Source organism: Primulina eburnea, chromosome 1, assembly GCF_022965805.1.
Source record: "Primulina eburnea isolate SZY01 chromosome 1, ASM2296580v1, whole genome shotgun sequence".
NCBI lineage: Eukaryota > Viridiplantae > Streptophyta > Magnoliopsida > Lamiales > Gesneriaceae > Primulina > Primulina eburnea.
Genome location: NC_133101.1, coordinates 551,110 through 619,100, shown reverse-complemented (window position 1 = coordinate 619,100; position 67,991 = coordinate 551,110). Strand labels below are relative to the sequence as shown.

Genomic DNA, 67,991 nt, shown 5'->3' with positions numbered 1-67,991 from the left:
ATGACAGCCGCATTCTCTCCCTAGCCACCCATCAAGGAAGATATGAAAATAATATAAGCAGATTCAGATAAACATGATAAACGTTCAACCATAAACATATTATAAAGAATGCAAGTTTCCTTGCTCCACCTAAGGGCATAAAAATATCTGCTTTCACACAATCCAGCGTAAAAGGCCATCTGTCTCCAGGATTAAGACAACTTAGAAAGAACGTAGGATATATTTACACATTTCTTTCAAAACACAAACACATATAGAACAAATATAAACAAATGTCGAACCATTTCCCTCATGAACAACTAATTTTTGCATGAAAAGCCGAAAATCACATAATTAAGGTGCAATGAGTTAATATCATAATCTCCAGCCTTACAATCTAAAAACCAGTTTTTATAAGCATACATATATAATGATCAAAAGAACATGCCCTAGCCCAACATTACCAGAAGGGCATGCCTTAGATCTCACTTATCTGATGCATACCCAACGAAAAGGAGAAGAGCTCACGGACGGGTGGGTACTCCACCAACGAAATATCCATCCCGTACCCACTAACTGGCAGTTTTAGCTCCCGTAAAACTGTAAACGCCTCAGCAGCACGCGTCTTTGGCACTTCTTCAGCCACCGAGCAGTAAGGAATCCATGTATCCGGACGGTACTCCACCGCAATTTCAATGCCTTCTTTTTTCAGGGCATCACACAGCTGCGAATGAAATTGAAGAAGAGATAAAGTAGGAGTTGGTCCAAGAAACAGGACATTGTTTTCGATTGGGAGGCTTCCAACTGAAGAGAAGGACAGAGAGACAGGTTCTTGCTTCAGACAAAAATTTCTGAGCACATTCTCAAGTTTAGCAATGTCAACAAAAGGGCTCGAAAACAAGGTAATGCGAGGCCTTGATTCAATCTCGATCAGATGAGTGCTGATTTGACGTCGAGCCAACACATTCCACGCCTTCAATACCTGATTCTCGAGTGCAGGATCAAAGTATAGCTCAATTGAGTAGCCTTGTGACATTGTCTCTATTTTAGGAATTAAACAGAACCAAGTAAAGAATCAAGAAAATAATGAATCCGAAATCACAAAATCAAGAAACAAATAAGAACGTAGTAAACAAAGAATACTGCGAATCCAACCAAATAAAAACAAATGCTGAACTAAAACGGTGAGAAAAAAGCATAACAGCAAGAACTGAGATCTAACGATCTAAAGTTCGCAAAACAAAATCCAAAGCAATCCCACAAACCTTCAACCGTTGAACAATACCAAGACAAACCCAGTACTGAAATTCGAACCAAAACCCCAAAGAAACGAGCTTTCAATCAAAGTAGCTAAATAGCCATACCCAGCTCAAATTGGAGACAAGTGACGAAGGATAGCCGAAGAAGGAACCAATTCGGCCAATTCAGAAGCTTCGGGTTGCCAAAAGCAGAATACTAACAAAAACAGACTGGAAACTGTAAGGATATGGAAGAGAAGAGGGCACGTGAAAAAACTCTGGTTAGACGTTAAAGTTTCAATTCCGAAAGGGACGCAAGGAATAAAGAGTTGAAGAAAAAGGTCTTCACAAGGAAAGTGATTTCTTTATTGAATTTCACCAGAAGAAATTCAAGGGTACATCCAATAAGAAATTTTTACAGGCCAATGTCTGAGATTATTAGGTTAAAAAAATTTCTTGAAACTGGGGCGCCGAAGACTTTGCAGTTGGAGATGAACAACCAGCGACCCATAAATAACCCATTAATCGCTTCGAATGAATATAATATTATATATTTATGTTTTAAAATTTTCTAGTCAAAATTTAGGCTTCCCATTTGAATATGAAAGATAATTTAATATCAGAATACCTAAAAATAATTATTTATTTATCTTTGAATCAAGAAAATAAATCTATATACTATATTAAAAGGGAGGAGTAGACCGATCAAATTGGTCGAATGGTATGACCTGTGTATTTTTTTTTCATTTTACTATTTGTTTTTTATGATCAATTTCAAAAATTTCCAAAATAAACTCGATCTATTTTTATAATTTATACTAAAATAAACTTTTTAAAAATCAAATCAAATAAAGTAAAAGCATGCAACGAATGCTTCAGGACACTGGTAAATATAATTGATGAACTATTACGAGAGAGGTAATTGAATACTTTTTAAATTAAAAATAGAGAAAGATAATTTTTTATAATGTCCAAGAGTAGTGTAAAGAAATTTAACTTGATAATTTTTGAAATTTTTGGAAGTTGGGGTAACTATTTTAATTGAAATTGACTAAGATTGAAGTTAGCTAGTTTGGATGTTGAGTGCAACGACGATGGTCGTGCTCACTTTAGCCTATGTCCATGAGTCCATCCTTGGTTAAACATGGGGCGTTGGATATGCACTGTAAGGGCCGAATTAATACTGATGCAGCATCTGATCCGATGGTGAAAGATAACGTGTGAATTTCCCTGCTCGGGAGCATCTCTAACATGTATACAAAACTGGAGGGGGTCAATTTCAGGTTCCTGTGTTGAATTTGTCTCACTCGCATGTTTTCATTCTTGGCAGGTGTTTTTTATTCTGCATACATGCATCCCTATACATCTCCAGTAATGGGGCAGAAACAAGAAAGGGTGTCACTTTCAGATTTCAGTTGAGAATTGAAGAATTCTTTGGGTTAAATTTATTATAGTAAATTGAATCCAGGGGCCGGCAGGCACACGGATGGTTGATCCTAAATAAATCTAAGTGGCTCACTACTGGACTTTGTCAATGTTTCCACAAGGATATCTCCGTCGGTAGGCGTTATAAAAAGGGTGGTGAATGTTTCAACTTTGGAGTTTTCTCCGTGTGCAAGAACACTTTCATTTTGTGTTTTTTTAATGTTCGAGATCCGATTCTATATTTGCAACATTTAGTATGAAGCAATTAATCTTGATCTGGGCTTGCGTTATTTCACTGTTTCTCTCGAAATCAGTGAAATCCGATGATCGTGAGCAGGCTAATCAGCAAATATCTGATTCAGGTGGTGTTTCTACTAATCAGGTTCTCATGTTCGCAGGCTATTTTCTCATAGGTCTAGCCGTCTTGTTCATCGTGCTTCTTTGGATATACAAAAGATTCAAGACAAAAGGAGAGAAAATCGACGCAGATAACAAGGTTGTAGCCATTGATGAAAGCGTCATCAAGCCCAGTTTCTCCACTGTAGAGTTGAAGGCAGGAGGGGTCAGCAAAACTGATCTCTCCCACGCTTCGACCGAAACTGCCATGGTTTCTCCATCCTTGATAGTTCTCACGAACCCGGAGGTTAACATGCCGAAATTGGAAGACCTACTCAAGGCCCCAGCTGAGCTGCTCGGGAGAGGTAGCCACGGTAGTGTCTACAAGGTCGCGTGTGGGCCACAGGGGAAGAGCCTAGCTGTGAAGAGGATCAAGGATTGGGCCATATCTGGCATTGAGTTCAAGCAGAGAATGAGCAGGCTGAATCAAGTGAAACATCCTCATGTTTTGCCTGCCATTGCATTCTACAGCTCCAGACAGGAGAAGCTTCTGGTTTACGAGTATCAACAGAATGGGAGCCTTTTCAGGCTAATCCATGACGATGGCAATTATTTCTGCTAAAATTTCAAAGTACTAAACATGAATCAGACAAATCTTCCCCCCTTAGACAAATTTTCTGTCTCCGTCCCTGATGTGAACAATCAATTTTTTTTTTTCCTTTTCTTTGATTTGAACAGGAAATCACAGAAGGCAACAATTTGATTGGAGCAGCAGGCTCACCGCCGCTGCTGCGATAGCTGATGCATTAGCCTTCATGCATGAAGAACTGAAGAATGAGAAAATCCCACATGGGAATTTGAAAACATCAAACATTTTGCTGACCAACAACATGGAGCCATGCATCAGCGAGTATGGCCTAACGCTTGTAAACCAGGAGGCCAGTGATACCCTTCAAGGCCACGAAGAAGGCGGCTCCATGATCTTCAAGGCAGACACATATGCTTTCGGGGTGATTCTTCTGGAATTGCTAACAGGACGACAGGTTCTGAACAATGGAATGGACCTCGCGAGTTGGGTTCTTGCAGTCGTCAGGGAGGAATGGACAGTGGAGGTGTTCGACAAGAACTTGATACGCGAGGGGGCTAGTGAGGAAAGGATGGTTAACATGCTGCAGGTAGCGATTAAATGTGTTAACAAGTCCGCGGAGGCGAGGGCTAGCATGAACCAAGCGGCGCTAATGATTAGTATGATTAGGGAGGACGAGGATAAATCGATGGACGTTTCTGAGTTATCCATTACAAGGTCGTTCATTGATGATTACAACTTCTCAGAACAAAGTGAAAATATAATGAAATTTAAGAGTCATATTTATGAACTGTAAATTTTATATCTAAAGTATCTACTTTTTCAATGCAACGACCGCATTTACTATAGTTCTTTTTCAAGATTTGATACTATGTTATTACATTTGGAATATAGGTCTTCGTGATTTTTACTTTCTGAGATTTGTCTGCTCTCTTTGGTGTATCTTAATTTTAGGGAATGAAAATACCCTTATAGCTAATATTATATCAAGATTCGTTTAAAATGCTACATACTTCTTAATTCTCATCTCTTGCGCTTATGTTTAATATCATTTATATTTGCTGCAATTAAAGTTAGTATTTATTTTGTTTAAGTACTAACAATATGGATCAGATGAATGTTTGACCATTACTCAGAAATTTGATTCCTCTTGCAAACATTTTTTGCGAGTTTCATCGTCATAAAAAAATTTAGCTGAATTTTTATTGGCTTATAACGATTTTAATAACAATTTAGATAACGAGATTAAAGTATATAATAATAACAATTATTATAACCCTAGCTAGTTGGTACAGAAAAAAATATACAACTAGTAACCGATCCCATAAATCTGTCGAATTGTTTAACTGATCGAGAAAATTAATTTAGAAGCATATTACTTCATGGGACCAATTAAGGATGTTATTATCGGATATTAATTTATGAAAAACTATACGTTATAGGTTACAAATTTATAGCGTATTAATTTATGAAAATTATTTTATAAGAAAGTTGTAATTTGTTGTAACATTACAATAAATTAATTTATTTATAAGAAAATAGAATAGTTGCAATTTGTTGTGAGAGTAGCATAAATTATTGAGCACTAAGCTACGATTGTATAATATTTAAATAGTAAGTTTGTGAGACGATTTATAACAATGGGTAGAGTTAGCTCGATTCATAAATTCCACGAACAGTGATACTTTAGTCATAAAAAGTAATATTTTTCACAAGTTAAAATCGAATCAAAAATTCATTTCACAAAATTGACATGTGAGACTCTACGACGGTCTCGCATGAATTTCTATGTAAAGTAAAAACATACCGGCCTAAGTCCAGTCCCCATTTACTTTACAATATTCATTTACAAGAACCTTTTTTCTTCTTCAAAACTAAACAAGGTAAATCATGCCCACCTCCAAAGTTGATGCACGAGGCAAATTCAGTGCATATGTTGGTGATGTACAGTTCCTTCTCAAGAAATCATACCCCAGATTAATCACCACCCTCTTCATCAGACTCGAACCGGACTTCGCCTTCACGTAACAATGGCCTAATATAAACGCCATCCCCGCCTCTCTCGCTTCCATCAGTTCTCGTAGCTCTGCTCGGGCGTCTGAATCGATTTGTGGGCTTTCAGGTACGAGGAATCTTACCCTTTTCCTTGGAATATCGGGTGAATGAATTTCCCCTAGCTCCATAACGCTGGCTATATCAGATAATTTTTCATCATTTTCCAACATTTTGATGCCGCTAGTATGTGCTGATGTAGTCCCAATGACAGTCATCTTCTCTTCATTTTCAAGATTTTGGTACAACGGATTATCACACTCTTCCCCCTCGGAACGGATAAATTCTGCTATGCTACAAACAAGATCCCTTTCAAACTCCACATCATCCGTGACCGAATCACGGTATCCATAACGGACTATGCATCGATAAACTCTGTACCCTTTGGGCCCGATTCTTCCAACAAGAAATCTCTCCTCGGGTCTCACATGAGGAACTGGGACATATTTTACACAGAATAAGACTAGAACCTGGTGAAAAGCCGGGAGATTAGTCACGAAATGGGAGAAGATAGCTGGAATTCCAGAAACAAGTTCTGTATGTACAAGGCCAATGCCTCGGACCCGTACAATACCAAGATCAGGACTCAAACCGAGGAGCCAGTCGATGGAAACTTTGTTGTGAAGGTCAAACTCATACTTTTTAAATGTCCCGTAATGCCAAATGTACATTATTGCTAGAAAGATAAAGGAGAGTGCAACCGGGACCCAAGCTCCGTCAAGAAACTTGATTAGAGAAGCAGAGAAGTAGAGGGCTTCGATGGAACCAAAGAAGAATATGAAACAAATGGCAAAAACAACACTTCTATTCCAGCACAAGACGATGACAAGAGACATAAGACATGTGGTCACCAACATAACAGTTATAACAGCCAAACCTGGTGAAACCAACAGGGAACAGTAAGAAATTTATTCTTGATTAAGTACGGTAAAATTATGAGCAAAGATGTCATTTCAGTGCAGATATTACCAGATGCGTTGCTGATGCGTTTTGTGTCTCTGAAGCCAATGGTGACGGCCAATCCGAGAAGCATTAAAGTCCAGTTGATAGCAGGAATATAAATCTGCCCACATATTTTAGACGACGTGTGTATTATTCGGACCCTTGGAAAGCAACCCAAAGCAGAGCATTGCTTAATGATGGAAAACGTCCCAGTGATGATGGCTTGGCTTCCCACGACAGCAGCAAGTATCGCAATTGCGAGGACAGGCCATCGAATTTTTTCTGCATGACGAGAGGGGGATTTGGTTTATTTGCAAAACTCAAAAAAAATTTACTTATCTTGGATGCTACTTACGAAGATTAAATGACAGAGAAACTTTACATACCAGGTACAGATTCATAGAATCCAATTCGGTAGTAACTCTCGATGACATGATGTTTGGATAAATATGCCGCTTGTCCCATGTAAGCAAGGATTAAGGATGGATAAACCACACAGCTAAAAGCTATCTGTAATAAGGCAGCTGTTTAGTCAAAGTTAAACCAGTAAAGATTTTGCATCAATCGTGTCGAACTTATCATACTCAATGATATACTACATGAAGGGGTCGTATCTCTTCTATGGTCTATAATCTGATAGAGAATTGGAAACTCAAATAATAAAAAGGAAAGTAAACAAATTCATTCACCTTGATGGACAACTGCGAAAAATGTCCAAGATCAGCAAACATGGCCTCTGAACCTGAAAACATACATTACATCTAAATGAAACTTAAATGAGAAGGAAGAAACTATTAGATACTTTTAAGCAGAAATAAATAGCATTTTATGCTCTAATAACCTGTTATGCACAACAATATCCCACCCAAGGACATCCAGCCTCCTTTTCGAGTCTTCTTCAAGAATTTATACATGTAGTAAGGAGAGAGTGCCTGGTAAACATTCGGATTCCACTGGAATATATTATACACTCCGATGGCACTGATGCAGAATAGCCAAGTTATCACGACTGGGGCAAACAGAAATCCTATTCGGTGGGTTCCGTAGTGTTGCAGATAAAATAAGAAAACCAGTATTATACAAGCAACAGGGACTTCGATATCTGTGAAACATGAAAAATTTAAGGGAAAAAAATCATTAGCTGTTTCTTAAGACTTTACTTCAGACGGAAAAATCAGGACATGCATAGAGAGCATGGCCCATAGCTAAATTACCGACTACTAATAATATCCGAGGAACCTCATAATGGTTCTTCAAAAAATGGTAAATCTAAATGCCACCTTTTTAGTACTGTGCTCAACTGACAATAAAACAATAATAGAATGCTCCAAGTTCAGATTTTTTTCCTCACAAGAAAAACAAATAGTTAAAACTTCAATTTTCATTCCCTTCCTTTAAGAAGCAGCAGTATTACATTTCAAGTTGGTGTTAAAATCTACAAAGCATTAAGCCGGGACAAATCCAAATTGAGTAGAGGTGTAATTCAGCCTGAGTAGATAAACTTTGGTAGCAGGTCATATATGCAACTATAGATAAGCCCAAGTCCAGCGCGAATATCATCGGTCATTGCTGATGGAGATGTCGAGAGAACAGAAGATCATATAACCACAAAAATATTGCTTCTTAACATATCACACATAAATTTTCACCTAAATTTCTAAAATTTCAACCTCTGTATGTTCTCTTCTCCCTATAACATCACATTTTCATCAGAAAATCATTGAACTCTAATGTCTTTTATTTTATTTTTTTTTGATAAAAAACTATTATATTAGAATAATATGACTGAGTTACAATAACATGAGGATAAGAAATCCTCAATGAGCATACTGCTCTACAGACTTAACTCTAATGTCTTTTATTGTTCAAAAATGATTACTTTACCCTAAGTACAACTTATTTTAGTTTAAGTTGCATCTCCTCGTCAGAATACAGCAATGTGGTCATCCACAATCAAGAAGATGGTGGCCTAACTTTACTTTTATGTAAATCGTATCAACCTTTACTTTGATTAAAGCGAAAAGTTTGTCCTGTGGAAAGGCCCCACAATAATGACTTTTCAGCACAATTTGGTGGAATCTCTGTCCACAAAATACACAACGCTGTAAGAACAAATTTTTTTAAAGACTAAATTGGAGGTTGGAACATCTTGAGCCTTCAAACATCGATGTCTTTGAGACCTAGAATTTATATCCGATCAATGTTTCAACGCCAATCATATTTTTCCCTTGGTTTAAAAGTTTCTACTTTGCCAATCTCAATCATCGCACAACGACACAGAAATCCAAACAAAAATCAAATTAAAGAGATAAAGACAAGCCACTTCGACAAATTCAAGATTGGCGTTGAAATGAGTTTTCATAAGTTTAATGAATCGATCATTACCAAAAATGATGAAACACCAGATTAGGTAGAGATAAGAATACCCCATGTTCTTCCAAACCAAGCAAACAAATTCTAACACTTAGAAATGAAACATCAAACATTCATAGAAGACTTACATTGGTGATGATGCTTTGACACAACAAGTTCTAATCCGGACACAGCAGAAAATACTGAGCATTAACAACAGAACATGAATTAATTCTGAGTTCCAACATTTCAATTTCTCCAAATTAACAGTGAACACAACTTAAAAGAAGCCATTTCATACCCGAAATTGCTGGTGTAAGAACTCCATCCCCAATCACCATACAAGTCCCAATCAAAGCCAAAGCGAGCAATATCTTCTGCAGCAATTTATGCTTTTCCAAAATTGATTTCAAGCTTAAGCCAAGACCTTTATTACCTGATGCACTTCCATCTTTTCTGTACTCATATAATTCCTCATCAGCAAGCTGCCCATTTGGCAAAGTACTCACCCGGGCATGGCGGCACAGCAATGAATACAAAGCAAAAGTCCCACCTTCACCATTATCATCAGCTCTGAGTACTATGAACACATATTTAAGAAGAGGAATCAGAGTCAATGTCCAGAACACGAAAGACAAAACCCCATATATTTCCTCATTAGATTCTGAATGTTTGATGTCCTCCGCAAAAGTACTTTTGTATACATACAAAGGTGAAGTGCTTAAATCCCCATAAACAACACCCAAACTCTGATAAGCTAATGTTAGCACAGCCCTCCAAGATTCTTTCTGTAACAAAAATAAAAAGTAGAAAACAAATCACCAACTATCAAACACTAGTAAAAAAATTGATATTTCTCTGGCACAAAACTCTCACCTTTTTAGCATTGTTAGGGTTCCAGCCTTGTATATCCATCACAGGCCGTCTAAGAATCATGGGAAATCATTTTTGGCTGGTGTCTTAAAGCAAGTATAGGTTACCCATTTGAGCAAGCACTATAAGCCAGCCTTTTTACCATGAATGCTCCATTAAAAAAGTGAAGGACCCTTTCTTATCATGGGGACAAAAACGAAAATCTACAAGATAACACCGAATTAAAGACTGATAGGAACTTGTGATCAACATTAGTGCCTAATACGACGTCTTTTGTTAAAACACAAATAAGAAAGAAAGAAACTAATTAGTGACATGTGTCGTTTGAATTGCCACTCCCTAGTCCCTGTAAATTTTAACCAAAAAAATCTGATGTTGCCTCACAGTATCACATATATCGGCCAACACATAAAAAATATCATTTACCCAGAGCAAGAAACTCAGCTCCGTTGGATTAGATCAATTAAACAAATGTACAGAATTTTTATTTTTTGTTAAAAAAAAGTGCATTTTAAAAAAAGCGCCAGGTTGTTTTCTTGAATGACACCCGTTATTAACAAAAATACTGAGCTGCTGATGAACTCACAGTGTTAAAGAGTGTTCGTGCTTTATCGCCAGGTCCTTATCAGTCGGCAAATTACGTGTTTTCTTCCAAGATTAGATACTCACCACTCGCAGCCGGCTCAAATCTCACTCTCGGAATGCAAAGTATTTATGGAAGATTAAGATTAATATTGGTGACACCAAAACGAAAATAAAAAAGATGAACCATCCAATATCATTCCCCTGCACCGACCCATTTAAAAATAATAAAAATCTAACCAAGTGTGGCCACGTATTATCTGTAGATATTTTTTTGTTATAATCACTTAAATATTATAATTAATATGAGGCAGAGCTGACACATACTCCTGTATATCATATATTTCAATTATCTATCACTCAATAATTAACATAGCACAGTTGGTACAAAACTCTCCGGCTATATTAATATTTAATCAATTTTATAGGTATTTTATCATCCACTCTTATAATTTTTAATTTGTTAGACAGGTCAATTCGATCTATATCTATAATTTAAAAATGATATTTTTTACATAAAATGTAATATTTTTAAATTTGTTGAATTTTGTTTGAAATTCGTATCACAAAATTGAATCATTAAAGTTTGTGTGCTTGTATATTATATAGGTATGTGTACAAGATATATTTATTCTTAGATGAGATCCATACAAAAATCATAAATTGGAGTAATTCATTCTATGTTATAATATTGAGATAAAGGCATAAATAATTTTAAATCCTTGAAATTTGCAGGCGTATATGAAAATGAATCTCCAGCAGATTGCACGGATCTCCAAAGAATCCGGTTTACACTATTTTTCCACTGCTTATGCAAACAATCGATCTTTAAAATTTTAAATTAATTTATTAATTAAGCTTATTTAATTATATAATTTAATAAAGGAAATCAATCTTGACTTTGGGGTGAGACGATTGATGTATCTTAACACTAATTTCTGAAATAAGATATTACATCTTATATGCTTTCGAAAGACTTTTATAAAACAAAAGAGCTTACATCAATCATTGGATATGTATCATTTCGTCTTTCGAGTAACTTTTATCTAATAACTGTAAAGTGATCATAACCATATCTTGTATTACATGAAGAAGAATCTGACTTCTCTTCTAGCCATAATTTAATAAAGATCAAATAAATGTTAAGACATTATTCATGTGCTAGGATCAAACTCAACATTTTATCAAAACAGTACAAATATAGTTCTCGGGTTTTCGGGCGTGGGGAGCTTGTTATGGATCCCCACGAGATTGCCATGAAGTATCTTAAATCTGATGATTTCATAATTGATCTGACTGCCACGCTGCCGTTGCCTCAGCCCTCAGGTATAGTAGACTTACTTGTAAAGCTAATTAAGCAAAATGTTATATATTTTCAGTGACATGAACTTAAAAGACAATTGGTTGTTGCAGATTGTGATCTGGTATGTGATTCCAGCTACAAAGCCCAACGGAACCGGTCATGCTGACGACCGTACTCTTGCTCTTATTGTCCTAATCCAATATGTTCCACGGCTGTTTGTCATTTTCCCCCTGAATCGGAGGATAACTAAAAAAACACGGATTTTATCGCCAAGACTGCTTGGGCTGGAGCTGCATATAATTTGCTTCTATACATTCTAGCCAGCCATGTGAGTGAGTTTGTGTGCATGGTTCGTCAGAACGGCTGCATAACGGGCGGAACGGAATGGGAACGGTGGCCACCGTTCCAAAGTTCCAGGCCAAATCGTTTATTGTATTGTAGCTGCGTTATGTGGCGTTTTATCGGCCGCATAACGGGAAAGCGGAACGGAACGGGCGGAACGGAACGCAAGTTGCGACGGATTTGTTTTGAACCGTCGCTACTAGCGACGGTTTTACCAAATCGGCGACGGTTTTGGTAAAACCGTCGCTAAAATCCGTGGGAAGTCGCGCGCTTGCGCCCCTCAATCTCGCGCCTTTGCACGTGTTGAGCAGAAAGATGCGCCCGGAAAGTCGCGCATATGCGCCCCCCAATCTGTAAAAAAAAAAAAAAAAAGAAACGTGTTTGTAGGCACTAAAAGAATTATAATTCCACACACGATTCTTTTGATAGATCATTTGATTTTTCAACATCTGGTACACATGGAATTAGACATCGTGGATTTGATTATGGGTCGTCTCAGTATATTGGTGATAGATACAATGAATCTTCATCATCTATATGGCGTGGTGTTGGACGTCATGGTCCCGAGTATAGATCTTCAAATACAGCTGATAGTTCTACTGTGTATCCTGGATTCGGATACTATAATCGTCGTGACGAAACACTATTACAAAATCAATCATCCCATTCTAATGATATTTCGTCATCTCAATCTAATCAATATCCCTATGGACAATCACATCAATATCCAAATGTTCGAAATCAATTTAATCTACGAGATAGTGATGAAGAATATAACAATGATCTCGCTCCTCCGCGTCACTCTTCATGGTATTAGCTTTGGTATGTTATAATTTTTAGTGTGTATTTTCTTATTGTGCTATTATTGTAAAATAATTTTGTATTGATCTATTAATTTGTAATAACTTTATATATTTTATTTTTTAGTATGATGTAATTTATATTTACATTTTTTTACCAATTTTTTGAATTTATTAATTTTTTTATACAACCGTTCCGCAACCGTTCCGCAATATAGCATTGGAACTGGAACGGTCGTTGTCGTTCCAAGCACCGCAACCGTTCCGGCGAACCATGTGTGTGTGTGTCTGTGTCCATGCATTGCCTTCCACTTGATCAAGTGATCCTCGGTAATTGTTATTGGTTCCAGGTATTAGGATCTTCATGGTATCTTGCATCGATAGGGCGGCAACATTCTTGCTGGGATCATTGAATTCACCAGTGTTCCACCGTGTAATCTGAAATTCCTTGATTGTGAAAGTCATGAAATATATAGGTAGTATCGAGCTGCAGTACTATAGGCTCAATTCGACGACTAGTGTGCTTTCACGTTGTGACGCAAGCAATGATGAATTGATTTCATGTTTGGGATGTTTGCTGATGCTTTTAAAAGCGAAGTTGCTTCCTCAATTTTCATTGAGAAATACATTCATTGCCCTAAATCCTTAAAAACTCCAAAGTCAAGTATGATTGACTTAGGGAAATTTTGAGATGGATGACCCCTAGAAGCTTCTTCGTATGGTGCGTGTGACTGGGGACATAAACAGGTTGGAAAGACTCGATCGTCTCGTTACAGTGAAGATAGCCGTCGAATTTGAGGCGTTACAATCATGGACTTTGATTCTTAACTGATGCGCAGGACAAAGCTAGCTAGCTAGCTAGCTCAGATGCCATGTCAAAAGCTTCCAATATTTCACATTCTCATCCATTAAGGTTAGCTGAACAGCCGCGGATCAGCCAGAACGGCCTTCACTACGTCAAAGTTCCAGGCTTTACATGCCGATTTCTTTGGGTCGTGCATGGAACGGATTGGTTATCCAGAAACGTTTTTCGTTTCTTTATTTCATGTCATGTGTAACTGTTGTCGAGTCGATATCATCACCCTACTTCCATAAAAATCATGCTTGTTTTACATTAACTTGGGCCGTATATAACTTCCTAAAAATATATATAAAACCAATGAATTAATATCAATTGTTATCATCGGTTATAATTATTTAGTTGGATATTATTTTATAGATTCGTGAATTTATTGAATTAGATCATACACATAATGTGTATATATAAAAGATATTCTTAAGAGAAGTATTGTTACAAATACAAGCTGTTAAATGTTTCATTTTCAATACACTTTTTACAAAGCTAGACTTAATTAGATAACATAAATTATGTACGTAAAATTTCTCGCTCGATGGAGAGTGAGAAATATGTAAAGTTTGAAAATCATTAAAATTATCTTGAAATTTATTTTATGTGAATTGAAAAACAATTAATGTTCGAAAAATGAACCGTTAAGGTATTTTGTCATGAATATTATTTTTAACAACCGACGTATAATTGTTGCTTGGACATGCAATTCATGTATTAATGGCCACTACTTCTAGTGGTTTAGTAATATAAATATATCTCAATAACTAATAAAGAGAGATGAGTTTGATCAATTCACATCCGCCAATGGAATAAAAAAATCATGCATGAATTAATTAAAGAACATTAAATTTATTATTTAAATTTGTGTGTGCAGTATGCTTGCAACATATTCTATTTTCTACAAATTTAATCAATATATATTTTTTCTAACTATATATACATTTAGGACAACAATTACCGTACATGCATTTTGCTGTAATTTCCGGAAACTAAGTCATTTCTTGCAACGGGATGGAAAATTTTAAGAACATACTTCCATATTCTAAATATGGATGCCAATCAATCTCACTTTCCTAACATATTTTCCTCAAAAAAATAAGTCGTCTAAATGCACGATTTGAGTCAATTTACCAAATGCTATCAGCTCGCTTCGAATTTCAAATTTACTTCCAAACTAATCAATCCAAATGTTAATTAGCCGTTGTCAAATTCCTTCCTCTCCATATATTAAATATTGCAAAATCCCCTTAGATTCTATAAAACATTAGATTTTTCAAAAGATTTTTATATCTAGGAGGATTCGATGAACTCTACTCGTTGTGCTGCATGCCGATATCTGAGAAGAAGATGCCCTTCCGACTGTATATTCGCTCCTTATTTTCCTCCCGATGATCCAAAAAGATTTATTTGCGTCCACAAAATCTATGGAGCTAGCAATGTTGGAAAGATGCTTCAGGTTACTTGTATATTGTATCTGGATGTAGTATCGCGATATCTAATAAATGGGACTCTTTTTTTTTTTTTTCAAAGTATTTCAAAAAAGTGATCCATTTTTTCAATAATTTTTTTATACTTCTTCAAAGTAGATCAGGAAAATAAAATATGGATCAGATTAATGATAATGCGCGTATAAAATAGAAAAATGGCAACAGCAAGCTCCGTCACCTTTTCTTGGTCCAAGTGTCTTTGTGACCCTATACTATATATACAGCAAGTTTTGCTTCTGAAAAATTTTCTCGGCTTTTGATTTCTTACGACCAGGAACTTCCGGTGAATCGAAGAACGGAAGCAGCAGACTCCTTGTTCTTTGAAGCTCAATGTAGACTTCAAGATCCGGTATATGGTTGTGTGGGAACTGTCACAATTTTGCATCAACAGATACACGATGCGCAATGCCAACTAGCTAGGATTCAAGCACAAATTGCCGCACTCAGTGCTCAGTCCGCCCAACAAAATCAGTTTCATCATCATCATCATCAAGTTGAAGTTACGCCAACTTTCAATCCCATTTCCTCGCCGGCGCAGTATGATGTTGCGAACACAAATAATTGGTTCAACTTTAACTTACTGTAGATTTGTTGGGGTATTTGTTTCAAAGAAAAAAAATTATTTCCTTCATTTTTTTTATTATTTTGCTGGCAGCTGATTTAAAGAGACGGGTTCAATTTTTCAGATACAAGTTGGATTATATTTATTTATTTGCCAAGTTTCTTTAAAATGACATGAATTAAAAAAACTAATGTTTAAATATATACAAGTTATTGAATCAATACCATCACTTTTAGTAAATCGGAGGGTGATATTTTAAACAAATAGACAAAATATCAACTAAATAAACACTATCCTCAGCAGCACACTCCGCCTCGTCAGCCACATCCACCTGTGTCTCGACCTCAGCCACATGAACGATGCCCTTTTCAATGCGTCGCTTCGCATAATCGAAATAATCAAAAATTAAAAGATAGTATATCAAAACTAAATCTTGAAAATTATGTGAATCTAAACCCAAAATTGAACATGTTAATGTAAAAAAAAAAACTATTTTCTCAAATATTTGTTATGTTTTCAATGTGGTATCTTATAAATTTCTTGGTTATTTCAAAGTTTTTCACCAAAACATTATCACAGTATTCTAATTTCTAGGTTGTGTTGATAAAATACATTAACTTTTTAAAGATGTTTCCTCTTCATTTCATTTGTTCCCTGATTTTGTTTGAGAAAATATAGATACAAAAAATATATAATGATGAGATTTGGAAATGATTATTTAATTAGAATTATATGAATGCATGGATTTGAAATTCAAAATGTTACATTTTGAAGATCTACTTAAAATTTTGGAAAAAAAAAATTTCAAACTCCTCTCTTCCTTCTAAACTACATATAATAATATTTTTACGATTATGGATGACAATAGGTAGGGTTTGAGTATGATTTTATGTCTCCATTACATCCTCATTTATTGTATCCACCACTGGCGGAGTCAGCATAAGCCCAGTGTGGGCACCAGCCCACTGGAAAAAAATATTTATATGTTTATATATATATATATATTTATATATATATATATATATATTATGTCAAAAAAATTTAATTTTTGTATGATATTATTATATATTTAGCTATCTATACTGAGCAAAAAAATAAATTGTTTTTTTCTTATAATAATTTGTAGACCCAAATTTTAGGTTCAATTTTTTACATGTTATCAGTATCCAAATATACACTCTATAACCTTTTGTATGTGTTTTCTTTTCACGAGCCACGAACATCATACACTTTGATTAACAATCATTCAAATTCATTGTAATTACTGCTACATATTTCATAATCTCTAAAAAATCCAAAATATCACCAAATTTTATGTACGTTTTTTTGTTCAATGTTTGTTGATCATTCAATTGTTTTATAAGTTTATGCTTTTTCCAATCGATAATGAATTCATGCTTATTTTTTGAACGTATATTTTATATTTTATATCATATTTTGTTTTGCTTTCGGATTTTGTACACGCTGTTATTCGTTATTTTTTCTGACGGTTTCTCATCAATTATCAATGCTATTGGATGTGCGTAATTTGTGTTCAAACTTTATGACACATTATTTCTAGCTGTCGATTAATCTGTGCTCCTTTTTTTTTTGCTTTATTAATTATAATATATCGTTGCCTATACTGAACCAAGAACCTGGCTCCGTCCCTGGACTATCCACCCCATACCTGATACCCATGTCCATCTCCGTCGGTTATTCAACTTTCATACTCATTCTCATATCGATCAAAAGACTGAATATACATACCCGACCCAAATATCATATTACCATCTATAATTATACTTTTTAAAATTTGAATTATTTCGATAAAACTATGCTTGTGTACCAAATTCTAAAGAGAACAATAAGAAAAATATTAAATATAAAAAAATAGCAAACTAAACATATATAAGAAATAACAAAATATTATAGATAATTTATTCCAACAATATTATCATACAAAAATAACATTAGCTTTAAATATATATATATTATATATATATATATATATGTATATATGTATATATAATCGAATATTCTGGTCGGGTATGAGTAGGATGCTACTACATTCGCCTCCATCTCTATACCCGATTATCAATTTATTTAATCGGGTAAAAAAAACATATCCATATCCTCCTCCATTTAGGTCGCGTATCGGGTTCTTCGTCTGAATCGGAAAAAATTGCCATCTTTATTTAGGATTAAAGACACACTATATATATCTTTAAAGTACGACATGCTGGTGATGTCAAATTTTTCAGAAACCCGCATTTTGCTAGTATAACAGATTGCAATTATATTGATGAAGAGGTAGTAAAATATTAGTTAATTAAAGGAAGACTATATATGTATTAATGCAATTAAAAAAAACTATAATATATTATGAACTTATACACCCATGCAACTTTTTTTCTCTAATAATTTGACTCACAACTCATGAGATATTTTAATAAAAAATATTTTCACTTATTATTTTTCATCCGTGAGACCAGAATGATATTATTTAGATTAGATTTGAAAATTATTTTTTCGAAAATTAATTGTTTTTCAATTTTTAAAATTAAATTGATTTTCAAACTTTATATATTTCTCGCTCTCTCTCCATCGAGGGAGAAATTTTACATGCATCATTTCTGTTATCTAGTTAAGTCTAACTTTTGTCAAGAGTGAATTGAAAATTAAACAAACACTTCTCTTATTTTCCACATTTCTAAATTCAATGTGTTTTTGTCTCATTTACTTTATCTACCTCAAAGATAACATCTCTATGATGACAAGCTTGTAGACAATATGATCTCATAAGCGAAACTTTTTTACTCCATCAACATAATCCAAGAAGATACACTTTCTGGATTTGGAATCCAACTTAGATCTTTCTTGATCATTGTACAGAATGTACACACGACATCCAAATGTATACAAATGATAATAATCAGTCGGCTGCCCAACACACATCTTTATCGGAGTTTTCAGATCAATCACCACTGAAGAAGAATGATTGATAATATAGCAAGCGGTTTTGACTGCTTCCATCCAAAATGATTTGTCTAAACATGCAGTTCTCAACAAAGTTCTGCAAATAAAATTAGATTTAAATTGAACAAAAAAAAAGACACAAAAGAGAATGATGAAACATGACTTTAAACCGTAAAAATCACAAATTCTAAACTCAAGATATTATTTTGTAACCTAAAGTTGTACCAAGTTATCCAAGATTTTTTCTTATTATTTTATTTAAGATTATCTAAAGTTGTGTATCATAATTAAATCGTGTGTACAATATCTATGAAGCTCGAAATTTAAGATTATATTGTACATATATATTTGATTTTGGGATAAATAAATACTCCAAGATCCAAGAAATTAAATAAGGAGATATTGGATATAAACTGGTGAATTTCGAAAATTTGTGAGACATAACTTTGAAATTTTAGGGAAAAAACAAGATAAAGATATAAGATTTGAAGTAAGGTAGATATACACATGGATCAAGATAAATGAGAGATCAAACAAGAGGATAATGCAATCTAAGATTTCAAAATTTTCATGTATATATATATATGATTTTCGAAACTGGAATAGATAGAGGAAATTTTGAGCGATGGAAATGCATGCATGAGAAATTCAAAAGTTTGCCTACCAAGATTCCAAGAAAATCAGAAGTCCTAGTTTTATGATAAATTATCAACAAATTCGAAAATAAATAGGGGAAAATTTTGAAATTTAAGGGCAAAAGTTAAATTGTACTGTAAAATAAAAGATCTACTAGATGTTGGAAATTAAACTTGGAATTCGAAATTCCAGGAGTAGCAAAGGATTATTTTCGAAATTTATCTAGGAAGATAGATAAAGAAGGATAAATTATCCTAATTTCAAAGTTTGGTTCAAAATTTTAAACGTGAAGATAATACACGATTAAAATAGTAGTCAGCCCCTATAAATAAGAGGAGACTCCCATTTGAAAATTACACCTGAATATTATACCAAATTTTCGAAAGGTTATCCCTAGTGCTCTCAAGAAATTTCGAGATTTTGCTCTCCCAATTCTATCGAGCGTCAAAGCTCTGATGCAATCCTTATCTAGGAAGGATTCGAAATCTTAAAAAACAAAACCCCCTTCATGTTTTTAGTATCCAGATCTAAGGTAAGTGAGTTTGCTTTAAAAATATAATTTCAATTAAGCATTTCGTTTTTTTCGAAAATTACGATCGAATACGATTCTTCATCTACCCTTCTTGATACGATTATCATATGTTTAATGTTTTGGCAATGTAAGGTTTCAGCTGGATATGGGTATGAATCTCAATATGAGTTATGTTTATGGCTCTTACACGGTGGGATTATAACCGGTATATGACATCGCCACGTTAGACAAGTAAAAATTAGGGAATAATATCAGTAAACCATGGAAAATGGAGGAATCTGAGTGCCTAGGCCAAAATATGCTTATGTTGATGCTGATGATATGTTATGCGAATTTTGTTATACATGATATGAAATGTTGTTTTCGAAAATCATATGTGGGGCCCTTAGCTCCTAATCGTTATTACAATGCAATTTGATTAGAGTTAATTAATTACAGCGGAAAACGAGTTTAAAATTTCTTAACCATGAGCTCAAAATATTTCTTCTATAATTTAAATACTAAAAATAGTATTTAATCTCACATCATCAACATGCCCACACGAAATCAAAACCAATCATATACAAACAACTCATATCCTCGGGACATGCCTCGGTATATAGATACATATACATATATACTGGGAACAAGATATAAACCTCAACTCAAACTGTGACTCCCTCCAGAAGTACCCTCTCCGGTCTCCTGATATCCTGGAGTACCTGCCATTGTCCACACACAAAGACAACAACAGCCCCCCTTGGGGGTGAGCAAAGCTCCGTATGGAACAACCATCATATATACCACAAGTATCTAAACAATGATATATGGTATGCAATGCATGTATGTCGTGGAGGTATCAGGTCAAATGCTCATCCACTGAGCACATGTCAGAATCAAACGAATCACTATCAAATCAATGCTCGAGCTGGCACACCGGCCTCAATAAGGGATACTCGTATGATAGCGTCGACGAAGCGCCATCAAATCCCAAATCTCATATCAATTGTCGGGGCCACAAATGTCTATGTTTTAAGGGTCATGTAATACCATAGCATTGTGTTCACAAACCCCATAATTCAATCAAATCATATCAGGGTATCCAAGGATCATAGCTCAACGTGCATGTCATGTATTGATGTATGCATCAAACGATGTGTGTCAACAAAACATTTATTTTATACATCGATATTCAAATCACAATGTCATGTATGTCACATAAACTCAACAAATAAGGCATATAGACATGTATTCTCATCCCAATCAATCAAATCAATCCAACATATATCATATAATACAGATACATGTCGTATGCTACACGATCGCAACATACCTCAATTCTTCGTTTCCAATTGATGCAGTTTGAAGATATCAATATAATACTCTATCTACATCAATAACACATTCATTTCATTCAATAATATAAGTTTCAAATATATTTTGAAACTTTAAAAATTCATATCAAATCGAAATCATAACATAATTCAATTCCGACTTCAAAACTTATTTTCTTGTCGGTTATTCTACGGCATATATTTATCAGAATTAATAATAACTGACAAATAATTCCTCAATCTCAATCCAACGATTAAAATTCTCTAATTACAATAAATTAGGAATAATTCAAAATAACATCACTATAATCATCTCTTATTCATTAAAATCATACATTATTCAACACTCTTCAATTTCTGTATGATTTAACAATTTATCGGATTTATTCCAAAAATCGACGAATTTCAAACATCACCAAAACTATAAAATTTATACTTCAAATTGAAGACCTCGTGTCAACGATCTCAAAACTGAAGTCGGTTCGTCGATTGGATAAATCGATAAATCGCACGACCGAAAAAAAAAACCGAAACTCTATTTTCCCCTCTCACTTTCACGTCTCTGTTCCGAGGCTATGTTGGTGGAATTGTGGAATTGTGGAATTTTCCATTCCACCGCCTCACATTTAAGTTTTTTTTATTATTATATTATATTATATTAATAAAATAATATAAAATAATATAATATATACTCTTTAAAATTTTAACGCCGGTATATCCATTTGGACAAGTCAAATGATTCAATTTTCCAAAACATGAAACTTCTGTATCTTTGAGTTTTCTAGGTTATATCCAAATCTCAAATCATTTGGACTTCATATGACCAAGATGTCATATTTTATTCTTAAAAATTAATTCATTATTTTTCAACTTATTTACGAAAATGCCTTCAACACTATTTTATTCTCGGGGTCTCACATCATATGTATTTGTTGTGTATGTAGTCAAACAATCTTCACTTATTGAATGACAACCATATCACTCACCTCTTACTATCTCTCACCAGATAAATCCGAAGAAGAGATATTGGAAAGGAAACATGACTTGTTTTGAGGTTGATGATGGACAAAAATAAGATCCATTTGAGTTTACATTGTTCGTTATAGGTTTTATTTGAGTTTTCGTTGTAAACTCTTCCGCATATTTTTTTTTACGTTGTAAAGATAATTTAATGATTGATTGTGAGAAATAAACTGATTTTGGTTTATATTGTACTACGAGACTTGTTTTTTGACGAATATATAATTGTTTAACAACATCGGTGTCGACTAACTCTGGTCTCAGAGCGTGACATAAATCATCAAAATCAAATCAAATCATCAAAATAAATAAATAATTATAATCACATATTAAAATAATTGTACATACGTCTCATCTTTTTCTATAATTCCATACATAATTTGAAATTGACATAACACCCAATCCTATTGTTGCTTAAATTTGAAGTCTATTGGGCGATTCCATGTTAATTCTAATTTAAGAAACATAAAAACTTCGATTTCACGAGACAATATTATGAGATATCCGATCATACATATCCAACTACTATTAATAAGTGCAATAGCTGGTATTTTGGTCATCTAATTGATTTAAAACTGAAATAGAGTGTGAATAACAAAATATTATAAGTTCTATAACAAAACAAATATATATATATATATATATATATATATATATATATATATATATATATATATATATATATATATATATATATATATATATATAAGGCACAACATGACATGAATCATCGGCTGAAAATTGTACCCTTTTTTGTCACTAGTTTTACCCTCAAGATTTTATTGAGGTAGCACTTGAATTTCCCAAGCATCTTGTCAAATACAGGTTTTGACAAATTATTTGTTGTATAAATGATCATCTAATATGACTCTCTTTTCTCATTTCTTTTTTCTATTAAATATATAAAAAAATCCCATTAATATAGTACAATACAATATAATACAATACAAATACAAATAAGTAAATATAACAGTGACAATAAATTTAACGTGTACAACGAATATTACCATAAAATCATGTTGGAATTTAAAAGATTTATATATTACCTCACTAATTTATAATAATATTAATTAACTCTCTCATTTCAAAATGGCCAGAAAAAAAGTTAATTATAAAGCTAGTAATTTTTGGTTCAAAAATTAACATTTGAATTTTATTTTGTTTTATATATATCACATGTAAAGTGCACCTATATTTTTAAAGGTGCATTCAGCATCGCGGCCGGCAAAAACTCGAGCACCGATGGGTCCAAGTTATGCTTCCTGGAATAAGTGAAGTCCTGCCTCCAGAATAAGTTTCTGATCGTAGTCTGGCCATGGCCATTAAATATGATAACATGCACCCTGATCACTAAAAGGATATCACTATCGCGGGATGCCACCATTCATCGTTTATAAAAAACTAAAAGCATCACTTGAAAAGATTCAACTTATTTATATGTTGCAGAAAATAAGAGTTGTAAGGAATTCAGGGTGTATCATGCACATTCGTTGAATTGTAAATGATACTTCAAACTTTGCTTTCAAATGCTTCAGCATTCAGTCCGTCTTTAGAGACGCATATACATGTCTAGTGAGCAAGAAACAGGCGAACAAACCAATCGTACCAGTGAGCACAAGAAAAGCAATCGAACCAATGAGCGCATAACCGAAATAGAGAACGGCTGATACCGGTTTTGTGTCGTTCAGCTTTGTGAAGTAGAATGCAACATAAAGGAATAAGTAGAGTGCAGACGAACCTGAGGTCAAGAATGATCGCCACCACCACAAGTAGTCTTCTCTGCAAAGCTGATAATAACAAAGCAGCATAGAGATCTGGGCACAGATCAGGATAAGGAAGACCAATACCGGGAGGAGGAATCCCAAGATGCAATAGAACTGACGTGTCCAGACTGATGTCACAATGAAGAATAGCTCAACAGATACCACACCAAATGGGAATATGCCTCCTATTAATATACTGAAGACTGGGTTCATGAACCATGCCTGCTTAGGTATTTCCCTAGGAATTCTGTTGGTCTTCACTGGATTGCTGATGGCTGGTTTGCTAAACCCTACATAACTACCCACACAAACAAGTGAAACGAAGATACCTGACCACAGAAGGACTAAAGCAAACATGGTCTCAAATGGGACTGCTCCCCATGATTCCTCTCCCCAACTTGGAGCACTCACGATGAAGAAAATTATAAACACTATTCCAGGGAAAGATGTTTTAAGAGCCATTTTCTTCCATTGTGTTCCATTGAACATTTTGCTGAGAATAGTTGAGGTGTAGCCTGCAAACATGCCCATGAAAACCCAAACAAACAGCAAACTTTCCATCAACCCCTTTCGACTTGAAGGAGTAATAAATCCAAGAGCAGCAGAGACCATTGTTACTAGAATCATTCCAAAACACTGAACACCTGTGCCAGCAAAAACACACAGCAAATCTGAATTTTTAGGAGGCCTGAAAACATCCCCACGAACAATTGTCCATCCGGTTTCTTCTTCAGTTACTTCTGCAGCTTCTTCTTGAGTTTTCAATTTGGTATACGGGGAGATGTCATTGTCCATCATCGGCACCACATTTGAGACCATCGGTATCGCGAGCCAGATAAACACGGTAAACGAATGGAAGACTGAGAACCAATGGATGTGACTATCAACCGTGCAAACATAGGTTTCCCATCTAGAAACCCATCTGATCTCACTCTCCTAAAAGGCAAATAAACCATGAATCGTACTTTTTACTCTATATTTATGACATGCATGACAAGATAGAGAGCAATACCTGAAACTCCACATCATAGGTGAAGATAATTTCCTTCTCATCTTCGATTTCTAGAGGGGAATCTTTGCCAGTTGCATTGTATGTTGTATGAGGATCACAGTTTGTCAATCTTATTTTGTCATTCCATTTACCCTCATATTCATGCTTAACACTGGGAGCATGGTGAATACAAATGTCAACAGATCAAAAGATAGATAAAGCACCACATTTAATGTCATCATCGTATTACCTGAATGGTTTGACTTCAAATCCTACAATTCTAGCATCATCAGTTTTTTCATCCTTGTGATACTTTACAATGAATGTCAAATGATTGTTGATGAAATACTTCGGCTCCATTTTCTATGAAAAATAATCCAGAAAATAAATTAAAATTGATGTTGAACTTACCCATTAAAAGGGGCTTCTAATTAATGGTCAAGCAGTCTAATACTTACTCCAGCGTACAGCATTTTCACGCCAACAGGGAAACCTTGCTGATACACAAAGGAATCCATATCAGATCTGTTGTACAGCATAACTAGAGGGAGATCATCCAATATCCTGACAAAGAAAGTATTGAAGTACATGAGTCAATTAAATAATGCACAGAAAGAAGTTTAAATAGCAAAAAATAAATCAAATAAGTGGCTTACATGTTCACCCGATATTCACCATCAATCGCCTCTTTTAATACTTTTGCATCGTTGTCATTGAGGGTCGTACGACAAACAACTCTGCACATTTGCAGTTCTAGCATCTTAAACTGCAAAAAGGAATTTCATTGTGGATTTCATTTTTATTGAATGACACCAAAACTGATCTTAAAGCAAGATGAAAGTGGACTACATGTATTACCCAAGAGAAGCAAATCTCTCTCTCTTTATATCTATCTAACATACATATAAATATATGACTTCTAATTGTGAATTTTCTAATATACCCTTATTCATTTAAGTTATCAAATTAAATCAATGATTTTTTTTATGGGTTCTTTTGGTAATTCATTGTACATCTTAAATGACTTTGGACATTAATGTATATTGAATTCACAATTTACCAATGGTTTTTCTTTGTTGCTACTAAAATTGGTTGCTAAAATGAGTTGATTTTTTCATGATTGCTAATGAATATTTAATGTTTTTATCTTTTCTTTTATTTTACATATAAATATATCACTTTTATAACAAGTTGATTTTTAAATATGAACTAAGAAACATCATATTTTTTTATTTAAATATGTCATTTTGTTTTTGTGACACTATTTTTTCTTATATATATTTTTTAATGTTTGCGGTTGTTTTTGTGCTTATTATTTTTATTTAACATTGTTTGAAATATTATATGCATAGAAAATTTAAATCATAATGTGTCTACATTATTGTGTCTACACGCGTTTGCAAATTTAGGATCAATATTCATAGTGTGTTTTCCGTGAAATGGGTCAACTCTATCCGTATTTACAATAATAATTAATATTTTGTCATAAAAAAATAAAAAAAATTCATTATTGAATCAAATAGGAGATTCGTCTCACGAAATGACTCGTGAGCCGTCTCACAAAATTTTGTATGTTATCTTATTTATATATCTATTTTATTTAGCAAAATCACAATTGATATTTAATTTAATAAATGTTTAGTAGTTTTATTTTAACATTATTATGATAATTTAGTTAATTAAGAGAATTTTATTTGACAAAATTTTGTTTATGTTTATTCCATTTAAGTACATCGTGATTTTGGTTTTGATAAAATTCACTATTATGTTATTTTTATTATTTCTTCATTGTGAATTATATTTGGATGAAAAATATATTTTCTAATTTGAGAGAGCTGTCATTATTTATAATCACGCGGACTGAAAGTGTCATATGAATAAGTGAATATATATGATTTATTGTCATAATATATTTTCATTTTTTGTGTTTTATATCGCACATATACATTCCTAGTATATATATATATATATATATATATATATATATATATATATATATATATATATATAAGAAAATTGAAAGATTGACTTACTTGATAGGGAGAGTTCTCAATGAGATCCTTCTGAACAATTTCCCCCAGACTCAAATGGTGGTCCACAATTTCCTTTGGCATACAATAAGGAAGAGAATAATAGAAATATGAAAGTTGAGTTTTTACCGAGGCCAATTTCTGAACTTTCACCTGCATAGGATCTCCCTGCCATAAAGAACCAGTAGTTAAGATAGGATTTTATATTTCTGAACTATTGGATTTTATATTTCTGAACTATTGGGATAAATACCTCGACGAAATCTGTCGCACCGAAAAGATATAAATCATGAGCGATGAACAGGCCGAACATCACGCCGACGCAGGTGGAAGCCCAGATGCACACCTTGATCCTGAAAGGCAATCTATCCTCGACATCCATCTTTCATTCACCTACTATGGATCGATTATGAATGCGTATATATTATTGAAAGCTTTGAGAAGAAACAGAAAGGGGCCGTGGGGAAAATTGTCATTCTTAATCTAAACACAAATTTAGGAAGGTGTATTTCTTGTAGAGACTTGTTAACTTTTATTATATAACAGATTTATGTAAGTTGATCGATTTATTCTCACTTTTTTTTGATATTTTGTAAATTTTTCATATAACCTTATAAATTTTGTAATTTATGACATGTTATTTTAAAAAAAAATTCTTTGAACTAGAAGTTAAAGTGAATACTTTTTATTTAGTTAAAATATATTTATCAATCAAAATAAATATTTTTTACTTAGTAATTTAATTTATGAAAAACCATAAATAAGTAAGTATTAAATTTATTGTGATTAAAGTACTAAATTTTTTGTGATTAAACTTAACTCTTCAATCTAACATAAATTTTATAGTGTTTGATATCTATATATATAATATATTTTTAAGTTTGAGACCATTAGAGTAACTAACTTTTGGTGTCATGATCTGTTTTAATAATTATATATTAATAAAATGTTAAAATTTTAATACAAATTACATACATCATAGCGGATTGAGTATATATTTCCTAAACATTGAGTTATAGATTCAATTCCTACTTTGATTTTTTTTTTTTACTTTCTTTTTTCTATTTGGTTTTTAATTCTTTCATTTCTTTTTTCTGTCTAGTTTTTAATTCATATATCAAAATTAAAGTGTATTATCATAATATTATTTCTTATAACTAGCCACCGAGGCACACGCGTTGCGTGTGTCATGATTATATGAAGCTAATATATAAAACATTCACGACACATATTCATCATCACACCAAAACATTTTGTATTTGAATCATGAAAGACAGTAAACAAACTCTATCATATGTGTTAAAATATGTCAGATAAGTAAAGATGCAAATGTATCGGATAAAAGTTCAAATTTTGAGATAGGAACTCTGCTATCGGCAATTCTTTTAATTGTAATGCAAATTATCAAAGTAAGTTATAAGAAACTAATTATACCCCTCGTAAAACAGCTGAAAAAGGTTCGAGTTTAGGAGAAACTAACTAAAATTACTCAAAAAATGAAATACAAAGGGTATGCTAAAAACAATCAGAATTTAAATAAACAAATAAAAGACTAAAAAATTACATAAAATACGAAAGAAAACATAACCAGATAAAATACACGCCTGTAGTCTCTAATAAACCCAATCACCTTTTGTAGAACTGAGTTGGGTCGGGTTATAGATTATGGGCTGAAAGGTGTTAGGCTTATATTTCGGATTATGTAGGTATAATGAGGGGCAAAAAGTTATATAAATTTTGGTGTCTTACATGCCAGTTTTTATCATGTGATCAGATTTGAAAAAAAAAAATAGATAGAATAAAGAACTCTGTCTGGATTGTTCCTAGGTACATTCGCATGAATTTGTGGTTACAAAAATTGATACTTAAATTTTGTATTGAGGGTCGTGTCAGATCAAGTAGTATGTCTCGTAATCAGTCAAGAAAATGCTTCAAATATACATAGATCAAACATTTCTAAAATACCCACCAATACTTTCCAGCCAAAAAGAGAAACCCTTTAAATTATCATCATCAAATGAACAACAAAGTCAACTGATGGTCTTTAAGAAAACATTTACAAATATTCAATAAAAACTCATAAACCATACGGCTAAGTTTCACCAATTTAAAATGCCAAGATGCAATCATAAAAAGAACATTCATGCGGCTAAAACTGAAAAAAAAAAAAACAAAATATTCAATCTTGGTTGGGCATAACAACAATCAACTACTACACTTACTAATAAAACGAAGAAGTTTTGAAGATATTGAACAATCCAAATCGGTGCATAAATTTAAAATCGAAAACACCCATCAAATTATATAACCAGAACTACAAAATCAACAATTCAACTAGGGTGAAAGCATCGAAATAATCTACTATCAAGCAAACTATTTAATTTTTTAAGTCTGACGATCTTAAAAATTTAAAAATATACTAATTTTCAAACAGAAGCACAAACATCGAACACATTTTTTACGTACTTGATAATTCAAAAGAAACCCCGAAATTCGAAGAACACGCCAATTTTACATTCAAGATTGCCACTAAAACAACAGAAAGACAGAAATATTCTGTCAATTTTTTGACAGGTAAAACAATCAGGATTTCCACTAAACCTGCAAGAATATCGAAACATTCCAAAGGGTGCAAGAATGTCGAAACATTCCAAAGGGATCTTTCTTCAGCATTTTAGATAGTGGATAAATAGCAAAGGAGAAAATTGATTTTAGAATTGCGAACTTACCAGAGGAAACTTATGATTTCTTGTTCGGAAAATTGATTTTGAACCGGCAGACAGGAAAACAATGGATATGTAGAGGAGATAGTGCAGACGAAAGCGGATTCTATGAAGGTGAAGCAACAATATCTGAGTGATTTGTGCAGAGTCGGTGTGAAGGAAGGTTAATTTACGAAGATGATGCAGAGAGAATCGTGGAGTACGAGAGAATCGTGCAGAATAATTTTATGGAACGGTTTTGTTGGAGATTGGAGATTTGGAAAGATTTTGAGAGAGAGATATTATTTTATGGAACGGTTTTGTTGGAGATTGGAGATTTGGAAAGATTTTGAGAGAGAGATATTATTGTGTTGAAGTAAAAGGGCAAAAGAAATTGGTGTCGGCGGGGTAGTTTTTATGAGGTGCTCATATTTAATAAAATAGGAGAGATTATATTTTGCTCTTCATTTAAATATAAATCAAATGAATTAGAAAAAAATATTGTACAAGAACGTAAATCGAGAGTGGCCATAAAAGCAAAAACTAATATCCGTCTTCTCAGTCAATATACATGGTTTGATTCGTAGTATTTCTTTAATTGTGCCTCCTCCTCGGATGACGGAGTTTGAGCAGGAAAGATAGGAAGAGTAAACAATTATTGAGAAACATAAGGTTATGGTGGCTTCCTTGAGCCTCTAAGGTTTATATTCACACAAATATTATAAACGATTAAAATCGAACAAATGCACATACCTTGTTGTTGACCAGCCCTCTTATTCTTGATTAAGGCGACCTCCAGAACACGTCCACGTTTGTCAAACAAAGGTCGTATCTAAACTGATTCGATGAAAGGAACAATAAATAGTAAAAACACAAAAAAAGCTAATGCTTGACTAGATTAATCAAAGCTGAAACTCAATGCATCGCATTAAAAAGTAAAATTCATTTGTTTCTTCATCTTGTCAATTTAAACACACCTGAGATTGCAGCCTAATATAATATATGAAACGTTTTGTGATCAAAACAAATGACAGCAATGCCATTAATAAAAAGTATTTTCTCCTTGTACATCAAGCGACGCAAATACCATAAACAATTAGTAATAAATCACACTACGTACTTTTATGCATCTATGGTGTGCTATTAGCATCTACTCGTACAAGAAACTAATCAGAAGATAAACGACACAGATAGAAAGGACAAATCACAGAGCGAGCCAACAAACCTCTTTAAAGTCAAGGCCAATTTTGAAGTTGTGAATTTGTAACAACATATAATTCATCAATACAACAAACTTACATCTACTTCTGTGGTTGTCCTCGAAACAGATCCAACGAAAAGCTTGACGAAACTACCTCCATCAACTTGGTCTGATAATAAATACAGACAAATCCGAATTTAGCTATCAGTTGTATACAAATGTGGACGAAGAAAAATAATTAGTAAAGAGAATAAAACTATAAAACAAAACGAATACATTATAAACCATATTCAAGTATGTAAACATTACTTCATTAATACATTATCAAAATTCAAAGCTTACTAACAGATATGAACATAAATCCCAAAGCCCTATACGTAATATAAACAACTCATTGCAGACTCAACACCTAATGTCAACCGCAAAACTCAAATTTTGATCTGTATTAAGCTAATAATTTGATTGTCATTCTGTGCAAGCTATAATATTACATGCATGCTATAGCAACAAAATTCTATCCTACAGAAAATATTTTGCTGCAGATCAGTAAATGCGTGCAGCCAACCGAAGCTCTAAATGTAACCTAGAAAATATAATTCACTTTAAAATCTGAATTGTAAGTACCTCGGGAGTTACCGTGTCTTAGTTTTCATTGCCAAAGAAATCAAGAGATGCTGCTTTGGATATGTGGATACTTTTGAACAACTGATAGATAAGGCACACACATGCATTACCGAGTCTCGTGGATATCTGAATGATTTGGGAGCAAATCTTCTAGGAGGGGGGAATGAGCCGGAGGGGCCGATACAGACGACGTTGCGGAGCTCGAGGGAGCAACTCAACCATCTGGAAAATGCGATCCCCTAGAAGGAAGACGGGGAACTTGAGGGATGCAATTTTGAATGAGATTTTGAAACATACGATTTTTTGTTTTCTTGCTTTTTTTGTTTTTTCTTTTCTGGTCTTTGACAAAAGATCTACATATGTCATATTTTCTTCCAGTTTCGTGGTAATATGATTCCCATGCACCCAATGAGAAAAAGTAAAAAGGATAATACTATTGTAATGATGTGGTTGATTTTAGTGGCAAATCAATCTGGTGTGTAGTTTTAAACAAACAGGTAGTCCAAGTTAAAAAAAAAAAGAGCTTTATATTAAATATTATGAAATTTTAAGAATGTCAACACATTACTTGTGTTCTTCCAATTCACACACTGAACTTATATTACTGCCTCTATATTAGTCGAGATATTTCTATTAGAGACTTTATATTACATAGAGATATTTGCTTCCAATATGATATATACGTATATCACAATATGTATTAAAGAATACATGGGCTCTGCTTAAATTCACACAGGATAGACCCATTCTTGGAACACACCCCTATTATAGTCGGGGATAGACCAATTCTTGGAACATACTACAACAGATTCTTCAGATTATAAGAATGATATTTTCAGATTATTGAACCTATTGATTCCTCAACCCAAGGTAGGATCTATATAATCTGCTTCAAACGTCATGCCAAATATCCAAAAGTTACACCGTATATACAAGAATATTTCAACAGATGAATATCAAAATGACAAATATTACTCGTTGATGTAAAGCCATGATGTGCTATGAACTTGAAACGAATCCCTCCTGAGGAGTACCGGTCACACGAAGAACAGCCTGTGCACTCAATGGAGAAAGCTTTGACTGGCAGAAATGCTCCCAAGAAACTGTCGAGGGTTCCTCAGAAACAGTAGCAGTTGGTTCCAGGGGATGAGATTTTTCATATGCAGATTGCAACTCCAACGGCAAAGCTCGAGCAGCATCTCTGGACTCGGGAAGCTGGTCACTGAGCTGGGATGCACCTATTTGGATCAGTTTGTCGATGCCAAATTCTTCAATTCCATCAACTCCCTGGGAAAGGAAAACGAAAATTGAACGAATATTAATAGATGAAAAAGAAACTTGAAGTCATAAACAGAAAAACCAGTTCCGTTAAACGACATTAAAGTAATCTCAACTTCCAAACTTAGAGACATGTTAGGAAGTACACAACTTCATAATATAAAGTGAAACCAAGCACAAAGGGGAGGTGGGAGGGCACTAAACTCGTCTAAGAGTACTTACCAGACGAGGAACACTTCGAGAAATGCACATAGAAGCCTTTGCTCGAATTCGAGGATTCTTGTTCTTAATATGAGATTGCAGCTTGGGCAACAATACAAGAGGGGAAACCCGACTAATCAGGTTTCACTTGTTTTCACTTGGTTTCTCATGGAAACTGTACCCATCACAGTTATTATATCTTTAAATTAAAATAATAGGGATGCTTCTAGTGCCCTTCCAAATTCAATTGTTCTTGAAAACCAATTTTGTTTCTTCTCATAATACTAGGAAAATCTTGCAAGAAAATGCTAAAAAAGTTTTTTTTTTAACTATATTTGCTTTTTTGAAATTCTATTTATTTCGGAAAAATATTGAATATCACTATTTACTTCCATTTTTTAACCTTGTATATATTACACACGAGCATGCGCGCGCACATATATAATATGTGGTTAGGGGTTAGAATAGATTGAGTGAATATAATTAATTTGTTGGGGAGACGTTGTCGAGTAATGCGACACCAGGAATCTTTTGTAAATCCGATACTAAAATCATTATTAATTGTGATTAGGAATCAAGGCCGGGTGACCCGAAATATTCCGACCCCATGGCCCAACCACCCAACACGAGGTCGGATTAATGATATATTGTTGGACTACTACGGTTTTTGTTTAATTTAATTAAGCCGTCGATTAATTATGTTCATGACAAATCAAGTTATATAATATTGAAGGCGATAATACTTTGGCTAACGGCTGATTAAATCAACGTTGGTGTGGTTGATTTTTCAGAATTAAATTCGAATTAAAATGACATGTGTATGATTAGTTATGTATTAATTACTATAAAGAATGGATTGTTGAAATATCAATTAAATTAACTGTTGACTTGGTGTCTTCAAGCTGGCTAGTCAACGGATAGGGGAAGAGTAATTGAGCACTTTTGTTATTGGCCATAACTGAGTGACAGGCTATCACCAGTAGAAAAGGAATAGGAAGATACTCTCATCACTATGTTAAAACCGTTGAATGGCAGTTAGGAGATGGGAGCTTCCGGTAGCTGGTTTGCAAGGCATGCTTTAGAAGTCCAGCTGTAGAAGGAATCACTTACTCTGGAAGAACTCGGAATAATTCTCTCTGAAGTATACAAGATACAAAGAGGAAGGAAGATCGCAGCAAGAAAAGCGTGAGGAACTAGAAGATTGATTGAAAGGAAGAAATCTATTAATTCTGTAAACTCTTCATCTTTGATATGCATCTGTAATTGACTCCTCTTCCTTGGTTATTAATAAAGATTGCTGCCGTGGACGTAGGCCATTCTGGCTGAAGTGAGATACACAAAAATAGAGGAAGCTCAAGAAGAAGAGCAGTAGTCGTCCAAAACTTTCTGGTTTCATTTTCTCTTCTTCTTGATCAAACAAGCTCTGTATTTGTAATTCATTGTTGTAGATAAATAAAGATTGGTTGCCCTCCCGTGGACGTAGACGAATTCCGTCGAACCACGTAAATACTCTTGCAATTTCTTTTACGTTGCGTGGAGTGTGTGAGTGTTGCATGTGCATGCTCTTACAGAAAGTCCAAGAACGATCTATAGGAATCGGTTCGAACCATAACAATATCCAACCCAAACGACAGAAATCAGATCACTACTTTATCAAAATTGAATAAACAAATCGAACAGCTGATCTGATAATCGAGATACTGACTTACCTGTCGGAGCAACAAAGGAATGGCATGTGGAGCTTCGACATGCACTGTTCGGACTATGATTCGATTCATATCTCTATTTGCTTCTTTTGCATGCTTTGGTGTAGGATACGTTCTTCACTCTAGATCAGATCCTTGTTTAGCATTAGAACCGAAATATACGACGGTCAGTCACAATTGCGGCACGAAATGGATATCTGGTTTAGGTAAGGCGGTTGGCATTTGGACAGGTTGCGGTGTTTTTATGGGAGCTTGTTATTTTTTGGAGAAGATAACTAAAATACGTCGTACTAGTTTGAACAAAATAAATCGTTTTTGTGCCAGATTACTATTAGAAATTGTTGAGACGGGAGCAATTATTGTTTGCTCTGTTGCATCAACAAAAGCAAGAGGTCAAGTTGTGACAAAAAATTGTAAACCGTTGGTAGATGAGCAGAAAGCTTCTATTCTCTGCATTGTCTCTGTTCTTTCAATGATGGTGGTGGTGCGAAGTCCCCGGCATTATGGCGTGTTTGACATCATTTATGCAACTTTCCTTTCAATCTTGTTAGGTCTTGGAAAGACCAATCTCTTAGGTATGTTTGCTGCTGATTCCATTTGCTGCTGTTACCGTGTCTTAGTTTTCATTGCTAAAGAAATCAAGAGATGCTGCTTTGGATATGCGGATACTTTCGAACAACTGATAGATACGGCACACACATGCGTTACCAAGTCTCGTGGATATCTGAATGATTTGGAAGCAAATCTTCCAGGAGGGGGGAATGAGCCGGAGGGACCGATACAGACGACGTTGCGGAGCTTGAGGGAGCAACTCAACCATCTGGAAAATGCGATCCCCTAGAAGGAAGACGGGTCCAGATCCCCTAGAAGGAAGACGGGGAACTTGAGGGATGCAATTTTGAATGAGATTTTGAAACATACGATTTTTTGTTTTCTTGCTTGTTTTGTTTTTTCTTTTCTGGTCTTTGACAAAAGATCTACATGTCATATTTTCTTCCAGTTTCGTGGTAATATGATTCCCATGCACCCAATGAGAAAAAGTAAAAAGGATAATACTATTGTAATGATGTGGTTGATTTTAGTGGCAAATCAATCTGGTGTGTAGTTTTAAACAAACAGGTAGTCCAAGTAAAAAGAAAAGGAGCTTTACTCGTTGATGTAAAGCCATGATGTGCTATGAACTTGAAACGAATCCCTCCTGAGGGATACCGGTCACACGAAGAACAGCCTGTGCACTCAATGGAGAAAGCTTTGACTTGCAGAAATGCTCCCAAGAAACTGTCGAGGGTTCCTCAGAAACAGTAGCAGTTGGTTCCAGGGGATGAGATTTTTCATATGCAGATTGCAACTCCAACAGCAAAGCTCGAGCAGCATCTCTGGACTCGGGAAGCTGATCACTGAGCTGTGATGCACCTATTTGGATCAGTTTGTCGATGCCAAATTCTTCAATTCCATCAACTCCCTGGGAAAGGAAAACGAAAATTGAACGAATATTAATAGATGAAAAAGTAACTTGAAGTCATAAACAGAACAACCAGTTCCGTTAAACGACATTAAAGTAATCTCAACTTCCAAACTTAGAGACATGTTAGGAAGTACACAACTTCATAATATAAAGTGAAACCAAGCACAAAGGGGAGGTGGGAGGGCACTAAACTCGTCTAAGAGTACTTACCAGACGAGGAACACTTCGAGAAATGCACATAGAAGCCTTTGCTCGAATTCGAGGATTCTTGTTCTTAATATGAGATTGCAGCTTGGGCAACAATACAAGAGGGGAAACCCAATTTGTCAGGGTTATTAAAGCACTTTCACCTGCCTCGCACACGAACCTCTTGTCTTGTGAAGATTTGAGAAGAAGTTGCACTAGCTAACAAGGGTAACAGCATTGCGGTTATAGATAGGAAGAGAGTAATTTTAGAAAATGGAAAACCCATAAAAAAGGAAGTACGCAGCAGCTAAATTTAGAATAAAACAATTTACCAGTGGATCAAGTGAATCAATCATGTCATCATTATATGCTTTAAAGATATCAGCTGAAGTCATAATTGCAGTTTTACAAACGGCACTTCTTGGGCTCTTTAGGGATTTCACTATTAAAGAAATCACATCATTCCTGATCAATTAAATCTACGAGTCACGAGACAGAAAATTCATGAAAGGCATAAAAAATTATGATATCAATTCTATCTTCAGGCTAAGAACACTATTTGCTGATTGATACTTACAGCATGCCAGCAATATCCTCCTTGTGATATATAGACAATCTACGAACATTGTTGAGTGCATCACACACCGAAACCCAGTCTTTGGAACCTAGTTCCAGTAAGAGTGTCTAAACGCCAGAATGTAAGAAAGAATGTATAAATATATAAATTTTTAGGAGCTATTTATAAGGGTACAAGCAAGAATGCATGAGTGCACACTCACATTCACACCAAGAATCTTGGGAAACGTTGATAAACACGGATAGGGCTACATAAAAAAAAATACCTTTAGACAGTTTTCTACATCTTCTACATCCTCCAACTTCTCAGATTCAATGTACTCTACTTCAGAATTTTCCACCCCTTCCCCAGAATTTTCAGATCCATCTCTCTTACTGGGAGTGTCAAGCAGGGAAGCCATCTTTTTGTTTTGCCTATTTTCAACATTTTCATCCGCATGTTCAAAGTGAGGTTTGATAAAGTTTCCATTGCTGGAGCTTTCATTGATCCTCTCAGACTCAGGTATTTTATTGACATCTTTGAGAGCCATGCCTGACATTTTGGAAATAATTAACACTTATAAACAAGATTTAATTTATAGTGATAAATAATTTTTAAAAAAAATCAATTCCTTGCTGCTGCGCCAAGAGAAACCAAGTGAAAACAAAATGAAACCTGATTAGTCGGGATTGATAAAATAAAACATATCAACTGATTAATTGATAAAAGAGAAGTAAACTTAAAGGCAATTGATCAACAATATGCAAAACAGATATGAATACATGGATCAACCAACTTACCATAGAGCACTTTCCTACTTGCGCTTATTTTCTGGCAACAAATCATCACAACTCACTTACAATATTTAAATATTTTCAAATTTTTTAGTCTAACAAAGGAGCAAATTGTTATGAACAATATATGAACTTAAAAAAGAGCCAGTGGGGACACACAATGCGGAAACAGTTAAACGAATTTTTCCATAAGTAGGGGAATATGCACATTTTATACGACATCTTATCTTAAGTAATTTCAAATATAACATTCACCATTTTGCGAATAATATTAATAATCAAATCAGACATAAGAGCATTGTAATGTGACAGATATTTCCACCTAACATATCATGTATTCAGACTATCATCCTTACTATGAGAAGTACATTTCAGTAATGAAGTTTCTAACGGACAGATTTAACATATAACTAATGCTCAACCCTGTTCCACTAATATAAACATAACGAGTGATCAATCTCATACGTGTAAGAGAATCTCAGTCCGCAGAAGCAGGACATTCATATACTTAACCTAATGAAGTTTCGCAGGAAACTCTCCAACATAACCAAAATCCTCACTCATTTTTCCCCAGAAGCCACCAAACTCTTCAACTTATTCAATTTTATCCACCACATCACAAGAGATCACAATTCACATCAGACGAGTAAACTGGCAAAAAACCAATCAAAAAAAGTTCTTGCATCGACAAATCTACTTCAGTTGCACACTATCGGTAGAGAGATCTAGCGCTAAAACAAAATCAAAAACAGCAAAATGAATGCAAAACATACAATGAACGAGACAAACACAAATGTCAACTCAGTCCGAGTACAAATTCACTAAGATCTCGCTCATTCACCACGTAACGATTTAAATCAACCAAAACTCTTCCCTATCATCGGATTCAGAGTAACAGCACGTAAAAATTCAATTAAAAATCATAAAATGCGTAGAAAAAGAAGAACGCTCACCACGCGAGCACGAGGAGAAATGATAGGCTAAAGCAGCACCTGTGAAACTGATGAAACTATCGATTAATAGAGTGTAAAACAATGCGCGGCTGAGAAATGGATTAGATTTTGTATGGAAATGGAGAATGGAGGAGCAATAAGGGGGATTTGTGTAACCGGCGAGCCGGGCAGTAAATATAGACTGCGTGTTTTGCTGTCCGAACCCAACCCGGCAGCCTCGTGTCGGGTATTTACATTACATGCGAACCACGGGGAAGGAGTAAATCCCTGAACTGCCCCTGCTACTTGCTCCATACAGATCTCTTCAATTCAAAAAAATTAAATTGGATGTGCAAGCTGAATTTTATTAAATTTGATTTTTAAAAATATTTATAAAATTAGTTTTTTTAGTTGGACATAGATTTGCTACAATTGTCTCTCACTGAATCAAATGAATTAGAGGAGATATATGTGAGGTCATCTCACGGATCTCAATCTGTGAGACGGATCAACCCTACTCATATTCATAATAAAAAGTAATACTCTCATAAAAATAATAGTTTTTCATGGATAATTCAAATAAAGATTCGTCTCACAAAATACGACTCGTGAGACCGTCTCACACAAGTTTTTGTCAAATGAATTATGGCAAAAACTTGTGTGAGACAGTCTCACGGGTCGTATTTGTAAGACGGATCTCTTATTTGAGTTATCCATTAAAAAGTATTATTTTTTTATGTTAAGAGTATTAATTTTTATTTTGAATATGAGTAGAGTTGACCCGTCTCACAGATTAAGATCCATTAGACGGTCTCACATGAGACTCATTCATGAATTATAAAGCAACATAAAAATAATATTTAATATTTGAATACTTCGTAAATTATATTTTTGGGTTTTGAAGTTTTCGTCCTTTTTTTCAAGAGAATGATGGTTTAAATGCAATAAAAAAACTGAAAGGATTTTGTTTCGTTTTTTAATAGGCTTGTCATACTGGCTACACTAATTAGGGGGAACTCAAAAGCACCCCCAACTTTTTGCATCAATTTAATTACAGCACCCTCTAATAGTTAGATTTTTATTTGAGGACAATCTAGTAATTCATCATGGTAACAAATATAATAAAAAAAATTGTGATATTAAAGGACAAAAGAGAAAAAAGACTTGCTAACAAAGAAAGAATAACTTTAGTTTCCTTGCATGATCTAAAAAGATTAAATTGAAATTAGCACAACATAAATTCCTTTTTACGACCGATTTTAATTTTATTTATTTAACCAAGAAGATGAATCTTAAATCAATTGAAACATTTGATGCTAAGGTTTTTGAGTAGATTTAGGATGTAACTAAATCAAATGGAAAAGTAATTAGGACTATCAAAATGAAGAAACCTGAAAAACAGAGGGATGTTTTGAAGGTTAGTTCAAAATTCGGGGACCTGTTTGAAACTTATCCATTAATTATTCCATCCATAGGGGACCGGTAGAGTGGAGGGATCATCGTGCGCTAATGTTGCTATTGTCAAATAATTACAATCAGAGGGAAAAAGAGGTTTTTGATTTCAGATTTCAAAATATTTGTGTAACCATATTAAAAAAAAGTTTTCGATTTTTTCATGTTATATCCAACATTTATCTCAAATTCGAACCTAATTAAAATTATACATTTATTTTATTATACATATCTTTCAATTTTGTTAGTAATATTATGCATAATTTATTATTGAAACATGCCACATGGATAAGTCACAGAAACGAGGCAAAGGCAGCTGCAAGTAAATGGAATGTACAAAATATTCAGTGTGATGTCTTCTTCACAATCATTTCTTGTTGGGCTGGACATGATCCTCGTGATGCAATGCCCAAACTATCGACCATTAATTAAGCTACCCACACTTTTTTTTTTCCAACTACTCTAATTTTTAAAGAACATGTCATATTCCGATGTTATGTATTAGTCAATTTTAGATTACTGAATGAGTAGATCAACTATAAATTTACAGTTTCTAACATTCTATGCAAGGAAAATGAGGCAATGTGATGTGGCTATTTTTAGAATTCTTGTAGTAGATAAGATCTTAAAGCCACCACATTCATACTCATCACGGACTCGATTCCAGTGTAACCAATAAATTACTATATATATATATTTAAAATGTACCTATATTAAGAACAAAAAGAGATTTATGCAGACAAAATAGAGTACTCTGAGACGAAGAATTTCTTGACGAAGACGATGATAAATAAAAACGAGTTCCACGTTGATCCATTCAAGAAGATTGTGCAAGGACATCCAGTATTAACTTCATTTAAACATAAATATCCAAGATAGGTGTAAATAATGTCTTGAACAAAGACAATAGGATGTTTAGAATCACTTGACCCTGCCTGTTTACACCAGCCGTGATGATCCTCACTGAACCTCCAAATGCAAAACAACGCTTCTTGTTCACCACAACATTGCGTAGGACTTCAAAACAACAAAATTATCACCTTGAACATCTTTAAACATAAAACCCATTTTCTGTCTCCTTGTGTATGATTTATTTCCATGGAAGCAGAAGAGAGAGCTAGTAGAGTCACTCCTCGGAAACATTGACCAATTCGTATTCAACTAGGGAGAGATTGTTATCTTCCTTAACAGTGAAGCTTGCCGGTTCAGTCACTTCTAAACGTCCCCATTTATCCACAGCCAGCCTCATTGATCCTTTGAACATGTCAATTTTCGCATTTCGCATAATTACTGTGGCATCGGGATTCATTATTTTAACTGCAGATAACACAAGTGTCAGAAGGATGATCTAAATCTTGAATAAAAGGGAACCACCATTTGGCTTTGAGGCGCTAGAGCTAGTGAGAGTGGACTTTCCAACAATCAGATTTAAAACGCACAACACTAAAAACAACCAACTCATCCTGCTCTGGAATTAGTCATGACATTCATCCCATTGTTATTTCCAAATCACATACACGGTAAAGAAAGCACCAGATTATTGGAGTTTTATCTTTTATTTGGTCCGTTTGTATCAGCAATCCTAATTTTCAGGGATAATAATTAATATACAACGAAAAAACAAAGTAACACAACTTTATAATATCCATAAAACAAGATCTTATCTATTTCTTGCATCAAATCAACGTCCTCGTAGTTATTTCTAGAAAGGGAATGCATCATCAAATGGTCAATACATCAATGAAACAAAAATATGGCAATCTACCTTGATCGTTTCTGGCTGTAAACACAATCACTCCAGTTTCATCTCCCACCAGACATTCAGCAATTCGCACTTGACCAACTTGAGGCCTATCTGGCCTGCCCTTTTGCATAACAGTATTGGAACTGACAACTTTTACTACAAGATTGTGTCCATTTGTGCCAGGCCGAAGCTGATCCACCTTGGTGAAAACTGGCTTCCTCAAAGCTGATGTAGTTTCAGCCATTTGAATCAAACCTACCACAACATGTCAAAAAATCACAAAAAAGGCCAATTTTAAGGAAGAATTGAATAGAAAAAATGTACAAACATTTACACAAAAGCGTTAATGTCGCATCAGCTCCATAGAGCTACTAGTTAATTAGGAAACTTCTCGACCTCATGGTTTAAACAAACTCTCACCAGACCTAACAGCGGAGATATAGTTGAAACTAGATATCTATCAGATAAAAAATTATGGGCAAATATCTCATATTATATTATAAAATGAACACGCCTTTCAGGACGCTACAAACCACAAGCGCCAGAATGGGAAAAGGTGGGCCAGAGAACTCGGGCCAAACCCATATAGGATCTGAACAAAAAGCCACAATCGCCCAAGACATGCAAGCATTCTCCAGCACGAAATACTAGCCTCGTTATTGAACTAATACAATTAATTAAATGGTAAAGTTCGGAGAATTCATCGGATCAAACAATACATCTATGCTGATGAACAACTGCGTGCAAGGAAGAAGCAGGAAAAAAAATGATTTTGCAAATGAACCGCCAAACAACGCATGAATAAGCAATTTAAAGCTCAAACAAAAGCCAAAACCATATGATCGAAAAACATAAATACCATCTCCCCAAATTTTCGAGTATTCGTCGACAAATAAATTACAAACGTGAAAGAAGAAACGAAGTCACATCAATAGATTTCGACCGAATCAATAATCCACCAAATAAACATCGACATGAAAAACATCAGATGACAAATCATCTCGAAAACAAATGGGTATTTTCAACCTACAAATCTAAACCACCAAAAACTACAGTGAAAAAAACAATATCCAACCCATACGACAGAAATCAGATCATGACTTTATCAAAATTGAATTAACAAATCGAGCAGCTGATCTGATAATTGAGATACTGACTTACCTGTTGAAGAAATGAGAATCCACAAATTGAGAAAATAGATTTGCAGTATTTATTCGACTCGCGATTTGAAGGCGACCTTCGAATACGCTTTGAATGACGATTCATTTGCTAACAAACCGTTGATTTTGTGGATGTCCATAGCGAATCTCAGCCGTATATTTCACACAGTCTAAAATTAAAGAGTGGGTGTCATGTGAGACCGTCTCACGGATCTTAATCTGTGAAACAGATCAACCATACCCATATTCACAATAAAAAGTAATACTATTAGCATAAAAAATAATACTTTTCAATAGATGACCCAAATAAAAGATCCGTCTCACGAATATGATCCGTGAGACCGTCTCACACAAGTTTTTGCCAAAATTAAATCAGATACTTTTATTTTATTTATTACTCATAAAATTGATCACTAATGAATTAAATATATTTAAACAACGTGTTTTAAATTTAAAAAAAATAATAAATAATTCTGAGATATAAAATTAAAATTTTTGCCACTTTCAATCGGAAATCAGCAGACCCAACATGATGTTGGAGAGAAATATTAAAAGATAACAAATTTAATATCATAAGAAATAAGAAATGCAAAAATTTATGTGAGACGATCTCATGAGTCGTGACTTTTGAGACGAATCTTTTATTTAGATCATTAATGAAAAAATATTACTTTTTATGCTAATAGTATTATTTTTTATTGTGAATGTCGGTGGGATTGACCCGTCTCAAAGTATGGGACCGTCTCACAATAACTCTATTTCATGAGAAAAGCTGCTTTCTAATTACTTTCAATGACAATAATAATAAGGATGTATATAAAATATACAAACTCAATGCGTGTATGTGTGTGTATATATAATATACAAGATCAATGCGTGTATATATAAATATATATACACACACGCATACCTATTCGGAAAGGTAACACATGTACACCTTATTTTTTTAAAATTGGACCCAAAACACCAACTTACTATATTTTATTATTTTATTTAATATTTTTTTCGCCGCCCCCTCCAAATAATAAATAACAATCCATAAAATTGGGAAATGGAAATGGATTCTCGTCATCACTCCATCCGCGCAGCTCAAACTATGGAAAATCAAAGTAAACAACGCGCGCCTCGCGATTCCTATTTCGATTCCGATTCTGGTTCGGGCTCCCCGCCTCTGTCTTCTCTGCATGAGCTCGCACTTCCCAAATCATCTCCTCCTCTCTCCCACCGCAACAGCGGGGAACACATATCGCTCTCGCCGCCGCGTTCGTCGATTACATCTGATCGGACGACCATAGATCATGGGTTTTCTCCGGACAAAGACAAACCTCGCTCGCCGGAGATTCAGCCGCCGGTGGTGATGGTGAATCGCGACGTGTCGGAGCATCCGGTGGGCGTGGCAACCAAAACCAATCGGGAGGAGGGCGACGGAGGTCGGGTGAGGAGGGTTAGACCGTCTCTGTCGATACTGAGAAATGCGAAGAGGAAGAAGTTGATGAAAAGAGCTGCTCTGGGGTTCAGGATTTTTGGGTTTTTGTTTTGCTTGGTTTCGTTTTCAGTGATGACAGCTGATAGAAACCAAGGCTGGGCTCTCGATTCTTTTTATCGCTACAAAGAGTTCAGGTCTGTATTGTTCTATCATTTTCAACTTCGTACAATTTTGCAAGTTTCGATTTTTACTTATCTTAACTAGTTATATCGGGAAATATTGTGTTTTGATATTTTGTTTTCTTTCGAAAATTGAAATGGGATTTTGTAGATACTGTGTATCAGTTAATATAATAGGCTTTGTGTACTCGGGAGCTCAGACAATGGATTTGTCTTTCGACTTGGCCACCGGAAAGTATTCTGTGCAGGATAGAAAGCAACTCAGATATTACTTCGATTTGGCCTTTGATCAGGCAAGTTTTTAAAATTATTACTTGGAAAGTGTTAAGAGTATGAATAATTTGGCCAAATATTTGCACCTTAGGGAGAAATGTATTTCATTTTCTGGTTATTAAAATCAATATTGTTGTTGATCATCACAGTGACAACAAAATGGTCAGGATATAATCCTTGACGTGATATAAAAAGAATTTGTATGCAAACTGGTTATTAATACTTGGTTTGATTGGCCTCGAGGCTCAAATTATACTTACATCAATTAGTGCGTAGTCTTGATACCAATGTACTGACTCGATCCTTAATTCCTTCAACGTCTCGCTGCCTTCATCAATCTGTATTTTTGAGGTTTGACGCAATGCACTCCACATAAATTACGTGATTGGTGACGGGCATTATTTTGTGGTGGCAGGTGATTGCTTACCTTCTGATATCGGCATCTTCATCAGCCACGGTTCGGATTGTTGACTGGCAATTGAATTGGGGAAAGGACAAGTTCCCAGATATGGCAACGGCATCTGTATCAATGTCTTTCCTTGCGTTTTTCGCCCTCGCCTCGAGTTCTCTCATATCTGGGTATGCCCTCTGCACATCCATACCTACTTAGTGACAATTAGCCCTGTTGCTACCTCCTAGGTGAATTTGGGATTAATTTATACGCGGAAAATAAGCTGTTGCCTGTTAATGTTAATGTAAGTTTTCCCAACTGTATATGTATCCAATGTATTGACTCCATGTTTGTATGATATACCGAAGGTTGAAATTTATACTAAACAGATAATTACCATATAATTACTGGCTCTAACGGTGGCTGGCTTATGCTTGTTATTTGTAAGAGCCTGTTTTTTTAAAAAAAAAAAACAATTTTGAATTATATTGCTTCAATAATTATTTTTAATTAATAAATAAATAAATAAGACATTGCTGATACTGCTTTTGAGTATGTATAAGTTTAACCACAGCTGGATTATATTGTTTTGTGTAAGAAAATAAAAAATTTCGATGTAGATTATTTTCTGTCTGAGTTTTTACATTATAGTTTGATATCGGTCCAATTTGATCTAGATTTAGATCCGTGTAATTTGGACCCAAATAATAACCAGGCCAGGGCTTATTCCGAGCCCAATATTTTCAGATTCTCAAAGGCGAAAGCAAACTTTCAAGATGCAAAGTGTGTAGTTTTGTTTTAAATAAGTTGCGTGGTATAGTAGGTTGCTAAGTTTATGTAATGCATACGATCCCAATGTGTGGTTTTATTCAAATTTTTGGTAAGATCGGTACACACCACCTTCTCAAAAAGAGGTCGAGGTTTCAAATTCGAAACTCCATCTCCACCCCAATTATAAAATAAAAACAAAGACTGAATATAGTTCTATACAATAAATTAGAATAACACGACGTAGTTAATCCAACAAATGTTACTAGGTATAGTAACAAACTTAGAAAAATAACCTTAGAACGTGTATCATGTGCGGAAAAATTATACTTGCATCATTGGGCAATCCAAATCATTTTGGTGTTTTTAAAATCATGTTAGACCGTCTCATGAGTAAATTTTATGAGAAAAATATTCTATTTGAGTCAATCATGAGAAAATATTATTTTTTATTATAAATATGAACAGAGTTGATCTGTTTCACAAATAAAAATATGTGAAATCATCTTACAAGAGATGTACTCTTCCAAAAAACAGAACACAAATCCACATAAATTTGTAAATTACATTACAAGTTAAAAATACCCTAAACCCATGTATGTTAACATATCAAAGCATCCACCGAAATTGTTTCAAGTTCAGGCTTCCCGGTAATGATTATTTTTTGAAGCAATGCATGCACTCAACTAACCAACATGATTGAGATGGTTGGTAGCATGATGCCAAATATTTGGTCTTGGATTAGACAAAACAAAACAGAGACAAGACAGAATTATAAACCCAACAGATACCAAATGCTACGACTTAATATTATTTTAATTAAAATAATAGGGATGCTTCTAGTACCCTTCCAAATCCAGTTGTTCTTGGAATTGTTCTTCGCATAATACTAGAAAAATTTGCAAGAAAATGTTCTTTTTTTAAAAATATATTTTCTTTTTGAAATTCTATTTATTTTACAGAAATATTGAATATCACTATTTACCTCCATTTTCAATTACACACGTGCCCACACACACACACACATAGTGAACATAATTAATTTGTTGAGGAGACATTGTCAAGTAATGCGACACTAGGAATCTTTTGTAAATCCGATACTAAAATAATTATTAATTGTGTTAGGAATCAAGGCCGGGTTCCAAAGGTGCACCGACCCGAAATATTCCGACCCCATGACCCAACCACCCAACACGAGGTCGGATTAATGATATATTGTTGGTCTATTATCGTTTTTTGTTAATTAATTAATTAAGCCCTCGATTAATTATGTTCATGACAAATCGAGTTGGATTTGGCTTCAAATATATATATATATATATATATATATATATATATATATATATAGTTTTGATATCCTGCGCACCTACCGTGCACACTTATGTGAGTATCGATGGTGTGTCACTCACCCATTAGATGTGATGAAATATAGAAAAATTGCTCATCCAATGAGTGAGTGACACCTCATCGGTGCTCACAAATGTGTACACGGTAGATGTGCAGAATATCAAAACTATATATATATATATATATATATATATATATATATATATATATATATATTATATAAGTTTATTATTATAAAATTTTCAATTCAAGTTACTTTTTATATATAATTTATGATATATTGCTCTTGAATTTTAATATGATGTCACTAACATCAATATCGTCACTATCATCAATAAAAGCGAGCATATCTATACTATCTATTAAGTGTGAGGACCCTATAGTAACTACCTAGAGAGGACACCAACTTTTTTTTTCCACTTTTACCCTTATATGATACTAATATTACACTTTTGTTTTTTGTTTTGTTTTTTTAATTTCAACACACACTTTTATTTTTATTTTTTTATTTCAACCATTAAATTTAAATTTAGTCCCTCCAAAATTTGTCAAATTTCACTTTAGTACATCGATAATAATAAAAAAGATTGTAAACACACGCAACGCGTGTGCATAGTAACTAGTATAATATTAATGGTGATAATACTTGGCTAACCGCTGATTAAATCAACGTTGGTGTGGTTGATTTTCAGAATTAAATTCGAATTAAAATGACGTGTGTATTATTATTTATGTATTAATTACTATAAAAAAATGGATGGTTGAAACATCAATTAAATTAACAAAAATTATATATGGAAACGAGGCCTAACCTTTAAATTTATTGGTCCCACGCTATTTTTTTGGTTGGAATGGTCCCATTTTTAACAAAGCTGTACGTAAATAAATTGTGAAAAGCTCCAATCATTATATATAGACTTTGCTTTCAGAAGTACAACCGCCAAAAATATTAAATCCAAGAAATTTGTTATATAAAAAATAAATTATATTATTGCCATAGAGTGTAAAAATATATATATTTTTATATAAATTAATTGAGTCGAGTAAATGTACGTCCCAATAAATCCGTATAGTTGAAGTCTATAGTTGGAAAGTCATTAATGTCACGGCATGTGTAACTACCATTAATTATGTGTATTTAATGAAATATTATTATGCAAAAAACCCAATATATAAAATTAATTATATATACAATTTGTGTTTTTAAATCATAGAACTCGTTACTAATAGGGTTTTCTAAGTAAATATAAATTATTTACAAAACAATGTAAGTCTATAATAAATTTTATGAATCCCAATGAGGGATATAAAAGCAGACCCAAATAATATTAAATTTCACGAATTTTTCAATTTACCAATCTAACATTTATTTGGATTTTTGTGTAAAACATTCATTTATCTGACAATAATATAATATTCCAATCTTATTAGATTTAAATATATATCATATAAGGTTGCAAATAATAAATTATGTGTGTCGATATATTTATTATATACACAAAAATATTACTTCTTATTATTGAAAAAACAAACTTTTTATTTTTTTCTTATTGAATTCATTTAAAAATTATTACTGTCTTAATTTAATGACAAGAATGAGATCTCAAGATCCATATGATTTTGAATTCAGAATCTTACTTATGTTGATAAGTGATATATTAGATCACGTTTTACAAGATTTAGCTAAGAAACGGTGAATATAGGGAGAAATTAATAATAATAATAATAATAATAATAATAATAATAATAATAATAATAATAATAATAATAATAATAAAATAAAGAAAACAGAAGAAAAGACAAGTAAAAAGGGAGCAGTAGCGGTGTCGGGGCAATGGTGGAAGCTGACAAGTCATCTTCGTGATTCGCCAGTCCAACTTTGCTGCAACCCACCTATACATACGTAAATACTTTCACACACTTGTATGCATTTTACTTTTTCAAAGCTCGAGTTTTTCAATCATTTTTCGGCTCCCAACCATCGGAATTAAAATATATTTCTCGATAAATTTGGTCGATTCTTCTTTATCCTATTTCACCCTACGATCCCTTCTCCAACAAACAAATTCTACCTGTCCCGTAATCTCCATTGCCCGTCAACACGCACACACGCACACACAGATAGATATATATATATATATATATATATATATATATATATATATGGATGTAAATGTTCGAGAAAAGTTGAGGGCGGAGATAGATATATAGCTGTATCTGAGCGTTCCAGCTATTGTTTCTTGAAAAAAATAATCGAGGTATGACCATGTCTCTGTACTGTGTGCCGTTATTATATTTTTTAGCTTTTCTTGATTCATGTTTGTGATTTACGAGTTCCCATTGAGTATGGAACAATTTGGTGCCTTGTGGGGATATCCCTCTTTACTAGACTTGGGATTTAATTGCAAAAAATAGGCTAAATTTGAAACTTGTTTCTATTGGGGAATTCGCTGCTTGCCTTGAGCCCAGACTGCCCAGTTATTTGACGTATTTTTTTTAATGCAGAACAAAGCTTTTTAACAAGAGTTTCAATGCCGGGATATGTGATGGACGGATCTAATGGCGAAAATATTTCCAAGGATTTGGAGGGATATAATTCGCACGGTAAAGAAATCTTTGCAGACAAGTCTCCTAGAAGTCCATTGAGTACTCACAGTCTGCCACTGAGCACGATGAGCAGCTATGATACTGACTCTATTGACCTGATCTTGGATGGAGCAATCGACACCTCGATCGATCAACTTTATCGCAACATCTGTGAAATCCAAAGCTCGGATCATTCACCGTCAATGCGTAGTTTTTATTCGTATAGTGACGAATCACGGATTGATTCTGAGTTAAGGTTTTTTGCTGGGGTTAATTATGCTGTGGTGGAGGTTCAAAAGGAGGTTGTTGTGGAGAAAGTTGGTGCAGAAGAAAATTCTAAAGATGAAATTCTTGAAGAAGATTCAGGTAAGTCGAATTTGCCACCTCGGGCAAAGCGAACTAACTTGGAAGCCTGTAGGAAGGCTAGTTTGATGAGTAAAACTCTTCATGGCAGACCTCCTACCGGGAAACAAAGCGGGAAGGGTTTGAAAAGGTTGAATACAGTCTTCTCGAAAAATGAGACAAGCCCTCCATTTGCAGGGAAGAGATGGCCGTATGGAAATGAAAATCAACGTGAACCTGGATACCTTGGACCATATCTACTCAAACAGGCAAGAAACTTGGTAGCTTCAGGGGATAATAATTGTCGAAAGGCTCTGGAATTGGCTCTTCGGGCTATGAAATCCTTTGAGTTTGCCTCAAACGCCAAGCCTAATTTAGACTTTGTCATGTGCCTGCACACTGTGGCAGCATTATACTGCAGGCTTGGCCGTTATACCAAGGCAATTCCCATTCTTGAACGATCAATCAAAATTCCATTGGTGGATTTAGGCCATGATCATGCAGTGGCCAAATTTGCAGGGTGTATGCAGTTAGGCGATACATATGCGATTCTCGATCAGTTTGAGAATTCTATACTGCTTTACACGGCAGGTCTGGATATCCAGCGTCATGTTCTTGGAGAAAAACATCCTCAATTCGGTGAAACATGCAGATACATAGCTGAAGCCCAAGTTCAAGCCATGCGATTTGATGAAGCTGAGAAGCTTTGTTTGGTGGCGCTTGATATCCATAAAGAAAATAAAACCTCAGGTTCTGCACAAGAAATAGCGGATAGGAGATTAATGGGACTTATTTGCGATTCGAAAGGAGATTATGAAGGTTCCCTTGAGCATTATATTCTTGCAAGAACGGCCATGGTTGGTAATGGACAGATTGCAGAGGTGGCCGACATAGACTGCAATATCGGGGATACATATCTATCATTGGATCGGTGTGAAGAGGCGGTTTTCATATATCAAAAGGCTCTCAATATGTTCAAGTCAAGTAAAGGAGAGAACCATTCGTTAGTTGCTATGGTATACATTCGTTTGGCAGATTTATACAACAAAATAGGGAAATTTACTGAATGTGATTCATATTGTGAAAATGCTCTTCGAATTTATGACAAGCCGTCATCCGGTTCTCTACCTGAAGAAATTGCCAGTGGTCTGGTGGACATTTCGGTTATCTATGAATCAATGCACGAACCAAACCTGGCACTGCAGTTGCTACAAAGGGCGATAGAAGTGTACGGTGATGGACCAGGGCATCTGAGTGTAATAGCAGGAATTGAAGCACAGATGGGGTCTCTTTATTACATTTTGGGGAGCTATTTTGAGTCTTACGGGTCTTTAAAGAGTGCCATTTCGAAGTTCCGGAAAACGGGAGAAAAGAAATCTGCCATTTTTGGTGTTGTCCTGAATCAATTTGCGCTTGCCTGTATGCAACTTTCTTTGATAAATGAAGCCTGTGATTTGTTCCAAGAAGCCAGGACTGTTCTGGAAACAGTCTGCGGACCGTGCCATGCTGACACCCTAGGAGTCTACAGCAATCTTGCAGGCATATACGATGCAATGGGCAGGTAAACATGGTTTGAAACACGGAAAATATATGTATCTTCAATATTTCAGATAAATGGATCGATTACTGAATTTAGTTGAACTGATTTTATACAGGACTAGTGATGCAATCCAAATCTTAGATTATGTTGTGGAGATGAGAGAGGAGAAGCCTGGAACTTCAAATTCCAACGTTGAAGACGAAAAACATCGGCTGAGCGTGTTAATAAAAGAATCGAGAATGGTCCCGAGCAGAAGATCGAAATCTTTAGAAGCGTTGATCAATCGTCAATAATTCTCGTATGCATTTAGCCAACTCGAATCAGTTTTGTCATAGATTAGGACTTGTTCATATAGTTAAAAGGTCCAATGTCATTCATTATTGTTTCAAGGATGGTACATCATTTTCGGTTGTAGTTGCCACAAACATTGGTTCAAGTCAATATATCTGCATTATTTCTAAAACAAAACAGCAGCTCCTGCTTTCACAATTTTCTATACACGTTGGGATGGGTGTTATTGGTTAGCCTACCAACTTGATCAAAACTTATTCCTTAAGTAATGGGATCGGATTGCCATTTTCACATGTATCAAACTAATCAATAAAAGTAACCGAAACAATGGAACTAAATGAATCAATATGATCACTTGCTTGGTCTCTACAAAAGTTGCACATTTTAGCACAAAGATCCAATCTGCAAACTAATTTCATAATTTTAGTTCATATATAAGAAACCAAACTTTACAGTAAGGCAATTCTTGGCAAGAAGACTCGACAATTTTCAACATATCTGTTGCCTGTGTAATTGCCTTCAACTCCATGTACTATTTACTGGTGAACTAGGGAAGATAATGGTAGGCAGCCTCTTGCTCTCTTCCAAATGAGGAAAATCTATCGTGTAGTGAAGCCCTCGGCTTTCATGCCTCGCCAGAGCGCTGCTCACTACAAGCTTCGCAAAACAAAATAAGTTTCTCATTTCACATGCCTCTAGCCCCACCATTGTCGGCTGCCAACCGTTCTGAAACAAGTATGTTTCCCATTCTAGTTCCAGTTCTCCTATCCTCTTTTCAGCAGTCTGCAGCCTAACAGTCGAACGAACTATCCCAACGTACTTCCACATGATTGACTGGAGCTCTTTCCTTACCTCCCTTGTTCTGCGTACTATATTGTTCAAAATAACATCACCAAGTGATTTAGGCATTGTGGGACGAGCCCATGAAATTGAAGCCCCACGATCAATACGGAAGCTCTTCATGTGATTGATGGACGGTTGGACAGCTCGTCTTGCAAACACGAGAGCTTCTAGCAATGAGTTGCTAGCCAATCTATTTGCTCCATGCAAACCAGTGCACGCAACTTCACCTGCCACATATAGACCTTTGACATTTGTTTCCCCTTCGAGTCCGGCACGAACTCCACCGCACATGTAGTGAGCAGCTGGAACTACGGGAATCGGTTGTTGTGTTATGTCTAAACCGTGTCGGAGACATTCAGCAGCAATGTTTGGGAAATGAGAAAGAATTTGGTGTTTGGGTTTGTGACTTATATCGAGGAGCACATACTTTCCATTGTGTTTCTTGAGTTGATCGTCTATACTTCTCGCTACAACATCCCTAGGGGCGAGTTCTGCCCTCTTGTCATACAAGGGCATGAATCTTTCCATAACTAAGTTGTAGAGGATTCCTCCATCTCCCCTCACGGCTTCAGTTATCAAAAAGGCATTTTCTCGAGTTTTTGTCGGTTTAAGAGGAAGGCCTTCATCAGCCAGAGCAGTAGGGTGAAACTGCACAAACCTGGAAGCATAATACGCATCAAACAAGATCAATTGGGATAAACAACCAATGACCGACTCCATGGTGCTTAAGGGAAAACAATTGTTCCAAGTAACCCAAATCTAACATAACCATCATACAAAATTTTGTGGAGTCAATTCATCAATAATACTTAGGGTATTCAGAATCTTACTCCATATTGGAAATTATTCAGAATCTTACACCATATTAGAAATTACAGCCTCAGCTCTGTGAGCCATTGCCAGTCCATCGCCAGTGGCAACCTATAGATATATTGACAATATCATCAATAAATTGTATTTCTATCCTGAAATATTCATTTTATTTTCTTTCACAGAAACCATACCGGGGGATTGGTAGTGTTGGGATAGATATGTCCAGCCCCTCCTGAAGCAAGTAGAGTTACCTTTGAAATGAATCTTACCTCCTAAAAGATTCAAAAGGACACAAAAACAAGAGTGTAGACGCTTTTCCATTTCAGTAAGCTTGACTTTACTTTCGACAAATATATAGCTAGTGCAATCATATCATTCAAATTTTCTAATCGTGTGTTGTTAACAACTTCTACATTTCCGCCACTCTCTCCGGAACATATATAAGTGACAACTGAAGCCACAGCAGAAGTTAGACATAGAAGGATTTACTAGATTAAGTCCTATGACGTTTGAGAGAAATTAGAAAGGAAGTGTGAATATCTTAGTCCTATCGCACATGTTGGGGAGTGGGGACTCACTGGAATTTGCAGTCTAAAAGAAGAAATGGGAACACATTGCAAAAAGTCGAGATGTGGATAGTGGATTTAACGGCCACAACACATGGCTGCATCTGTCACGTTCAAATATATAAATTTACTAGTATATATATTTATTATGTTACACAACAATTGTTTTACATCTATGTCCAACATTGAGGTGACACTCACTTATTGAATATGACGATCATATCAAAATTTTATATCCAATAAGTGAATGTCATCTCATTGATGCACACATAGACTAATATGATTGGCGGACAACATAATAAAACTATATATATATATATATATATATATATATATATATATATATATATATATATATATATTATGGTTGAATTTGGGACATAATATTCGAACGAATCAAGAAGCAAAATTCGGGTTAACAAGCAATCCATTCAGCCCAGACAAAAGTGCACGAAGCCCATCTCTAAGTTAAAAATAATAACACAGATCTGCCCAATTTCAGTCTCCGATAAAGATTCGTTATTAGCTCCAACAGTTATAGGCCCAGAACAGTTAATAAATTATCCGAGCCCAAATAATTCCAAATTGTAGACGTCATTAATTTTTTTTAAAAAAATTAGAAAAATGTGCATCAACATGAATAAAAAATTGTAAAATAAATAAATGAAAAGAAAATCATAATGTTGATTATGTACGATTTTAATTTTCTTAATTGTCCAATTTCAATTTAAGTAACTTCGATTGTGGGTAAATTTTTTAAGTACACTTTTTTCACACTTGGATAGGACTCTGTTCCCGGCTTGTTCTATAGGTTTGTTTCACATTGCCTGCACTGACAATAAACGGTCCGATCACTCCACATGAGTGATCCGGACCCACCTCTCTGTAAAAAAAAAAAAAAATAAAATTGACTCGAAAAATCCGAGTCATTGGATCGACCCCTGCGTATACTGCCCACAGAAGTAGGGTCGACCGAACCTGTTCTATAAGAGAGTCGTGCTTCTCTTCCTCTTCCACGGAGCTCTAGGACCTTCATGTTGCTGCTAGTCCTCGAAGAGAACAGTGGAAGATTATTGAATGTAAGAGATGAAAAAATAATTAAAATTGTTAAAAATTAATTAAAACATAATTAAATTTGTAAATCAGGATGGTGATTTTCCATATATTAATAACCAACGAACCAATCAAAGCGTTTCGTTTTCTTCAAGTATAGTGTGAAGAGCAGCTGCCTCCGCAAAAAATGGCTGCTCTTGCTTCTGCTTTCTCCTCTTCCACTCCCAAGTTGTCTTCAACTGTTAATTCAATCCCCAATTTCTTGATCTCGAAACCTCGGAATCTTGCGAGGCGCTCAAGTTGGCCCTCTCCGGTGGTTGTTTCTGCTATCCGCGAGAAATTTACACCGAAACTGGAGCTGGTTTCTCGGGAGAGCTTGAAAAAGGTCGTGGATTCATTCTTCGTGCTCTGTGCATCGGCTGCTTTGTCCGTTTCTGTTCTCGTGACGGATGTTGATTCAGTGTCGGCTTTGGTGGTCAGTACGCCTAGGAAATTGCAGTCCGATGAACTTGCCACAGTTCGACTTTTTCAAGAGAACACTCCCTCGGTTGTTTACATTACTAATCTTGCCTCCAGGTATTGTTTCTTTTCTTTTTGGTTGTGTTCCTCAGTTTTGATGAAACTTAGCTGCTGTTCTGTTTCTTCTTTCTTCAATGAGAGCAAAGTCCAGACCTTTGCCGCTGTCTCATTTGTATTGGCACTTTTTCTTTTTGTTCTTTAGCAGTTTTAATTTTTAGCTATTTTTTGTTCTGATATAACTCTTCCAGTTTGTATATATTGTACTTCGAATTTGTAATAGTTTGATGTTAGCTGCATTGTAGATTTTAGTTTTAAGTTCGTACCAAAATTTTCAATTGTCTTTTTGATTAATTAACCTTTCGTTTGGTACTTCATGTTTTAGGCAGGATTCGTTTACATTGGATATATTGGAGGTGCCTCAGGGATCGGGATCGGGATTTGTATGGGATTCGCAGGGCCACGTTGTGACTAATTATCATGTGATTCGGGGTGCATCCGACCTCAAGTATCCGTCTTCTTCTCTCTGTTTGCGTTTGGTGTGCCTATTGTGCTATGATGTATCTATGGGTTTTGTTTTTCGACGATCTTGCTAGAAAAATGAAGATTTCTTTGATTTTAGTAGTTATCTCAATATGATTTAAATCAGTAGTTAGAAGAATACACCTTTTCAATTCTTGGAAATGATAGTATTTCTGAATGATAGCCCCCTTTGTGTGTGATATGCATAGGAGCGAACATTGTTTACAGACACAGTGAGACTACTTATTTCCCATGTGATGTGGCCCTCATAACATTAGCATTGCTGTTGGCATCATAGTTATGCTCCAGGCGATTCTCAGCTACTATATACAGAGAGATGCATCAGAGTTATGTTTTGAGGACTGGAAAAACCCTTGTAATAGAATCATAAACATATTTTAGAATTGGGTGCCATCTGATAATGTAGACCTTCAGCATCAGACAGAATATTTGACATCTAATTATACCATCAGGCAACACAGATACATTGGATGCCTATCAGAGCTTACATCCACTCTTATGGAACGCAGTGAAATTAGTTTGAGCTGGCTTTGTTTACTTTTCTATTTTGATAATTTTCTGGAAAATATCTTTTGGAGCTCTAGTATTTTTGGTAAATTCTGTAGTGGTTGTTTCCAGGGTTACCCTTGCAGATCAGAGTGTATATGACGCAAAAGTTATTGGGTTTGATCCAGATAAGGATGTTGCTGTCCTGCATATTGATGCACCAAAAGACAAATTGAGACCAATGCCAATTGGAGTTTCTGCAGACTTACTTGTTGGTCAAAAAGTATATGCAATTGGAAATCCTGTAAGTACATTCCTCTCAATAATTGTCTTCCTTTCTGCAGTTGTTCATTTTTACTCGTTAATTTTTCAAATTTTGGCTTGGTATTAATGATGATGTTAGAAAGCTACCGATAATTGCTTTTTCATTGGGCAAAACTGATAGAAAGTCTGTTACAGCAAACCAAGGTTGTAAATGGCGGGAGGCGGTGGCGGGGCGGTCGGTGACCGCCTACCGCCTCGGCCGCCTGGGCGGTGCCCAGGCGGTGCTAAGGCGGTTGGATTTTTTTAAGTAATTTTTTCTAGATAATTATGCAATATTATCATTTTTATGTAAAATGTGGAATTAAATAATGTTTAAGCAAAAAATATAATATAATCTAGATAATGTGCAATTAATAAAGATTCATCATTATATTAATGTTATTATGCTAACGAAGTAATATATTTTTTTTTTACCAAAAAACTAAGTTTAAATTTTCAAAGTTTCAATCAATTATCCATCATTAGAACAAGTAGTAGACTAAACATAACTAATCTTCCAAATCATCTACATATGCACCGTCTACTACATCCATGATCCTCTCATCATCGGACTCAATCAACATTTTCTTCATTCTCCTCCTCCGATGTTTCTAAATATTCATTAAGTTCTCTAATGAGGATGTTCCTTGCACTCCTCCTTAGATGTAGCACTTCATCCACTCCGGAGGCCTCCACTACCATTCTCCAAGTAAGACCTTTAAATAGTCCTAATATTTAAAATTAGTTGACTTTGACTTGTTTTTTAAAATTGTTGACTAAGTTTTAAAAATCGTTGACTAGGTTTTTAAAATTGTTGACTACTGTCGCCCGCTTGCTCGCCGCCTCGCCCGCCTCGACCGCCTGTTCCCCGTCTCGACCCGCCTACTCGCCGCCTCGACCCGCCTCGACACCCCTCAACCCGCCTCATGCATAGGCGGTGCGGTCGAGGGCCGCCTACCGCCTGGGCACCGCCTAGGCGGCCGCCTCGACCGCCATTTAGAACACTGCAGCAAACATGCCGGAGAAATGCTGGCTTTAGGATAATTTTGAAGTTCTGTAGAAATTTATGGATGTCTTCCAATATTTTGGCTCTATTTCTCATTCAGAAGCTTTTCCACATGTAAATCACTCCTGTCCTAATCATTAAAACCTCCACTAGTTCCTATTGTGCCTTAAGTATCATCTCTAAATGTTTTTAATATTAATTAATTTCAGCATTTTGTTGAATCCTAGACCGATGGAGAACACATCATGGCTAAAAGCATTATAATTTTTTCAATGGCTTGACTTATTTTTAGTGTGATAAAGAATGTGTACGATGAGATTCTTAATATCAGAAGGTGTTGGCAGATAATTCCCCTCTCTGTTTAAAATTTTAAAAGCATGTCTTAATCTTGCTGGATGTTGATTGTTATGACTTCGGAAATGGGATACTATGATAGTCTAATGTGATCAAATCCATGAGTTTTCCTTTCTAATTGTGTATATGATATCATTAACTTTTGATGCTTTATTGCTTCTCAGTTTGGGCTGGACCATACACTTACAACTGGCGTCATAAGGTATCAATACATTAAATTTGATAATTCTACGCCATCTTATTCCTGAATTGATTAACTTATTTGTGGTTGTATCGCTGAAGTTGTCTTTAGTTTTTAGTTTTAAAGGAAAAGAACAACTGAGGCTACATCCAGAAAGTTATTTATGTTTGTAGCTCTTGATTTCTGTGAAACAACTTTCTAGATTATCAGGAACTTTTCTCATCTATAAATTATCAGGGCGCTTAATTTAGATATTCAAAATTGCTCCAGTGATTAAGTGTATTCTCTTAATCTCACATCTTTGTGTTTCACCCAAGTTTCGATTCTCAGATATAATGAGCAAGACTAACCGAGAAAACTTGGGTAACACCTGCATGAACTCTTATTTATCATGACAAGTTCCATGTTTTATTAGTGGGCTTCAGAGGGAAATCAGTTCAGCTGCAACTGGCCGTCCAATTCAGAACGTCATCCAGACTGATGCTGCAATTAATCCTGGTAATAGTGGAGGACCACTTCTTGATAGTTCTGGGAATCTTATAGGGATAAATACAGCCATATACTCCCCTTCTGGCGCTTCATCTGGAGTTGGGTTTTCAATTCCGATTGACACTGTGAGTAGCTTCTTCCACACCTTTGTTTTGTGAAATTTTTTCCAAGGGAGGATTATTTAATTTCTAAGGAGTTCCTTCGCCCGGTTATGTTTTATATCTAGGTTGGTGGCATTGTCGATCAATTGGTAAAGTTTGGGAAAGTCACCAGACCAATATTGGGTGTTAAGTTTGCACCTGATCAATCAGTGGAGCAACTGGGAGTTAGTGGGGTTCTTGTCTTGGATGCTCCATCAAATGGACCAGCTGGAAAAGCAGTATGCCTACTATACCACCCTTTCTTGCCCTTTGTTTTAATGCAGAGCTGGTTCAGATTTTGTCAAAATTTCATTTTGCTTCAGATGTGGACAATTACAATTCGAAGACACGTGAACTCTGTTACTAAAACTAGTTGGTGTAATTTTGGTCCTGCAGGGTCTTCGATCTACAAAACGTGATTCTTATGGCAGACTCATTTTGGGTGATATAATTACATCCATTAATGGGAAGAAGGTTTCCAATGGCAGTGACTTGTACAGAATAATGGACCAGTGCAAAGTTGGTGATAAGGTGAACACTTCACTTTTTGGGGTAAATTTTAATTGCTGGAAGCTGCCTTTATCTAAATACCATCTTCTTCATGGAGAGGGGAAATGATTCTCGCTACCTTTATTGCCATTATACAAGAGTCTGCTTGATACTGAACGTCATTTATTTCGATGCCTAGGCGTCTGATGTTTTCTTGAAGGGCTAAAGATTTTTTCAAAAAATTTCACACACGGCCTTGAGACTTAACTTATTATTTAACACTTAACAGTGAATTTTAATGATTGAAAAATGATCGAAATTTGTGTTTCATATTGTCACTTAGGTCACTATAGAAGTACTGCGCGGTGATCACCTGGAAAAAGTCCCTGTAATCCTCGAGCCGAAGCCTGATGAAACCTAATGGTACTTGTTCATATGGTAATTCATGCCAAAAATGCTTGTTACATTCTCTATCTTATTTGATAATACTGGACTATTGTAAATAATTGAAGTGTCCCAATGCTGTATAATATAACACATAGTTTCCATGTACAGCTAGCTATCTATAACTAGGCTGTCCTTATATCTGAAATGTATTGTAATTCATGCGTTCATGAAGGACTGAAATACAAGAATCTCTCTTTCAAAAAAATAAATAAATAAATAAATTTATTGTATTGTAATCCATGCATTTATGAAGGATAGAAATACAAGAATCTGTGTTTATTTATCGATCTTCACCGAACTGAGTTTCCATTCCACATTTCACAACGTAAATTGGTTTTTAAAATCTGTTTCCAATGTGTTATTTCAGCTAAGTAGATAAAACACCCAATTCAACAAAATTGACTGGAACTAACATCTTGTAACTGGATTCAAATGAAGTCTGTGGGTATCTAAACATAAAATCATACAACAAAAGGAACAAACATTCATTCTCATTCCTAATAGTCGATCATTTTTCATACATATAACTTGTAATTAGCAAAAATAAATCAATCGTTCTTCATATATGACAAGGGAAAAGACAACGGAAACGGTAATGGTTTCAGGTTCATGCAGAGAGAGATGGCGAAAGCCCGAAATCGAGCTCCCACAGCTCAAAAGTCCCGTTAACAAAATCATAGTAGCCACCCTTTAGTACAAGAGTCTTGTTCACCAGACCGTCTCTAACAAATGGATATGACAGCAAGTTTCCAAGTGAAACATTCACTGCCTCCTGTTTTGCAGGAAGAATTAGAGAACAAAATAAAAATCAAATTTCATCTCGATGTACCATAAATTGTGTTACATATATTATTTGATGATCACCAATCTTCCAAAGGTGAGATACGCGTGCAACATCAAATAATCTTAATACAAAATATAACATCGGCGGAAATGTCCTTGAAAAGTTTGATTTTTTTACCTTTTCACATATTGCACACTGACCACCAAAAGGGGAACCATTAGCTTCGGATAGCTCCCTTGGACTTGGCGAGTAAACAGACTTTCACCCAATCCTCAATAAAGTCACTGAGAAATCAACCATAAATTTATTGCCATGGAATTATATGAATTTAAGTTTCATGTACATCCCACGAATCTTGCCATCCAAAATTATCTAGTTCAAAAGTACGTGACTTACGTTCCGGAAGATCCATCACAAGCAAATGACATGAGCCCTTTGATTGCTCCACAAGCACTATGCCCGATCACCACAATTTCTTGAACCTATAGAAATCTTCGAGTTGACATATTTAAATGACACACTACAACAGGCACCAAACCTAAGAGTAAAATCATACCTTAAGGTAAAGAACAGCATACTCAATGGCAGCTCCAGTCCCAGAATACTTAGTCTCTATTGCAGACGAAGAAACAGTTTAAAACCACACAATTTAACATGACAAAGTTCAGAAAAATTATGCATAAAATATAATAAGCGTGCATACTTTGTCGTAAGCAGGGACCATATTCGCAACATTTCGAACCACGAATGCTTCCCCGGGTTGGAAATCAAGCACATGTGAAGGACACACCCGCGAGTCCGAGCACGCGAACACCATAAACTGGACAAAAAAATATAAATATATAAAGGGCCCTAAAAATATTTTTCTCAATTGAAAAATCAGAATATAATTTGATGTATATGTACCTTTGGACTCTGGCCTTTAGCAAGTTCACCGTATAAAGCAGGATTCTTCTTGAAAATGTGAAGAAAACACAACCAGAATATAAATTTTTTTAATCAATCTTCTTTATTCTTTTGGATATGGAAAGCTTACTCATATTTCTCCTTCTTGAAATGGATGAAACCAGCTTTCAAGGTTTCCACAGTGGCTGAAGAAGCGGCGCTTCGATCGACTGTTTGTAGCTCCGCTGTTATCTTATCGATTTTGGCGGCGGCGGCGGGTCCAAGTTCCCCTTTTTCACTGCATGCACGCAACCAATTTTTTTTCCTAGCTTGATTTTCTTATGTTTAAAGTAAATGCAATGTGGAACACTCTCTGTATATGTTTGATGATGATGATGATGAACCGAACCTTAGAAGCTTTTGGAGTTCAGCAATGGCTTCCTCGTAGGAATCATTCCCCATGTCTTCTCTCTGCAATTCTCCATATTAACATGTAATTAGTATGTAAAAAGAGCATAGATATTTGACTTGATCTCTCAATTCAAGTGTCACGAAAATGTGGTCTGTGGAGAGAGAGATGATAGTACCAGAAGGGGGTGGATAACGGGAGCTGGAGCGGCGAAGACGGGTTCGTTTCTGATGAGACTCGGCGTATAAGCAGGGGAGGAATTAAGGCTCGCGGTGGCGATTGGGCGGCATGCCGCCGGTCTAGATGTGTTTTTTAGCTCGGATCGTCGGCTTTTTTATATTCTAATTCTTTTGAAAAACTATTTTTTTTGTATGCATGATTAATTTTTCTCATTCTTTTTTAAAGTTTTAAATATAAAAAAATATTTTTTCCTTCCTTAGATATTTAAAAAATAATCCAATTTTCAAAAAAAAAATTATAAAACAATTAAAAGAAAAATTATATAAGATTATTTTCTTTTTATATCGTATCAATATTTTTGACATTATTTTTAATTGTTCAATAAGTTCAACTTTTTTAAATTTTTTATATATTTTTTAAATTAGATTATTTTTTATATCCCTATATATATATATATATATATATATATATATATATATATATATATATATATATATATATATATATATATATATATAAAAGAGGGAATAAGTGAGAATTGGCCAGTTTCTTCCCCGTTGCAGGTTAAAACTCTATACGTGTCATATATTTTGCCTTCCACCACAACAGAGACCAGCGGATATGAAACGTGTTATGTGTTAGCAGAGAACATAAAACAAGCAGAGTATACTTCGTTCTTTCCTTCTCGGGCTCACTCCTGGCTGGCTTGCTTTTGTTTGAAGCTTCTGATTTCTTCTGTCCACAGCGTCAACGAGCAAAGGGCAACAACGAAGGTTGGCTTGCTCTGTTCGTGCGTTGTTGGCATTGGAAAGCTCCTACTGTGTTAGTTTTCTCCCTCTTCTTTTTGTTGTACGTTTCCCAAATTTCCTTCAGTATCGGGTTTCTCCTCTTCTTGCTCTTGTTTAGGGTTTATGATTTCTTGAGGTGTTTTGTTTTTGTTGGGTTGGTTTTCTTTTACTGTTTTTGTTTTGTTTTCCTTCATTTCTCTAACTTCCTCGCGTCTGCCCCTTTCTTGCTTTTGTTTGTGGTTCCTGATTTCCTGATATGCTTCGTTGTTGCTGTCCTTGTTACTCGAGAATTTCAGTCTCATCACTGTCTTCTTGCTTAACAAATCCTTGTTCTTGTTTGGGTTTTTTGATTTCTTCACATGCTTTGTTTCTGTTGGTTAAAGGCCTAAGGTTTTTTTTTTTGACAACATTGTCATTGTCATAAACAGCGGTCTACACTTCTTTAAATTACATTAAGTTATCCCTCAACAATTTAATATAGGAGAGCATATGGTATATAAGATGAATATTGTTATCAACGAAGCGCTGAGAATGATTTCACACAGATTGGCCTGTAAAACAATACCAAGTTCATTATTACCGATGGTTAGACCATGGATTGGATAGCTAAGTATAACACAACAATATTCTTGTTTGCATACCAGCTGAGTATTATCAGACATCACTGCTCTTGTCTTACACTTTTTTGGTTGTAAATTGCCTCACAAGTTTTTTTTTTTATAATTTAAAACTACTCTATTGTTTATAAGGGCACCCACATTGGTATGTTAATGGGTGTTATTAACACCCATTAACATTAAAGCACCAATGTGGGTGGAGGTGTTATTAATTTTTTGTGCCAAGTCAGCAGAAAAATTCATCAGAATGAACGCCGTTAATCCGAAATTTGCGACGGTTTTTCAAAAACCGTCGCAAATTCAAAAGCGTCGCATCTTTCGAATTTCTTTAAAAAAAAATTGCAATCGGCGACGGTTTTTAAAAAACCGTCGCAAAAAGAAAGCGAGAATTTCCACTGTTCATTTAATCTGGAGCATGTGTGGAGAATCATGAAAACACGTCCACTGTTCACTCCACAGTCCGATGAGCACTTGGTTGGTACAAAGAAAGCGAGAAGCATGAAAACACGTCCACTGTTCATTCCAATTTTTTTTCGTTTCTTAATAATATTTTAATGAATATTGGAATGAAGTTATTTGTAAAATAATAATAGTACTTATTTTTAGTAATAGTTGTTGTAAAATTTTAAAAATATTAGAAAGATATTGAAATAATTAAAAATAAAAAATAAGTGAGTAAGTGGATAGTGGGACCCTTAAATAATGAAAGTTGAAATTAAATGAATGTGGGTGTGTGTTAATAATGGGGAAGTGTTAATGTAATGAATATGTGGCTCGTGGACCCCATCATTTTTGATGAGATGGAGAGTTATTAACATGGATTAATTCCGACGGATGAGGATGCCCTAACAATGTTATTTGCATTAACACATACCAAGAGTATTATCATACATCCTTATAGAACATTTTTTTACCGTACGTTATTTCCACTTACATATTTTTCGTTAGCCTTCCAATTTAAAAATACGAATGTAAAAACAACAAAATAACTTGTATTACTTTTTTGGCTAGCGTATAGATATTACCTCTCGTAAATGTTTTATAATTGCCTTTTCTTAATTATATTCTCCATTTTCGAAAGTTTTTATTCGAGGCCTTACGTTTGCTGCCTATGTAACATGAGGTTTTTTTTTTTGGGGGGAAGCATATGAATATTTTAGATTCCATGGTTTTTTAGGTATATGAGTTAATGAAAAACTAAAATTATCTGGTTTCTAGCAACGGGTATTTGTCTGGTGGCAGCCTACATTTTCTGTTTTGTTATCATACTTCATCATGCAAGTAAACACCCATGAAATTAATAGCACATCCCACATGTATATGATAAGCATTAGAATTGCTTTAGTTTACATATTTTTAATATGCAGCAAAACCAAACTATATACCAAATTAAAAATGAAACTATTACCTTTTAGATTTATTATCCAACTTGCTTAGTTGTTTATTTCTCACTTCTTACTCTTACGTAGATTCATTGAGTTCTTTCAATAGTCGTTAGTTTTAATGTTCAATAGATTGAATCACACTTAATATTTTAAAATCTTGAAAAACCAATTATATGACGTTCATAAGCCCGCAACATAAATATAGAGCTGATCATAAAAACCTTATACTTCTTATCATATGTTCATTATTAGTACTCTATTTTCAAATTTGTGATAATTTCCTTATATTGTTGCCATCTGATTGGGGTTTAATTTAAACATATGGTTCATGTCGAATGTCAAACAAATTAGTAACTTCGACTTTTATCTCAAATCAACATTTTTCTTTGTTATTTCTACCTCCACAAACTTCGTCAGCTTTCGTAATACTCATTTCTTTAGGCGGAATTCCAAGATGAGATATAACTACGTTGCTACGAATATGAAAGAATGTAAAAATCACTATAGTTAAAATAAATATATCTCCGAACAAAAAATAATAATCATGTCATTCTACTTGGTTGACTCGCGCAATTTTCAGCTAAATCGATAACTTTTTCCTAGAATACTGTGTGTGTGTGTGTGTGTGTTGAGTTTTCCCAACTTTAAACCTTCAAATTATACGAAATTAGTAAATTTATAAATTCCCATGTATATACTGTCATATTAAAACTATCGGCTCAAAAATCTAAATTTGGCAATTATATATTGTTGCTGAAAATATATAAAGTTTGTCAAGTGTTTCGACGGTTCTAATTAATTTTTCCTAAATATATAAATATCAGTTAATTTTTTTTTTTTTTGAAATGAAAATTTCAAAAATCAAACGTTTTCCTCACAATCGTAGGAAATGAAATTACATAAGATTTCAGTTAATATACATTAAAATATGGTACACATTTACCTCTATACATAGGTAAAATTTAAATTGTTCAGTTGGATGAAATAACTTCATATTAACAGTTTTTTTTCCTTCCAAAACAATTTATTTTTCTTAGCTACAGAACGTTAATATTTTTTTTCCCCTATTCATAGCTAATTTCTGTTACATTCTTTGTATAAAAAGTTTGTGTAATTCTATTATTTTTAGCATCTTCTAAATTTTATATGTTGTTATCCATCTTTTTCTTATTAACCACACATGTATTATCATTTTTAAAATTGACTAAGAACATGATTTCTCTTCATTGTGATACTATACACATGTCTTCATAATTGCTCTATTGTTTATAACAATGTTCATTCCATTGCTATGTATCATTAACAAACGATGACTAGCTTTTTTAGGACATTACATTTAGCAAAAATAAACCAACTATTGTGATGACTAAGGTTTCTAATTTAAATTACTAAATCATAACTTAACATCTGTAAAAAATTACAGATGCTTAACCTACTTTTATTGGAGTTGACAAAAACAGTCACAACCTTTGGTATAAATTATCCATGACTCAATCTATTTCAATTAATATATGAAAATTCACTTAGTTTTATCTATCTTACCTTATGTCTATTGATATGCTTAATTACTTGAAGTTCAACACACTTACACTGTTATAATTTAATTATCAATATTTATCTTTTGCTACCTGCAAATTCAGTGTATAGATCAATTCCAATGGAAAACAATCGTTACTGTATATGTACCGACTGTATACAATGTCATTACAACTACCTATTTCAGAAAGAAGTTGACGAACTAATAAGAAGATTTTACTCCAACCCAGTGTGGGCCGTCATCTTACGAAGAGTACTTAGGATGGAATCAAAGCTTCCGCTCCTGCTAGAATACGCAAATGGCATCAAAACAAACCTAAATACCAACGAGCTCCACCAAAACCAACATGTACATTAAATGAATAATAAAATAATTATCTTATAGTACCGAAAATGTTTAGTTATATAGGATATGCATAAACTGATTAAAAGTTTTAGCTTATACTTAACCAAACCTACGTGTATAGAAACTGATTTCCACTTCTGACATCTGTGTATTTACATTTGTTTTCTTTGCAGTACATCAATTGTTTCTCTGTGAATTTATTTTACTTACATGATACTGAACTTTTCTTTCTTCTTACTACGAGCTCCAAAAAATTTCTATTCATATAATTTAATTACTTTTATTATTCTCTCGTTGTATTAATTTATTCGGTTGTCTTATGAGTTAAATTAACTCTCATGTTTAAAAATTTTTAAAAATTGAGTTTATCAAATTCATAACTATGTCAACTAAATTCTTAAATAAAAAACTGCATATATGTTGATATCCTGTCTACAATAACATGTTTTTATTTTGTTTATTAAACTAAAGTTTTAGGTGCTCTGATTGTTTAATAGATCATATTACAGTTAATATTTAAGTGCAAGTTACTAAATTCATAAATCTACCAACATCAATAATGTTATTAGGTTTGAAAACTTTATAGCGTTATCATGAATTAAATATGGATATTCTATTCTTAAATTTATAATACGCTATTTGCGGAGTAGATACATGATTAACTTTTAATATCAGCATATATTTTGTCTAATTTAAGATAGGTTGTTAAACTTCTTCCATTTTAGCCTTTACGCAA

The 67,991-nt window shown here is 34.5% G+C and overlaps 13 protein-coding genes across 22 annotated transcripts; 5 read left to right on the top strand and 8 right to left on the bottom strand.

Annotated features, from left to right (window-relative positions):
• Positions 1-184: 184 nt before the first annotated feature.
• LOC140831198 (uncharacterized) lies at positions 185-1,737 on the bottom strand. 2 transcript variants are annotated; one of them, XM_073195068.1, is made up of 2 exons: positions 1,245-1,737; positions 185-1,020 (listed from the first exon to the last, which is right to left on the bottom strand). In XM_073195068.1, exon 2 carries the CDS (start codon positions 1,013-1,015, stop codon positions 458-460), a length of 558 nt encoding a protein of 185 aa, XP_073051169.1. In that variant the 5' UTR covers positions 1,016-1,020; positions 1,245-1,737; the 3' UTR covers positions 185-457. The 2 variants fall into 2 exon arrangements, with proteins under 2 accessions (XP_073051169.1, XP_073051180.1); XM_073195079.1 differs by having other exon boundaries at positions 1,344-1,737.
• Positions 1,738-2,712: 975 nt separating this feature from the next.
• LOC140831364 (probable inactive receptor kinase At2g26730) lies at positions 2,713-4,396 on the top strand. The gene is made up of 2 exons (XM_073195140.1): positions 2,713-3,583; positions 3,717-4,396. The coding sequence occupies exons 1-2, from the start codon at positions 2,899-2,901 to the stop codon at positions 4,358-4,360; spliced, it is 1,329 nt and encodes a 442-aa protein (XP_073051241.1). The 5' UTR covers positions 2,713-2,898; the 3' UTR covers positions 4,361-4,396.
• An 853-nt stretch (positions 4,397-5,249) lies between these two features.
• LOC140831125 (potassium transporter 8-like) lies at positions 5,250-10,075 on the bottom strand. The gene is made up of 8 exons (XM_073194944.1): positions 9,787-10,075; positions 9,212-9,698; positions 9,060-9,113; positions 7,400-7,660; positions 7,248-7,300; positions 6,945-7,068; positions 6,586-6,840; positions 5,250-6,493 (listed from the first exon to the last, which is right to left on the bottom strand). Exons 1-8 carry the CDS (start codon positions 9,844-9,846, stop codon positions 5,439-5,441), a joined length of 2,349 nt encoding a protein of 782 aa, XP_073051045.1. The 5' UTR covers positions 9,847-10,075; the 3' UTR covers positions 5,250-5,438.
• Positions 10,076-14,963: 4,888 nt separating this feature from the next.
• On the top strand, positions 14,964-15,733 carry LOC140814551 (LOB domain-containing protein 23-like). Its single transcript, XM_073173575.1, has 2 exons — positions 14,964-15,116; positions 15,422-15,733. Exons 1-2 carry the CDS (start codon positions 14,964-14,966, stop codon positions 15,731-15,733), a joined length of 465 nt encoding a protein of 154 aa, XP_073029676.1.
• A 7,559-nt stretch (positions 15,734-23,292) lies between these two features.
• LOC140830908 (transmembrane 9 superfamily member 9-like) lies at positions 23,293-29,976 on the bottom strand. Of its 5 annotated transcripts, none has more exons than XM_073194745.1 (8): positions 27,206-27,458; positions 26,956-27,120; positions 25,579-25,688; positions 25,381-25,486; positions 25,173-25,285; positions 24,944-25,094; positions 23,907-24,867; positions 23,293-23,518 (listed from the first exon to the last, which is right to left on the bottom strand). In XM_073194745.1, the coding sequence occupies exons 1-8, from the start codon at positions 27,332-27,334 to the stop codon at positions 23,358-23,360; spliced, it is 1,896 nt and encodes a 631-aa protein (XP_073050846.1). In that variant the 5' UTR covers positions 27,335-27,458; the 3' UTR covers positions 23,293-23,357. The 5 variants fall into 5 exon arrangements, with proteins under 5 accessions (XP_073050846.1, XP_073050939.1, XP_073050763.1 ...); XM_073194838.1 differs by having other exon boundaries at positions 23,293-23,511; positions 27,206-27,457; XM_073194662.1 differs by lacking the exon at positions 23,293-23,518 and adding an exon at positions 29,682-29,976 and having other exon boundaries at positions 23,583-24,867; positions 27,206-27,348.
• A 2,355-nt stretch (positions 29,977-32,331) lies between these two features.
• On the bottom strand, positions 32,332-33,098 carry LOC140809835 (uncharacterized). Its single transcript, XM_073167586.1, has 2 exons — positions 32,980-33,098; positions 32,332-32,766 (listed from the first exon to the last, which is right to left on the bottom strand). Exons 1-2 carry the CDS (start codon positions 33,007-33,009, stop codon positions 32,479-32,481), a joined length of 318 nt encoding a protein of 105 aa, XP_073023687.1. The 5' UTR covers positions 33,010-33,098; the 3' UTR covers positions 32,332-32,478.
• Positions 33,099-35,766: 2,668 nt separating this feature from the next.
• Positions 35,767-38,867, bottom strand: LOC140830741 (uncharacterized). Of its 3 annotated transcripts, none has more exons than XM_073194318.1 (6): positions 38,658-38,867; positions 37,158-37,423; positions 36,893-36,999; positions 36,648-36,780; positions 36,340-36,534; positions 35,767-36,126 (listed from the first exon to the last, which is right to left on the bottom strand). In XM_073194318.1, exons 2-6 carry the CDS (start codon positions 37,419-37,421, stop codon positions 35,839-35,841), a joined length of 987 nt encoding a protein of 328 aa, XP_073050419.1. In that variant the 5' UTR covers positions 37,422-37,423; positions 38,658-38,867; the 3' UTR covers positions 35,767-35,838. The 3 variants fall into 3 exon arrangements, with proteins under 3 accessions (XP_073050419.1, XP_073050499.1, XP_073050347.1); XM_073194398.1 differs by having other exon boundaries at positions 38,619-38,847; XM_073194246.1 differs by lacking the exon at positions 38,658-38,867 and having other exon boundaries at positions 37,158-37,430.
• Positions 38,868-40,833: 1,966 nt separating this feature from the next.
• On the bottom strand, positions 40,834-43,107 carry LOC140830667 (uncharacterized protein At4g28440-like). Its single transcript, XM_073194126.1, has 3 exons — positions 42,955-43,107; positions 41,815-42,048; positions 40,834-41,366 (listed from the first exon to the last, which is right to left on the bottom strand). The coding sequence occupies exons 2-3, from the start codon at positions 42,035-42,037 to the stop codon at positions 41,176-41,178; spliced, it is 414 nt and encodes a 137-aa protein (XP_073050227.1). The 5' UTR covers positions 42,038-42,048; positions 42,955-43,107; the 3' UTR covers positions 40,834-41,175.
• An 870-nt stretch (positions 43,108-43,977) lies between these two features.
• Positions 43,978-45,601, top strand: LOC140809829 (CASP-like protein 4A1). Its single transcript, XM_073167575.1, has 3 exons — positions 43,978-44,573; positions 44,710-44,851; positions 45,247-45,601. Exons 1-3 carry the CDS (start codon positions 44,005-44,007, stop codon positions 45,439-45,441), a joined length of 906 nt encoding a protein of 301 aa, XP_073023676.1. The 5' UTR covers positions 43,978-44,004; the 3' UTR covers positions 45,442-45,601.
• A 3,654-nt stretch (positions 45,602-49,255) lies between these two features.
• On the top strand, positions 49,256-52,334 carry LOC140830421 (protein KINESIN LIGHT CHAIN-RELATED 2-like). 2 transcript variants are annotated; one of them, XM_073193742.1, is made up of 3 exons: positions 49,256-49,595; positions 49,843-51,826; positions 51,921-52,334. In XM_073193742.1, exons 2-3 carry the CDS (start codon positions 49,869-49,871, stop codon positions 52,096-52,098), a joined length of 2,136 nt encoding a protein of 711 aa, XP_073049843.1. In that variant the 5' UTR covers positions 49,256-49,595; positions 49,843-49,868; the 3' UTR covers positions 52,099-52,334. The 2 variants fall into 2 exon arrangements, with proteins under 2 accessions (XP_073049843.1, XP_073049923.1); XM_073193822.1 differs by lacking the exon at positions 49,256-49,595 and having other exon boundaries at positions 49,649-51,826.
• Positions 52,335-52,430: 96 nt separating this feature from the next.
• Positions 52,431-54,178, bottom strand: LOC140830537 (L-aspartate oxidase 2-a, chloroplastic-like). Of its 2 annotated transcripts, none has more exons than XM_073193931.1 (3): positions 53,944-54,178; positions 53,799-53,860; positions 52,431-53,597 (listed from the first exon to the last, which is right to left on the bottom strand). In XM_073193931.1, the coding sequence occupies exons 2-3, from the start codon at positions 53,834-53,836 to the stop codon at positions 52,616-52,618; spliced, it is 1,020 nt and encodes a 339-aa protein (XP_073050032.1). In that variant the 5' UTR covers positions 53,837-53,860; positions 53,944-54,178; the 3' UTR covers positions 52,431-52,615. The 2 variants fall into 2 exon arrangements, with proteins under 2 accessions (XP_073050032.1, XP_073050115.1); XM_073194014.1 differs by having other exon boundaries at positions 53,770-53,860; positions 53,944-54,177.
• A 1,159-nt stretch (positions 54,179-55,337) lies between these two features.
• Positions 55,338-60,561, top strand: LOC140830269 (protease Do-like 1, chloroplastic). The gene is made up of 9 exons (XM_073193569.1): positions 55,338-55,397; positions 55,532-55,947; positions 56,273-56,395; positions 57,049-57,220; positions 58,744-58,781; positions 59,176-59,374; positions 59,476-59,628; positions 59,786-59,920; positions 60,222-60,561. Exons 1-9 carry the CDS (start codon positions 55,353-55,355, stop codon positions 60,297-60,299), a joined length of 1,359 nt encoding a protein of 452 aa, XP_073049670.1. The 5' UTR covers positions 55,338-55,352; the 3' UTR covers positions 60,300-60,561.
• Positions 60,562-60,800: 239 nt separating this feature from the next.
• Positions 60,801-62,710, bottom strand: LOC140830333 (carbonic anhydrase, chloroplastic). Its single transcript, XM_073193632.1, is given in 10 exon segments — positions 60,801-61,097; positions 61,287-61,343; positions 61,345-61,393; positions 61,506-61,591; positions 61,666-61,719; positions 61,813-61,929; positions 62,016-62,060; positions 62,142-62,292; positions 62,404-62,465; positions 62,582-62,710. Coding segments are annotated over 9 exon segments (777 nt in total). The 5' UTR covers positions 62,457-62,465; positions 62,582-62,710; the 3' UTR covers positions 60,801-60,932.
• Positions 62,711-67,991: the final 5,281 nt, after the last annotated feature.

What these genes read in the sequence shown, in the direction of transcription:
- LOC140831198 (XM_073195068.1), bottom strand. Translation starts at nt 1,015, where the DNA reads ATGTCACAAGGCTACTCAATTGAGCTATACTTTGATCCTGCACTCGAG.
- LOC140831364 (XM_073195140.1), top strand. Translation starts at nt 2,899, where the DNA reads ATGAAGCAATTAATCTTGATCTGGGCTTGCGTTATTTCACTGTTTCTC. An exon ending in CAGGCTAATCCATGACGATG is followed by an intron (nt 3,584 to 3,716) that starts GCAATTATTTCT and finishes TGATTTGAACAG; the next exon opens with GAAATCACAGAAGGCAACAA.
- LOC140831125 (XM_073194944.1), bottom strand. Translation starts at nt 9,846, where the DNA reads ATGATTCTTAGACGGCCTGTGATGGATATACAAGGCTGGAACCCTAAC. An exon ending in TCTTACACCAGCAATTTCGG is followed by an intron (nt 9,114 to 9,211) that starts GTATGAAATGGC and finishes GTTAATGCTCAG; the next exon opens with TATTTTCTGCTGTGTCCGGA. An exon ending in GATATTGTTGTGCATAACAG is followed by an intron (nt 7,301 to 7,399) that starts GTTATTAGAGCA and finishes GTATGTTTTCAG; the next exon opens with GTTCAGAGGCCATGTTTGCT.
- LOC140814551 (XM_073173575.1), top strand. Translation starts at nt 14,964, where the DNA reads ATGAACTCTACTCGTTGTGCTGCATGCCGATATCTGAGAAGAAGATGC. An exon ending in ATGTTGGAAAGATGCTTCAG is followed by an intron (nt 15,117 to 15,421) that starts GTTACTTGTATA and finishes TCTTACGACCAG; the next exon opens with GAACTTCCGGTGAATCGAAG.
- LOC140830908 (XM_073194662.1), bottom strand. Translation starts at nt 27,334, where the DNA reads ATGGATGTCGAGGATAGATTGCCTTTCAGGATCAAGGTGTGCATCTGG. An exon ending in GGTGAATATCGGGTGAACAT is followed by an intron (nt 25,487 to 25,578) that starts GTAAGCCACTTA and finishes TTTCTTTGTCAG; the next exon opens with GATATTGGATGATCTCCCTC. An exon ending in TTTGAAGTCAAACCATTCAG is followed by an intron (nt 25,095 to 25,172) that starts GTAATACGATGA and finishes CCATGCTCCCAG; the next exon opens with TGTTAAGCATGAATATGAGG.
- LOC140809835 (XM_073167586.1), bottom strand. Translation starts at nt 33,009, where the DNA reads ATGTGCATTTCTCGAAGTGTTCCTCGTCTG. An exon ending in CTCGAAGTGTTCCTCGTCTG is followed by an intron (nt 32,767 to 32,979) that starts GTAAGTACTCTT and finishes TTCCTTTCCCAG; the next exon opens with GGAGTTGATGGAATTGAAGA.
- LOC140830741 (XM_073194246.1), bottom strand. Translation starts at nt 37,430, where the DNA reads ATGTCAGGCATGGCTCTCAAAGATGTCAATAAAATACCTGAGTCTGAG. An exon ending in ATGTAGAAAACTGTCTAAAG is followed by an intron (nt 37,000 to 37,157) that starts GTATTTTTTTTT and finishes TCTGGCGTTTAG; the next exon opens with ACACTCTTACTGGAACTAGG. An exon ending in GAGGATATTGCTGGCATGCT is followed by an intron (nt 36,781 to 36,892) that starts GTAAGTATCAAT and finishes TTAATTGATCAG; the next exon opens with GAATGATGTGATTTCTTTAA.
- LOC140830667 (XM_073194126.1), bottom strand. Translation starts at nt 42,037, where the DNA reads ATGGCTGAAACTACATCAGCTTTGAGGAAGCCAGTTTTCACCAAGGTG. An exon ending in TACAGCCAGAAACGATCAAG is followed by an intron (nt 41,367 to 41,814) that starts GTAGATTGCCAT and finishes TGTTATCTGCAG; the next exon opens with TTAAAATAATGAATCCCGAT.
- LOC140809829 (XM_073167575.1), top strand. Translation starts at nt 44,005, where the DNA reads ATGGAAATGGATTCTCGTCATCACTCCATCCGCGCAGCTCAAACTATG. An exon ending in TATCGCTACAAAGAGTTCAG is followed by an intron (nt 44,574 to 44,709) that starts GTCTGTATTGTT and finishes GGGATTTTGTAG; the next exon opens with ATACTGTGTATCAGTTAATA. An exon ending in TCGATTTGGCCTTTGATCAG is followed by an intron (nt 44,852 to 45,246) that starts GCAAGTTTTTAA and finishes TTGTGGTGGCAG; the next exon opens with GTGATTGCTTACCTTCTGAT.
- LOC140830421 (XM_073193742.1), top strand. Translation starts at nt 49,869, where the DNA reads ATGCCGGGATATGTGATGGACGGATCTAATGGCGAAAATATTTCCAAG. An exon ending in ATATACGATGCAATGGGCAG is followed by an intron (nt 51,827 to 51,920) that starts GTAAACATGGTT and finishes GATTTTATACAG; the next exon opens with GACTAGTGATGCAATCCAAA.
- LOC140830537 (XM_073193931.1), bottom strand. Translation starts at nt 53,836, where the DNA reads ATGGCTCACAGAGCTGAGGCTGTAATTTCTAATATGGT. An exon ending in GCTGTAATTTCTAATATGGT is followed by an intron (nt 53,598 to 53,798) that starts GTAAGATTCTGA and finishes TTATGCTTCCAG; the next exon opens with GTTTGTGCAGTTTCACCCTA.
- LOC140830269 (XM_073193569.1), top strand. Translation starts at nt 55,353, where the DNA reads ATGTTGCTGCTAGTCCTCGAAGAGAACAGTGGAAGATTATTGAAT. An exon ending in TATATGCAATTGGAAATCCT is followed by an intron (nt 57,221 to 58,743) that starts GTAAGTACATTC and finishes ATTGCTTCTCAG; the next exon opens with TTTGGGCTGGACCATACACT. An exon ending in CTTACAACTGGCGTCATAAG is followed by an intron (nt 58,782 to 59,175) that starts GTATCAATACAT and finishes ATGTTTTATTAG; the next exon opens with TGGGCTTCAGAGGGAAATCA.